The following is a 72,089-nucleotide window of genomic DNA, read 5'->3' as shown; positions in this document are numbered from 1 at the left end:
TTTTTCTTTCCCCTCAAATACGATGCGGGAACACGGCGGGCGTCGCTAGGCGGCTAACCTGGCAGCTAACCTGGCAGCTAACCTGGGAAGAAAAGCCAACGCGTTATCACGCGCGCACATGCGGCCCGAGCCAACATTAAGCCGCGTTCAATCCCGGCGCTTCGGTTCCACGTATGCCAGCAAGCCGGGAAGAGGTGCCACAGGATTTCACGCTGTACCACCAAATCCATGGAAGAGAAAAAAAGAAACTCCACAGTGGTTTTCCCGGAGAAGTGTGTAGTTTTCTCCGCAAAACAGAGTGGGGACAATGGAAATGTGCTGAGTCATGTCCCCTATTGTTCACGTAATATTTCCCGAGGTTTTATTTTTGTTTCATAGATTTGACAGTGTCGGGCGGTGTGGTATCCAGTGTTCCCTCTAAGCTGCGCACGTGTGCAATTGCGCACTGCTGGGACATTCTCAGCGCACAAGAAAACCTAGCCAGCGCACAAAAATCAGGGCTCAAAATTACTAATTAAGAAGCGACTTAAGTCAAAGTTACAGTGCATGAAGGTAAAAATACACGGGTTCCCCTGACGTTGTGTCCTAAATGCAGTATTTTGAAGTCGAGTCGAAGTAGAACGAAGTTGAGTAAAGTTAGTAGTTTGTCAAGAACCGGCTTCTTCGGCTCGGCTCACTAAAAGGAACCGGCTCTTTCGGGTCCTAAACGGCTCTTCGGGTTGTTTTAGCTTCTTTAATCCCAACATGACCAAATATTATGTAAAATTATGCTCAAAATCACTTAAAGGAAGGGGGGAATAGAACAAAAGAGAAAAAAATACCAAAATGAAAAAGTAGTGAAAAGCTGAGAAAAAAAGAAAAAAAGGAAGAGAAAAAAAAGGAGGAAAATTTTTGAAAAAAGCCAGAAAAAAAGAGAAGAAAGAAATGTAGGAAAAAAAGTAAATAGAGAACAAAAAGAAAAAAGTGACAGCTCGGAAAAAATAAACACAATGAGATTTTTTCTAAAGGAATTAAAAAAAAAAGTAGAAAAAAACATGGAAAAAAAGAAGAAAAAGTTTGTGTTGCATTCAAATAATTTCCAATTATATCAAGTCAATCTTGTTGCCAACATTGTACTTCCACTAAAAATGTGATTAAGTACAGTTCTGTATCTTACAACCGACTCAATAAGCCCCCAAAAATGTTAATATTATGCGACAAAATATATCAGGAAATAAAAAGAAATGGATATCTTGTGAAAGAATTGTGAGAACAAACGACGTTTGTAGGCCGTACAACCTTTGCAATAGTACATGAGTCAATTCATTCAAAAGAGAAAAATTATTTTGCATTGCCGGAAACTCAGCAAAATGTAACTTGATGTCAAGTTTTGGACATGTTTGATAATGATTTAGTTGCCACACTTGGGATTATGGTTGCTCACTGTTGTTTCAAGCATTGCTCACCGACTTTGTGGGAACGCTCAGACCCGTGGAAAATTACAGGGAACATTGGTGGTATCCCCCTCCTGCTGACGCGAACACGGCTCGCTCTTGTTGGCCGGGACTCGGGAGAGGGGCTTACACACCCCGGGAGCTTCTTAGGGGGGCCTCTCGATGCTAAGCCGCTAATAATTCCGCTGCTCGCCTTGAGTAAAAAAAGGGGCGAGAGACAATAGGTTGGACAAAGTGATGAATGCCAGGCTATGATAATGCTAATGCTAATGCGACCGGCTGCTTTCAGGCTGTTCCAGGGATCCGGACATGGTGTTGGTCAGCAGGACAAGCCCCCGTCCCTGTAGTTGTTAACAAAGCATGACTGGGACATTAATCGGGATTACCTTTCGAGTCATCACAATTTGGGATTTGATTTTTTTGGCGGGGTGAGCAAACATTGTTTAAGTTTAAGGTTTCAAATGATGTTTTAATTTAAAATTACCCGGGGTTAGGTGTTCAGATTTAGGTTGGAAAAAACTGGGGCTTTACAGTGTTCTCGTTTGCCCGCGTCCCTGCGTCCTAGACGCATTATTTTTGCTGGGGACGCATCGTGTCAAATCAACGTGCGTCCCCGGGACGCAACTTTTTTGACACGAAATTGTCATTATCATTTTTTAACAAAGATTTACCGCACTCCAAACTTTTCGACAGGCAGATCCGCCATTGTTGTTTTGGTCTCGCGGTTAGAGTTTTCGTCTGCACGCCGATCTCGAGTTCGAGTTGTGTAGTGAAAGTCCGCCTCTTTTTAGAGAACCGGCTTTTTCGGCTCAACTCATTAAAGATCCGGCTCTCAAACGGCTCACTTGCTTTGATGCATTATATTAGGAATGATTATGTTGTATAAAGAAGTTAAGAAAAAAAGGAAGTATAGAAGGAGAAAATAAAAAAAGACAGGTTTGTGGTGATCCCTTCTAATCAGTATATTACCAACAATAATTCAATGCAGAAAATGAATTAATAATTTGAATAAAAAAATGTATTATTCTACTTAATTATATTTGCATGTATTTTTTCCTTCTACAGTGAACGTCCAAGCGACTTCATTTTTTAACTTTTTTTTAATAAACCTCATTCATGTCGAGGAACTCAGTATCTATGTCATGAGACCGGACCAGATCGGAGGCAGGAGGCAGGAAGGATGAACTCATTCGCGTTAACGATCCGATACTTTTATTAAGGAAATAAAAGTCGTCCAACATTCAGGGACAAAACAAACAAAAACAGGCATTACAGGCAAACAGGAACTAAGACCAGGGAATACTCACAAAACAGGTTTTAACTCAAAACATCCAAACACAGATTTCCTCAAGACAGACAGAACAATGCAGAACAGAATACGCAAATGAACCAGCACCCGCAATACCCACAACCCACCCTTAAGTAGCACACACACAAATTAGCTGATCTACAACAGCCGGTGCCCAGGGGGCGGGGCCAGCCGGTCGCCACGGCGACCATGCTGGACACGACAATCTAACAAAAAAAAATGTTAATTAACAATATATATGATATAAGGAAACACATGCACAATTTAACATGTTAAACTACATAAATAAACACGTTTGAAAAAAAAAAGATTTTTTGGTATTTTGTAAGGGAAAATACGACAGTTTTTAAGGGCATGGAGCACAGTAAATTTTGGGGACCCATAGATCTCTGTTGGGACCCATAGATTTTTGAGCATGTGAGTCCCCGGGACCCATCACTTTTCACAGGTAAAATAAAAACTGGCTTTAGAGTATCAGGATTTAATTTCAGGGTTTTAAATGTTAATTTCACGCAAGCTTTAAAATTGTTACGGAATTTTGAACTTTTTCATCATTGCAGCCTCTGTCAACTTGTTCATGATGCGTGTGAGAGTACCTGTATTTCTTAGATGCGCTTGAATCGACTCTTGGGTTTGGGTTGGCGTTTGGACTGTACATAAAGAAGGCCTCCTCTTACTTTTACCATTTTCCTGCTACGCGGACCAATAGAAACAAACAAAAAAGACGTGGAGGTGTTACTCTCCAGCACTCCTCCCTACCCCACATTCCTCCTACCCAATATGTTGCTTCCCGAACAGCTTTACGAAAAGAATTATAAAGGCGGAGAGTTGGACTTTGTAAAAACATACTTAATAGAGAAAATATTTAACATTTAAGTTTCTTGAGGACACTTGAATTTATGCGCCCAACTTTTAAGTATTAAAAAACAAAAACATTTTAAGTAGTGTGTGTATCTAAGGTAGGGTTCGTACTTGATGGATAAATTAGATTTGACGTCTGGTGTAAAAGTTTCAAGTTGGAATTCAAATCTTGCAATAAAGCGGGGAACCACGCTGTGACCAATTTAACCGCAAATGAGGCCAATTTAGCTTGCGTGCGTCGCAAAATGCAAGTATATTAACAGTGTCTAAAACTCATGAGAAAAAGTTACAGGTCACCAGGGCAGACAACTCTGAAAAGTTGCCTGCCCAGCCTTAAAGTTGCCTGCCCCATTTTTCACAACTTGAAACACAATGAGACGACTCATCGCAAAAAAAAAAACGTCGTTGCAAAGTATTAAGGATTGATAATCAGAATATATAACAGAAAAACACTTTAAAATTAAGTTTATTATAACTCTACTTATAACATTCATTGCATGTATATGACATTGCTGTTTTCCATCCGCCATCAGTATGTACCTGTATTTACTCATCTTCATTCATGCAATGTTTGCGTTGCGTCGTCTGCTAAAAGCCACGTGAACTCCTCTTTCCACGATGCTTGTAATGTACGTTTACCTTTTGTAGCGTCATCAATTTTGTTAGCTTCTTTTGAATCTTTCTTCCGATGCTGAGGTTTTGGCTTGATTCTCAACCACTTAACCATTTTTTGTGTTCTCTGTGCGTCTACTTTGGGAAATGATATGCAATTAAAAGACCTTGTAAGGCTCGAGAGGCTTCTGATTGGCTACAGAGAATCCAAATTACCAAACGAACCGAAATTCCGAAATTTCCAAACTGGACGAAGATTTCAAAATCGAAATAAAGAAAACGTTTGATTAAAAAAAATATATACTGTGTTTTTTCTTTTCTTTTTTCTTTTTTTTTCCTTGAAAAAGTTGTCGGTCACCCGGGCAGAGACGTTTTGTAAATTGTACACCCGACGTTAAAGATGCATGCCCCGGGCGTCCGGGCAGACGTTATTTCAGACACTGATATTAAGTTCACTCTTAAAAGTTTGCTTTAAACTGGGTACTTTGAGGTCAACATCTTATATACGTTCACAAAAGGGGTGCGACCAAGGCCTGTAATCTGCAAACGAACGAAAAACATGTTGCAACATCGAGACCAGTCAGAAAAAATTGTGTAGACCCATCCATCCATTATCTGCACCGCTTATCCTCAGTAGGGTCGCGGGTGTACTTGAGCCCATCCCAGCTATCTTCGGGCAATGGGCAGGGGACACCCTGAACTGGTTGCCAGTTCACAGAGACAGACAACTCACTTTCTCTTTCACACCTAGGGACAATTTGGACCGGCTAATTCACCTGACATGCATGTTTTTGGATTGTGGGAGGAAATTGGAGTGCCCAGAGGAAACCCACACAAGCACTGGGAGAACATGCAAACTCCACACAGGCGGTTTGATCCCATGACCTCAGAACTGTGCCACACATGCGCCAACCACTGTGCCACTGTGCTTCTCTAAAGTCGACCTCTCATCTCTTAATTTGGCTTAATTCAGCGAATAGTTAAAGTTAAAATTGGGAAAGGTTAGAAAAAAAGAGGTACGTAAGGGGACAAACAAGGACATCCGGGGAACAGGCATTTGCTTTTTTCCATTTAGCAAGTGAAAAATGTTATTTGAAGCTTCAAACGGCTCGAAAAATCCCAAACGATTATTAAATGTTAAGGATGTTGAAATCTGTTTTCGCAAACCGAATGTCCTCAAGCGAATACGTGCGTTTTTTTTGTGTGCGTCTGCGTGAAAGGTGCGATGTTTGTGATGTGTGCAAGGTGGCGTCCGTACAGAAGGTGCAGAGGTGGATAAATTTAATTACAGCTTCAGATATTCATTTGGCAAATATATCAAGGTGGCGGAGACGGGCCCGGAAAAAGGCGAGCGGGCCTGGCAGGCGCTCACAATGCTGACAGTAATCCATGAAAGCAAAGCAGACATTTAGAGAATTTACAGCGAGTGTCTGTGATGTTTGTTGGGGGAGAGGAAAAAAAAATAAGTGGAAAAATACCGCAATCGCCACCTTGCGTTTGATTCTCATTGAGGCGCTGGCGCACCGAGAAGGTTAATTAACAATCGCGCGCTCAAACTTCAACAAACGGAGAAACAGACATTTGTAGGACGTTACCTGCCGTCTGATCATCACATTATGGTCCCTCACGAATTAACTCCACTAACTTAATAGAGTGAGATAGCTTCAGGCCTAAAAACACACCAAACCATCCATCCATTATCTGCACCGCTTATCCTCAGTAGGGTCGCGGGGGTGCTGGAGCCCAGTGGGAAGGGGGACACCCTGAACTGGTTGCCAGCCAGTCACAGGACACACAAGGACAGACAACTCGCTCATTCACACCTAGGGACAATTTGGACAGGCCAATTCACCTGACACGCAGGTTTTTGGAATGTGGGAGGAAACCGGAATGCCTAGAGGAAACCCACACAAGCACTGGGAGAACATGCAAACTTCACACAGGAGGTTCGATCTCATGGCCTCAGAACTGTACCGCACACGTGCTAACCACTGCGCCGCCGTGCTGCCCCTCACCAGACCAGTGTTTCTCAAATAGGGTGGGAAACCAAAAGTGGGTGGCGGACCCGTTTTCAGTGGGTTGAGAAGAAGAAAAAACATCAATTACACAGTAGATGGCGATAATTCCCTGCTCTCTTTTCTTCCTGTTCAGTCAATCTGTGGCATCCCAAATACTTTTTGAGAGGGACCACATCTCATTTAATGTGATTTTGTTCATTTTCTTTCCTTTTTCTGCCCATAATAATGGTGATAAGAGGACAGAAAAGTGGAAAACAGTGACGATCGAGTCAAAAAAGGAAATAATTGTAAAACACAAAATACGATGAGAGTTTCTGCCATAGACGGACTGCTTAAAAGGTACAGTAAATGGTTTGAATAGTTCTAGCTATTTTACCAGTATATTGAGCTTAATTACCAACAAAATTAAGTACGTTGTTCAGTTACAAGATTCTGTAATATTTTGGGTACTAACTTATTTTAGTATGTGGCTATTTGAAACAGTTTTAACGTCTGCTCTCCCGTCCCGACTTACGACCCGTTTTTGATCCCGACCACCTCTGCTTTCCCGTCCCGGCTTACGAACCATTCTGACCCCGACCACGTTTTTGCTTTCTGTCCCGGCTATCGACCTGTTTTTCCGTCCTTGACACCGCCATCGCTCGCTACGGAAGATCCCCTTCAGTGTTCGGATCACAATCCGAGTATGAGAGCGACGTGCTTCCCGCGCCTGGCACACACCGGATTGTGGGCACAGCCCTTCCTCTTTCCTTTAATGAAACTTGTGAGAAACGTAACACAATTCGGTCCTGTTTCCGTTCTGGTCCTATCACTTAAGGTGGAATGGTGTGTCTTCGAGTGAGACCAGTTGAGAACCAGTTCACTAAACCACATAATTGTGTGTTTTCCTGAAACCAAATAAGTTCAATTCCTGTCGCAGGTTGACTTCACATTACTAATGAGTCGGTTGAGTTCACTCACTTCTTTTCTAAATCCACCAATTGTATGCCAAAGTCAGTCACCAACTCTATAAACCAGGGACGGGAGATTAGAACATGGTCGGGGTCAAAAGAACAGGTCGTTAGCCGCGACAGGAGATCAGAACGTGGTCGGGGTCAAAAAAACGGATCGTTAGCTGGGTCGGGAGATCAAAACGTGGTCGGGGTCAAAAACGGGTCGTAGCAGGACACAAACGGGGAAATCAAAAACGGACGAGTGGAAAACGGGTGACAAAACGGAACCGACGGGAGTCCGAGTCAAAAATGCTTGCCTTGTGAAAACAAAGGTTCGCTGACGGACTGACAACAGGCGAGTGAAAGGACTGGGCTTAAGTAGGACAGGAAACCAATCAGGTAACCAGCAGCAGCTGGCGCCAAACGAGCGGGCACAGGTGAGTGTAATGAGTAATCATGACAAATCTTATGTCTAATTCAGTTATCTTACCCATTAACTTTAGATCTAACCGACCTTTTAATGACTTGATGCACTGTACTGAAATGTTGTGGCTATTCTGTAAATCAACTCTCCCAGTTCACCAACTTCAACTTCATAACCCATGATTTCTTGATCCCGACTTTATCGGGTTTGTTCCAGACTTTATGGGGATCAAGACATTATGATGGTGAAATCTGCGAACTGAGGGGTTGATTTAGAAATCCAAAAATATACTGGACTGTCTCAGAAAATTAGAATATCGTGATAAAGTTCTTTATTTTCTGTAATGCAATTAAAAAAACAAAAATGTCATACATTCTGCATTCATTACACATCAACTGAACTATTTCAAGCCTTTTATTATTTAATATTGCTGAATTTGGCTTACAGCTTAAGAAAACTCAAAAATCCTATCTCAAAATATTAGAATATCATGGAAAAGTATACAAGTAGGCTATTCAACTAATCACCTGAATCATCTAAATAACTCGAAACACCTTGCAAGGGTTTCCTGAGCCTTAAAAACACTCAGCTTGGTTCAGTAAACTAAATGGGGAAGACTGCTGTCCAGAGGACCATCATTGATACCCTCCATCAGGAGGGTAAGACACAAAAATAAATTTCTCAAAGAGCAGGCTGTTCACAGAGTGCAATTTCAAAGCATATCCACAAAAAGTCTGTTGGAAGGGAAAAATGTGGCCAGAAACGCTGCACAACCAAGAGAGATGACCGCAGCCTTAACACAATTGTGAAGAAGAGCCGCTTCCAGGATTTGGGGGAGCTTCAAAGACAGTGGGCTGAAGCTGGAGTACGGGTATCAAAAGCCACAGTTCACAGATGTGTCCGGGAAATGGGCTACAATAGCCGTATTCCCATGGTCAAGCCACTTCTGAACTCAAGACAACGGAAGAAGCGTCTGACTTGGGCTATGGAGAAGAAGCACTGGACAGTTGCAGAGTGGTCCAAAGTCCTCTTTTCAGACGAAAGCAAGTTTTGCATTTCATTTGGAAGTCAAGGCGCCAGAGTCTGGAGAAAGGCTGGAGAGGAGCAAAATCCAAGTTGCTTGAAATCCAGTGTGAAGTTCCCACAGTCAGCAATGGTTTGGGGAGCCGTGTCAGCTGCTGGTGTTGGTCCACTGTGTTTCATCAAGTCCAGAGTAAATGCAACTGTGTACCAAGAGATCTTAGAGCACTACATGCTTCCATCTGCTGAAAAGCTCTATGGAGATGAGGATTTCATCTTCCAGCATGATCTGGCACCTGCCCACAGTGCCAAAACCACCAGTAACTGGTGCACTGACCATGGCCTCACTGTCCTTGATTGGCCTGCTAATTCCCCTGACCTAAACCCCATCGAGAACTTGTGGGGTATAATTAAGAAGAAGATGAAAGACACCAGACCTACAAATGCAAATGAGCTGAAGGCCGTTATCGAAGCATCCTGGGCATCAATAACACCTCAGCAATGCCACAGGCTGATTGCCTCCATGCCACGCCGGATTGATGCAGTAATCCGTGCAAAAGGATTCCCAACCAAGTACTGAGTGCATCAATGGACATTTTCAAATGTTTGATTTAGTTTTGCTGTTATAAAATTATTTTTTTACTTGGTCTGAGGAAGTATTCTAATATTTTGAGATAGGATTTTTGAGTTTTCTTAAGCTGTAAGCCAAAATCAGCAATATTAAAATAATAAAAGGCTTGAAATAGTTCAGTTGATGTGTAATGAATCCAGAATGTATGACATTTTTGTTTTTTTAATTGCAATACAGAAAATAAAGAACTTTATCACAATATTCTAATTTTCTGAGACAGTCCAGTATACATACATTTCTTTATCTCTCATGAATAGGTTGGTAGCTAGTGTAACCGCAGTGTACCTGTCCCACCAAAGATCCACATTCACGCTGGACTGGATGATGAGGTTTTTATTATAGTTTCTGCAAATGAATGAGTCACAACACATGGTAAGCTTCTCTGCTGGCTTTGATCTCTTTGACAGCTCGCTGTTAGACTGCCCAATACATTTCAAAGAGCTTGCTTTTCAGTTTACATAAAATATATTTTAGAATTTCAACCATCACAATACATTTTTACATCCATTTCAACAAGATACTTGGGTTTTTTAACGTTTACAATGAATTCACCATATTTTTCTTTAGTCTGAACTTTAACCAACATCATCCTTTTTATATATATGAGAAAATAGAAATAATAACAATAATGAGTATAAAAACGGGTACAATTTACCTGCAAATGAATGAGTCACAACACATGGTAAGCTTCTCTGCTGGCTTTGATCTCTTTGACAGCTCGCTGTTAGACTGCCCAATACATTTCAAAGAGCTTGCTTTTCAGTTTACATAAAATATATTTTAGAATATCAACCATCACAATACATTTTACATCCATTTCAACAAGATACTTGGGTTTTTTAACGTTTACAATGAATTCACCATATTTTTCTTTAGTCTGAACTTTAACCAACATCATCCTTTTTATATATATGAGAAAATAGAAATAATAACAATAATGAGTATAAAAACGGGTACAATTTACCTGCAAATGAATGAGTCACAACACATGGTAAGCTTCTCTGCTAGCTTTGATTTCTTTGACCTCTATAAGGGGAATTAGCCTTTTAGCACAACATGCAACGTCCGGCAAAACTAACATAAAAGGCGACAGAAACCAAACGAAAATAAATCCAAACAGCTTGACAACATCAATCACATTACTGTGCATGTTAACAGATTTGTCAGCTGTGGTTTTAATGTTTAAAATTAAAGAAATCGTTTCTTACCGTTGACAGCTCGCTGTTAGACTGCCAACAAACCCCGCTTTCCGGTCACATGTCAAAAGCCAAACCAAACCCTACTCCATACCAGTAGGTGGCACTGTTGGACTCATCATTGCAGGACTCTTACCAAAAACTATACAACATATTTCAGCAGGAATTTCAATAAAACAAAAGTTATTATTACACCCGTTAGACTAGTAATGAATGGAATACGTTTCTGGCCTCACCAGAGTGCAGTATTTCTATGTCAAGTGACAGCTTTTTATCTTACATTTTCGATTTAGTAGGGAAAGGAAACACGACATGAGTAACGTCCCGTCACTTTGCGGCAAGCAACACAGGTGGAGGTACTTCCTCTTTTTGTGGCGGAAGGCAAGCGAAGGGCGGCCTAATTCTACCAAACGTCTTGATCGTAATCGGCGGAGAACTTAGTGAACAAAACCCCGACACCTGCTTTCCTGACTTCAGTCTGCAGGGGGTAAGGCTTTAAAGAGACACACCCCCTTAAGTGCAAAAAAACTGGAAACCACGACCTATTTGGGCTAACCTCAACGTCTGTTTTTTCTTCCACGTACACGCAACTAAAATAGAAAGTGTTCTCTAGAATTGACATATTTAAATGGCGCATACAGAACAGCTGCCGGTTTTGAAAGAATTAATTCACCACACTTAAAAAATATAGAAAATTAGAGCTCTTTATGCAAACACTCCATGCCGAATTAACTTCCAAAATACTATAATTTTTATATTATAAATATCTCTGGATGATAAATCACATACCAGACAAAAATGCATTATTAAGAAGAAAAAGACAACCATAAGTCACACTGAAGTATCATTTTAGGGGGAAATGTTTTGGGTAAAACACCAAAAACATATGAAATGAAATGATCTGCATTTTTATAGCGCTTTTCAAGTCAATGACTTCCCAAAGCGCTTTACAATGTGCTCCACATTTCCCAATAGCGGCCTTGCAGCCATGTAAGGCGCTAACCTGCTTATTGGGGGTATTAGGGGTTCAGTGTCTTACCCAAGGACACTTCGACATTTAACACGGACAAGCCGGGATTCGAACTGGGATCCCTTGATCCCAAGACCAAGCATCAACTTGAAAGTCAATTCAAAATAAACATTTTTAAAATGTGTGAAAGGCCTCCCCCAGCGTATGCCGTTTGCGCCAATTTTACTAAAACAATTTGCCTTAAATCATATTTATTTGGTTTAAAATCTAGTTTGGGGTTTAGCACACAATTTAGTTCAAAATAGTCTCATATTGTGTCTAGCATATATCATGAAGGAAGCAATACTCTAAAAATATTGTATTTGCAGTTCATAAATATAGGGAATGATGGATCGGTCCAAAAGGAAAATAATACCTACCTACCTATCTACCTATCTATCTATCTATCTATTCATCTATCTACCTTGGTTATATCCCTCAAAAGGGGTGACCGACAGCAAGACAAACATATACAATAACAAAGAAAATAAAAGGGAAAAAATAGCAAAAAAACACACACAAACGTTTTTGGACCATGGCCAACCCAAATGCCCAAACATCCAAACAAGTTGAGCACCTCTGCACCTAAGTTGGTCATGTTTTCGTCCCTCCAGATGAAACAGGAAACAAGAAAGCGTCAGTGTCACAACACACTCTTCTGTTAAACAACAGGGCCCGACAGCTATCACTGGTTTACCCCTGCCGCATCATACAGGTGCCCTGCCCATCCCTTATTATTTTCCCTTTTTTTCTAAGGGAAAATAATATAGACACACAAAAAATAATGCATGTGGTCTGATTCTAAAAATCTGTTTTATTTACATGACAATGAAAATGGAATCAAAGCGAAACAATAAAAAACATTATTGACACAAGGCCTTGCGGTGTTAGAAAAGAAGGAGGGGATACATTTTTTATAGCAGGTAAACAGAACTGATGATAAGTTTACTCTCATCCAGACAACAGAGACGGAGAGAACCAAGGGCTCTCCAAGCCTCGTGGCTCTGGGGTGGTCAGGCCCCAAGCCTAGGGACCTTAGTCGGACATCTTAGTCATGCCCCGCCTGACCCCCCTACCCATCTTCTTTTAGGCAAGAGGAGCACCGGGAGAAGAGAGCAGGAAAGTTGTTGGCGCCTCCCTCCTCAAAGTGATGATGTTACGGTCTTGTGATGAGTGGGAGCTCCCTGGATACCCCTCAAAATGAAGTTCTCCGATTGGTCAATTCTAATGATTTTTGATAATTGCCAAAACTTCACTTGGACACACGAAAAGACGAATCCTCAATTATAAAACATGAGACATTTGCAAGTCTTCGATACCTTGACCACAAACGCAACGTCCGGGGTTCATAAACTTCATCATACATCTGGAAAGTCTGGTCATCTCCTGCGAATGAATACAATGTTTTTCTTTCGAGGGTTGTCGAAGTGAGTCGCGGATGGAAAGGGCCAGGGGTAATGGATTTGTGGCAGTGTAGTTCCTCTAAACTCGCGCAAATGCTACAAAAACGATTTTGTATCTTATTCTTGGGGAATGTATAAGAATAGTAAAACCCAGAGCATCCAGAGTTATTGTTATTGTATAATGACTTGTTTACCTGACTGCCCATTTTGCACATCTGGTTAGCTGCTCCTCTTGCACTCTTTGCACTACTGTATAATACTATGCATAGCTATAAATTATTTAGCATATTATTAGTACTTCAATACTCAGTACAACATTTATTTATGTCTGTACATTCAAGAAAACTGTGCGGGTCGGATGTATCGACATTTCGTTCTGTATACACGTGTACAAGAATGACAATAAAGTATATCTGAATCTGAATTTGTACGGTGCAAAGAAATTGCTTTTGAGTAAGTTGAAAATATTTACTTTGGCAAAATTACTGTTTATCTTATGAATGTTAGTCTCCTATTTTATCTGTTAATAATTTAACACTGGATTACAGCATAATAAGTCAAAGCAAAGTCAATTTACACGACAAATTCTCAGATGTGCTTAACACAAAAAAAATCAAAATTTCGTTTCACACTCTCCCATTCACAGACGTTGACGACAATAAAGTGCAGGTGTACAGAACAGTCCTAACTTAAGATAATACACAATAGGCTTTATGCTAGAGCACATAACAGCTTTCATTACGTGATATTCGGAAGACTACTGTTTTGAATCGCTAGTTAATAATAATGCAATAAAAGCAACTCATTTACAAGTCTATTGATCAGTTAGAAAAGATGGTGTCATTTTGCCAAAGTAAATATTTTCAACTTGCTTAAAAGTGATTTGTATACAATCTCTACAGCTCTGTGCTTTACTGTTCTATTACATTTCCCTCAAAAATGAGATACAAAGTCCATCCATCCATCCATTATCTGCACCGCTTATCCTCAGTAGGGTCGCGGGGGTACTGGAGCCCATCCCAGCTATCTTCGGGCAGTGGGACACCCTGAACTGGTTGTCAGCCAATCACAGGGCACACAGACACAGACAACTCACTTGCTCATTCACGCCCAGGGACAATGTAGACCGGCCAGTTAACCTGACATGCATGTTTTTAAATGTGGGAGGAAACCGGAGTGCCCGGCGGAAACCCACGCAAGCACGGGGAGGACATGCAAACTCCACACAGGAAGGTTCGATCTCATGTCCTCAGAACTGTGCCGCACACACGCTAACTACTGCGCCGCCGCGCAGTCATATCTGCACGAGTGACGTATGCTGGGGGGCATTTTACGCGGGAGGACATTTTTCGGCACAATGTTGAAATCATCAACACAGAGCTAGAGCGCCATCTTGCGGTCTTTTGTAAATATGACATGTGAAATGATAGAATGTGTTAATGATTCACACAGGAAGGCACGGCGGGGCAGTGGTTAGCGCGTGTGCGGCACAGTTCTGAGGTCATGAGATCAAACCTTCTGTGTGGAGTTTGCATGTTCTCCCTGTGCTTGTGTGGGTTTCCTCTGGGCTGTACGGTTTCCTCCCACATTCCAAAAACATGCATGCTAGGTTAATTGGCCAGTCTAAATTGTCCCTAGGTGTGAATGAGCGAGTGAATTGTCTGTCCCTGTGTGCTGGCAACCAGTTCAGGGTGTCCCCTGCCCACTGCCCAAAGATAGCTGGGATGGGCTCCAGCACCCCCGCGACCCTACTGAGGATAAGCGGTGCAGAAAATGGATGGATGGATGGAGATTTCACACATAAGTCTCACCAGAGTATAAGTAACTATAACTGTGACGTATAATCTGAAAAAGACAGTAGATGTTTAAAGTCCTCAACTCATTTATGAAGATCTACACTTTGGTCAAGTTCGACCGGACTTTGGCCCGTTCTTGCGGACGTAACGTGGGGTGTGGAAACCAGGAATGATGAAGGAGGAGGATGAGAAAAACGCTTGATCTGCGCCACGGGGCATTTTCTTTCCATCAGGCAAACGAGGCGATGGCAGAAAAGAAAAATCGGGTGGGAGGACGCATTGTGCGGCGTGTCCGCGCCTTTATAGGATTCGGCTCAAGTTTCCTTTGTGCTTCCATTTTGCAACGGGATTATTTTCTTTGACGGAGCGCAGCCAGCGGAGTGGAGGCGGCGAGGACGGACGAGGGAGGACGTCTTTGTTTCTCGTCTGCATGTGTGACGATTTCAAATTTATGGCCACCCCCAAGACGGAATCTATTAGAATTAGAGCGACGGGAAAAGAACCTGATTCTTAATTTTTGTCAGAACAAGGCCTGCGATTTCTAAAAAGCATTGTGACGTTTCCACGTGTGAGTGAGATTCAAAAATCTATGGCCTAATGCAGGTACAGTGGACCCTCGGTTCTCGACCATAATCCGTTCCAGAACCCTGTTCGAAAACCGATTTGTTCAATCACCGAAATCGTTTTTCCTATTAAAAGTAATGTAAAATCGTTTTAATCCGTTCCAACACCCTGAATGTTTACCGTGAACGTAAACATGAAGCTAACCCAGGCTAATCGTACGTTCGCGTTAGCGTAAACTTCCGTACGAAAGATTACGCTAACATGAACGTGTGAAAATAATAAAAAGATTATGAATAGGATTTCTTACCTTTGTGGTGGACGGTGGGGAGAGAAAAATCATCAAAAGTTTTTCAACCTCTTCCAAAACTTGCGGCAGTTGCTTGCTTATAGCGCTAACTTCCTTAGCCGCATCACTCGATTTCACAGCCTCCTTATTCTTTACTATCGTACTGATAGTAGATTTAGCCACGCTGTATTCACTAGCAAGATCGGAAATTCGTACACCTCTTTCATATTTAGCTATTATGTCTTTCTTAAAGGCAATAGTTGGACGAACAACTTGTTTTTTTTTCACCTGTCCTGCTTGCACCGACCTTCTTCGGAGGCATAATTAGGGGCTAAAAACACTTAGAATGTCGTCCCAGATTGGGCCTAAAATGTCAATTATTGCATCCGGGTCGGGCCGAGATTCTCTCTCGCTGGCTTTCTTTATTTTAATTATCCACCCATCATTGTTCTTTGTCTCTCTCGCCTTCTCTCCAAGTTTGTACTACTGTTGCCTTAGTTTATGGCCCAATTTTCAACCTGTCAAAATGATCGACGACCTAAAAAAAATTCCGTCAACTCGTAATCAAAAAGCACATCTCCTCCTCTCAAATACCTACCTGTCAACCTGTACGGTTTTGCCGTACAAAGTATGTTTATTATGCATTTTAAGACGTGTAAAAAAAAAAAGTCCCAAAGTTCGAGATGGCGCTATTGATTTTTTATGTGTGCACCTCTGTGTCTGTATATAGCTATTTTAAAACAATGACCCCAAAAAGAGTGTCCTCTCATCTTTAGCCAGGGATCAGCTTTTATAACGTACCACAAAGTTTCTAAAATCTACAGCCCTCAAATAACTGAAGACATGAATAACACGCCAATAGGAGATGAATCTCTGAGATGTGTGAAACAGTAAATCCAACTGGAACAAGGCCTCAGACTCTGACAAGCACCACGCCATTTATCTGTGTGACTGTGAAATCTATGACCCTCCCATTCGGTTTCAGGGTGGCGTTAGCTAATTTGTAAGGTTTTTCAGTGATTTTCTTGGATTTTAAGGCCCGGATTTTTAGAAAAGGTGAGGATTATAAACTCTAAGGCCCTACAAAGATGGAAGCAATTACCGTAAATTCCAGACTATAGAGCGCACCTGATTATAAGCCGCACCCACCACATTTCGGGAGGTAAACCGATTTTGTACATACACAAGCCGCACCTGTATATTAGCCGCATGCGCCCACATTGAAAAAACGCAATTCAAACACGAAATTGGGGTTTGGGGTTTTTAAGGGTTATTGATCTATCTTCGTTATTCATTATCCATTATCCGTTATGGGTCAGTTCATAATACGCTACAAAGCCTAGGAGCCGGGACACTTACTCTCAGCCAAAAGGCCAAGCTAAGGTCCTAGCCCTAAAGCCTTGCTGCGATCATTGCGAATGCACCGTTCCCGGAGGTACTGCAATACCGGGCCGATGCGTGGAGTGGACAGAGCAAGCTCTTAACCAATACCCGATTAAGTTAAAAAAACACAGCCGGCAAATTGAACGGAAAATGATACCGGTACTTAAAATTTAATGCAGACCTGCAGAGTCCAGGTGCCCGTGGAAAGTAATCCAAGGAAAAAAGTGTATATTTCCAAAGGTAAGGGTGGGAAAAATATATATCCACCATTGTCGGCTGCTTTCACAAACACGTCTCACCTTACTCCACTTCCCGTCAGCCCGCGTTTGCCCCGCCCCTTCTTTCTCGTTTGCTTGTACAAAACATATCAGATTAAGTTTCTAAAATAAATACATTACAAAAATATACAGTTGCAAATACATATTATACATGGTTACACATATTTACAAAAAAAGACGGTACACCGAGAGAGTGTTCAAAGCTTTAATAATAATATTATAACTTTCATCCCAAACCGTGCCTGTGAAGGGTAGCAACACGCTACTAGCAACACGGTCTCAACACAGTTAATAGCTGTGTTAAAAAAACATACCGTACTTGAAATAAGCACGGTAAACCGTCCTTAACTTCCTCGTCATCAAAGCCGTCTTCCTTCAATATGGGAAAAAGACTTTGTCATATAGACGTCGTCCCACGCTCTCTGATTGAAAAAGACGCTTGCATCACGCTCACGAAGTAAATTTCCTTCTATATCAGACTGCTCGATTGCGTTTAACTTGAAGGATGCGTCATGAGCCCTTTTTGTTGCAATTAGCATGATGAGGATATGTCTACGCTAATTTAATTTGTGCACAAGCTAAGAAGTTGCAGTCTAAATCTTACCTTTTGTACATAAATTGGCCGCATCACTGAATAAGCCGCAGGGTTGAACGTTTGGGAAAAAAGTAGCGGCTTATAGTCCGGAATTTACGGTATCCGTGTCCCATATATTTTTTATATGTTTGTGTGTGTATGCAACAATTAAAAATCTATGCCCCCCCCACAAGGGACAATCGTTGGGATCTTCTCCCATGGCTCCACTCTCAGGTCTCAAAGTTTCTTTCGCGTGCCGAGCGGCGAATTTGCGTGCACTCTGCTAAGCGTAATCACACGTGACACCAATTGCTCTGTTACTTTGTATTAAATTATAATGGAAAAACTCCGCCAGAGAATTGGCGCCTAATTGCATCTTCATTTGCATATTTTTGCATATTAATCACATCACTGATGAATAATAAATTTGGGGCAGATTTTTTTTTAATTTATGCACAGATAAATACAAGTAAAAAAATAATAAATGACGTGCTTGTTTCTCTCATTAGCGTCGAAGATGAGGGATGACTTCCTGAAGTTTGAAATGAAATAGATAACCTTAATAAAATGTGTAAACATTGTTAATGCATTGTATTTATTATATTGATCTCTAGTTCTGCCACATTTAACATATTGTGCAGAAGTTTGGGGCAATTATTACAAAAGTTCACTACAGCCCCTTTTTATCTTCCAAAAACGTGCAATCAGAACCAAACACAGGGTAGGATATCGGGATCATACTAAAATCTTATTCCTGCAGTCCAAATGATTAAAATTAGATGATTTAGTAAAATTTTTCACTGCACAACTGCTATTTAAGGTCAACAAAAGCATGGTGCCAGAAAACATCCAAATATTATTCATTCGGAAAGAGGGAAATTAGAACTTGAGGGGCTGTAGTAAATTCAAAATCCTGAAGGTGAGAACAACCAGGAAAAGTATGTGTGTGGCTGTGTGTGGAGTCAAACTTTGCAACCATTTACAAGACGAGATCAAACAATGTCCAACTATTTGCGTGTTCAAATTTAAACACAAAAACTGGCGGAATAGGGGGATGAAGAAAATAGGATATGAGTGATATGGGAGATTGGATATACTGTGTTTAAAACTATGGTTAATTCTGTTGTTATTGTTGCTATTATTATATAATAACTGTTATTATTAATATTATTGCTATTGTTGTTTTCATCATTGGTGTCACAGTGATGTTTGGTGACCAGGGGCTTTATGACTTTGAGGGATGGGTACTACGATGATTAGGGTATAAAATAGGTGACTATTGTTATTATTATAATTATTGATATCTGACCTATGTAATGTGTGTATCCTTGAGATTGTGTTGTATTTAGACACAAAAGAGGACCTATCTATAGGATGTAATTAATAGGGCAGATGAAGGGGTAGGGAAAATAAGCGTCTGCTTCATACTACCCCTTTTCGAACATGTTGTTAACATTATTTTGTTATTGAGTCATTGTTGTTGTCATGTTTTTATTTTAATGTTCGAAATAAAGTTTTCATTCATTCATTAATAATTTTGAATAATATAAAATGACTAATATTGCTATACATAGATATAAAGTTATTGCAATAAGGTACTCAAAATATACTACATTTTCTCAAATTTTGTACTAAAATTTAAATGTAGACAGAATGATAGGAGCGTAGGAGTTTGGAGTAAAATATACTCTAAATTAACTTTATTGAATAGATGTGTTCATGAGCATGCCAAAGCATGTTGGTTACATTTCCGATTTAGCCTCATGTATTTTTGGGTGTCACATTATGTGTCAAATTGCAAGACTCGTAAATTCCAAATGGCATCATCACTTATTCTTTCGCACTGCTGGATATTACACTTTGACTTGCTAGATGGCACCGAATATATATATTAAATTAAATTCTGTATTTAGAGTCACGCACACTCGTGCAGACAAACAACCAGCACACACACACACACTCACAAAATGCAGACAACAGTGCCTTTTAGTGGTAGATTGCTCATGTAACCTCATTAAAATTCACATTATGTGTTTTTATCGAAAATAAAAACACTTTGCTTTTCATTGCAATTTTATTTTTAGGATATTTTATGAAATTATAAAAATAAGAGGAGTGAACATATGCATTGAGGTGAAACTTTGATATCCATGCTAACACTTTTATAATTGATCTTGCTCAATTCCCTCTGAATTTGTTATTTAATTTGAATGACCTTTTTCGGTTTAAAAATGATACTTTGTAAAATACACAGGGTTGGGTAGGGTTACTTTAACTGGATTACTTTCAATGACTTTTGGATAACTCCAATACCAAATATGCTAATAAAAGACAAAAGAAACTAAATATGAATACAATGATGACTCACAACACGTGGTAAGCTTTCTCTCCTGGCTTTGATCTCTTTGATCTCTGGCATAACGAACATAAAATGCGACAGAAACAAAATGAAAATAAATCCAAAAAGCTTGCCAATATCATTTTTGCCGTTCCATGTATTCCGTTACTCCCCAAGCCTGCACGAAATTTAGTCATTTTATTCACATTTAGTTTCTTTTGTCTTTTATTAGCATATTTGGTATAGGAGTAATCCAAAGGTCATTGAAAGTAATCCAGTTAAAGTAACCCCACCCAACCCTGAATATACATGAACACTTTTTATGTATTTGTTCAGTGCTGATACATATTTAAACATTACCATATTATTATTGTATAGTAGATTATCCGTAATTCTATGGCATTTATTCTATGGGATTATTAACACATACTGTAGCCTATAACGTGTTTGAAGTAAATACGGAAGTTTAATGGCATCAACAAAACTACATTCAATTTTTTTTAAAGTTCTGGCAGCTAATTCCACCCAAAAAATAACAAATTAGGTCAATTAGAGCATCTTTACAATGTCCCGAAAAAGAGAAAACACAGCAAATTAACTGGCGAGTTGACGCGTCATGTTCAAGCCTTTACAAAGTTTGAAAATTGATCTACAGCGACCTCTGCTGGGCATAAAAGAGACACACCCATATGACGGTCTACAGCTACACGGATAATAGAATATAGGTGAATAAACGTGTTTTATACGTCTATTTACGTAACTATAACAATAAATAAGGTGAATTGATATCACAGTGTTATTAATTATTTGTATTCTCGTTTGTTTGTTGAAGTTAAGGAAGTTAAGAAGAACTCGCAACCAGGGTTGGGTAGGGTTACTTTAACTGGATTACTTTCAATGACTTTTGGATTACTCCAATACCAAATATGCTAATAAAAGACAAAAGAAACTAAATATGAATACAATGACTAAATTGTGTGCAGGCTTAGGGAGTAACGGAATACATGGAACGGCAAAAATGATGTTGGCAAGCTGTTTGGATTTATTTTCATTTCATTTCAAAGAGATCAAAGCCCGAAGAGAAAGCTTACCACGTGTTGTGAGTCATAATTTCATGTTCATCTTGCGAGCAGGGTTGGGTAGGGTTACTTTAACTGGATTACTTTCAGTTACTTTTGGATTCCTCCAATACCAAATATGCTAATAAAAGACAAAACAAACTAAATATGAATAAAATGATGGCTCACAACACGGCTTTGATCTCTGGCAAAACTAACAAAACAAAATTAAAATAAATCCAAACAGCTTTTTGCCGTTCCATGTATTCCGTTACTCCCCAAGCCTGCACAAAATTTAGTCATTTTATTCATTTTTAGTTTCTGTTGTCTTTTATTAGCATATTTGGTATTTGAGTCATCCAAAAGTAATTGAAAGTAATCAAGTTAAAGTAACCCTACCCAACCCTGGTGCTGAATATTATATTTCTATGATTGTTTCTTTTAAAACAACAGAATGTGCATTATGTAAGCTCAGAATGTCACTTTTTTGCCTCTCTGTCAAAAAGAAATGGGTCCGTGAAATTATTAAAAACATAATTTCCATAATTAAAACGGGCGGACAGTAGAATTAAAATGTTTGGTTATTAGTAGTTACATTCAAACATGTAATTATTAAGAATTACATTAAAATAATCTAAAATATGAACAGATTAAAAAAAGAAGGGGGCAGGACAGGGGTTGGCGAACCAAAATGTTGAAAGAGCCATGATGGACGAAAGAAATTAAAAGCAAATATGTCTGGGGCCGCAAGAAGTTAAAGCGTTTATAACCCTATTTTTAGATTAAATCCAAAAGGGGACTTATACAAGTTTGTCATTTCATAAGAGTTGGAAAACTTTAAGAATGTTTGTCATGTTAAGTCAAGCCATGTTTATTTGCGACGCCCTTAATCAAAGAGCTTTACAGACCAAAGATTATTGCAAACTACAGACTATTATTACACCATCCCCTGATCTTAAACCTACATGAGGGCAAGGGAAAACTCAAAAATCTCAGCATGAGGAAAATAAAGAAACCATGAGAAGGGGCTAAACATTGTTGTGGAATGTGGATACTAACTAATGATAATTATGTAGGCATCTGGTGAAGGTCGTGGGATGACGTTGTTGGAAGAGGTCACAAGCTGATATGCTGAGGAAACCGGGGCGGATGACCTTCACGAGATATCTTAACTTTTGAGAACACTATAAAAGCTAATGTTGAACGTCTGGAACTTTGAATGTGTCCCGAATGCAATAAAGCGTGTTCCCTTTTTGCCATGTCTTATCTCTGCTTATATTTTGGGGCGACGCCCAACGACTGTCTCTCCAAAATAAATAAGAATAATCCCGGACGAGCCCCACGTTGGGCGCCACTTATTTTTCTCTTGACATGAGGTAATCCCCCTTGTTTTTCCTCTTAGAGAAAACCACATAGTTGATAAACATCTACCGTAAATTCCGGACTATAGAGCGCACCTGACTATAAGCCGCACCCACCACATTTTAAGAGGAAAACCGATTTTGTACTTACACAAGCCGCACCTGTATATAAGCCGCATGCGCCCACATTAATAAATGTAACCCAAATCCGACTTTAAGTCCCGTGATTGAAACTGAATGTCCTTCATCAAAGTACACAGTCCAAAAATCAAAGCCGGCAAAATGAACGCAAAATTATACCGGTACTTAAGGTTTGATGCAGACCTGCAGAGTCCGGGTCCCCTTGAAAGTAGTCCAAGGAAAAACGTGTATATTTCTAAAGGTAAGGGTGGGAAAAATATATATCCACAATAGTCCGCCGCGTCCACAAACAGGTCTCACCTTTACCCCACTTCCCGTCACCCCCCGTTTGTTTCGCACCTTCTTTTTCATTCGCCTGTGCAAAACATATCAGAATAAGTCTTTAAAATAAATACATTACAAAAATATACAGTTGCAAATACATATTATACATGGTTACACATATTTACAAAGAAAGACGGTACACCGAGAGAGTTTTCAAAGCTTTAATAATAATAATATAACTTTCATTCCAAACGGTGCCTGTGACAGGACAATTAATGGTAACAACAGGCTAGCAAGACGCTCGCAACACAGTAAACGGGTCTGTTAAAAAAACATACCCTACTTGTAAAAATCACGGTAAACCGTCCTCATCTTCCTCTTTAGAACTGAAGCCTTGAAAGTCGTCTTCCTCAGCGTCGGAAAGAAACTTTGTCATATAGATGTTGTCCCACGCTCCCGCAGCTTCACTCGCACCGTCGCTGTCGCTGAAACTCTCATCCACTCCTGATTCTGTGCCCTCCTCTTTGTCACGCAGCAGACCAACTTTTCGGAACCCGTTGGGGATGGTGGATTTTTTGATGTGCCTTTCTTTTTGCATTTTGCATGATGAGGGTATGTTTACGCTAATTTACTGTATGCACAAGCCAAGAAGTTGCAGTCTTCCTCGGCGCATATATTCCACCGGTCTAAATCTTCCCTTTTGTACTCGAGCGCTGCTGGCGGCCGTTAGAAAGATTACATAAATTGGCCACATCACTGAATAAGCCGCAGGGTTGAACGTTTGCGAAAAAATTAGCGGCTTATAGTCCGGAATTTACGGTGTATAAAATCCCATATTTTTCCACTTTTCAACCATTTCTGAAAAAGCTCCAGAAACCCAATAGGGCAGCGCTAAAGAACCACATGGGGATCTAAGGATACAGGTTGCTGACTGCCGGTGTAGTGGAAGTGGGGCCATCACTGACTATTGTTTTATTTGACTTATTTTTACATTAACTTATCATAAATGCCAATGTCTTCACATTAAAAATCAGTAGATCTCATTGCACAGTTCTTTCCTCACACAAGAAACACAAGCTGTCTCCAGAATACTCAAAAGATAACAACATGTGCTTGTTTAAAACCGGAAGTGTCAAACATATATCAAAACGGAAATCGAATACGATCGTTGGATCGTTTATTCACACACAAAGAATTAGACTCGCTTCAAAATAAGGCAGCTATGAATTAAAAGTCCAGTTCCTAGTTAAAATGTTTTGTTGTTATTTAAATTTGAAAAAAAAAAATCGGTAGGGGTTTTTAAGCTGCTGGTTAGAGGCGAGTCAGAGCTCAACCAGAATGTCGTCCCAGATTGGGCCAAAAATGTCAATTATTGTATCCGGGTCGGGCCGAGATTCTCCCTCGCTGGCTTTCTTTTTTTTAATTATCCACCCATCATTGTTCTTTGTCTCTCTCCCCTTCTCTCCAAGTTTGTACTACTGTTGCCTTGGTTTGTGGTCCGAATTTCAACCTGTCAAAATGATCGACGACCTAAAAAAATTTCTGTCAACTCGTAAAAAAAATCCTTCAATGATGGAAAATCGTTGGTCAATGTAACCTGTGCCCACACAGAAATATCAAATATGAACATATTTATACAGTTTTGTTTAGCTTACATTATCAAAGACGGGCTTTCATTTGTTATCAACCTGTCAACCTGTACATTTTTGCCGTACAAAGTACGTTTTTTATGCATTTTAAGACGTGTACGACGTATAAGCAAATCTGTACGGAAAAACGCAAATTTGTCAATTATGGGAACCATCCGGTACACACCGACTATCACGAAACGGGAAATCAATCAAGTCAAACCAGTTCGCCGCGGTAGCCTCTATCTCGGTATCAGTCTGAGCGGTTTGATGCTACTGTTACTCGGACTTCATGTGGTAGTTGTGTAGTGAAAGGAAGTCCGTCTCTTTTTAGAGAACCGGCTTTTTCGGCTCAACTCATTAAAGAGAGCCGGCTCTCAAACGGCTCACTTGCTTTGATGCATTATATTACGAATGATGATGTTGTATAAAGAAGTTAAGAAAAAAAGGAAGTATCAAAGGAGAAAATGAAAAAAGACAGGTTTGTGGTTATCCCTTTCATCAGTATATTACCAACAATAATTTAATGCAGAAAACTAATTCATAATTCGAATTAAAAAATGTATTATTCTACTTAATTATATTTGCATGTATTTTTTCCTTCTACAGTGAACGTCCAAGCGACTTCATTTTTTAACCTTTTTTATAATAAACCTCATGGGGCGGCAGTAGCTCAGGAGGTAGAGCGCTCGTCTTGGAAGCAAGGGATCCCAGTTCGAATCCCGGCTCGTCCGTGTTAAATGTTGAGGTGTCCTTGGGTAAGACACTGAACCCCTAATGCCCCCAATAAGCAGGTTAGCGTCTTACATGGTTGCAAGGCCGCCATTGGGAAATGTGGAGCACATTGTAAAGCGCTTTGGGAAGTCATAGACTTGAAAAGCGCTATATAAATGCAGATCATTTCATTTCATTCATGTCGAGCAACTCATTATCTAACAAAAATGTTAATTAACTATATGATATAACGAAACACATGTACAATATAAAATGTTAAACTACATAAATAAACACGTTTGTAAGGGCATGGAGCCGTGGAAGTTGACAGGTATTTAAACGCACTATTATCCGTCAAAATATGCATCAGCATTTGGTAGCTACAATATCCAACAGTACTTGAACGCACCAGTCACTCGCGCGAGTACAGGGGCATTGTGGGGAAGAAAACGGGATGACTTGTTGTGTAAGGTGTCGGTTCCGACCTTCCTACCGGTCTCGCGATCCTGGGTTCTCCCGGTCCGACACCGCCTCCTTCCCGCTGTCATGCTGCGGTTCAGCCGCCTCGCAGCCTGCCGGGGGTTCGCGGCATGCACGCCCGGGATGTGCAGGCGGAAGAGCGGTTCGTCTCGAAGCAGCCCCCGACAGACGAAATTCGCCTTCGCCGGGCACAAAATGTTCTCCTCGCAGCCAGGGGGGAGCTCCAAGCCTGACATATCGGTGGTAGGCGCCCCGGATCCAATCACATGGATCCGGTGCAAAGTACTGCTGCTCCTCGTTGAGTTCTTATTCGAACTAGACGTCAATTCCAGTGACTTTGAAAGAGGAGTTAAACAGGTGACAGATGCCTTGACACAATTGTTCAGTTTCAGTAATATGTTTGCCTCACTTTTAGGAGTGTAACAACGTTATTTGTTGTCTTACATCGTTTTTAGGGGGGAAGTACTTCATCTTAGTGTCTCGGTTTCCGAGAGCGGCCATTTTTACTCGTTCTTCTGGCGACTAAAAATGACGTCACGGGGCCGCCAAGGTCACATGACTAAATCCGGGCAACAGATTGGCTGTTATGGTCTTGGTAAAATGGCCTCCCCGATGATAAATAACAGCTAGTACATTTTATTTACATACCTGTCAACTTCAACCGAGAGCTCCCGTTGTAAGACAAGTATACACCTTATAAATATAACGTGGCACCTATTTACTCATAGCAAGACAGATTATGTAAAATAAAAACGAAAATAATTTGTGTATAACAAGTTGTTTTTTTCATATACCAAATGAGCAACACAAACAATTCTTTCAGCATCCATCTTGGTTCTTTCCTCACTTGAAATAAATTAAATTAATTAAAGTCTTGCTTATTATTTGTAGCAATACAGCATTTCAGTATTGTCACACGCCACTGCCCGTTCGGCTCATCTCTGAAGAGCGGGATGAAACTTTACACTAGTGATGGCAAAATGAAGCCCCATAAAGCAGTGAAGCCCTGCAGAGAAATACTTAACACACATTTAAAAGTTCAGGGGGATCCATAGGGTTACTTTTATTTCAAACTACACTCAAACCTAATAAATCATTTTCTTAATCAGTCACATAGTACACTCGCTTCGCGGGGCTTCAAACGTCACCGCCTACGTCATCAACACGCACCTCAACCCGCGGTTCCTGAACCACTCTTCTAAAATACTCAGCACACGCTTCAGGGATTTGAACCGAGGAGCACATCACTATGTAACACTGCAAAACATGATAAAGGTGCTAACCCGTGTTAAATGTGTGGGAGCAAACCCACGCACGCACGGGGAGAACATGCAAACTCTGCACAGGAAGGCTGGTATCTGGATTTGATCCTATGACCTACGACCTTAGTGGTTTGGGGATTCGTGAAAAGTGTTATTTGAAGAAAAATCCAAGAATCGTGATATGCCGTATGTGATTTAAAATGTTAGGTTTTCCCCATATTTTAAAGTTGACAGGTATGTATTAATGAAATCACTAAATCTCAAATGCAAAATTAGTCAATCATGTTTGGATAAGGCAGCAAGGCGGCGCAGTGGTGAGCGCGTGTGTTCTGAGGTCGTGAGATCGGACTTTCCGGTGTGGAGTTTGCATGTTCTCCCCGTGCGTGCGTGGATTAGTAGGTGTACATCGAATTGATCTGTTTTTCACTAAAACATTTACTTGGTATTGAAACAGTAATTTGAACACCATCAGGCACTGGTGCACGTCTCAAGCTTGATGTCCAAAGGAAAATACTTTGACCTCATCGGCGTCGTTTCCAAAGAGGTGAGCCACCCAAACTCCTCATCAACATTGATTCTTTGATATGATTTTTGAAAAATGATTAATTAAAAGAAAATTCTACTTCACAAAGTAGTGTTCAGATTAAAAATAAATATATAAAATACAATAGAAAGTATACAATACTAATGATGTATGGGAAAATTATAGCTGCCCTGATCACTACGAAACATTTTGTCACAGTTGCCATGACGCCCAATTGGCCCCGCCCGTGTGGCTCCAGCTGCGGCTCGTTGACAGATTGGCTTTCCGTCTATTTAAGCTCAGTGCTCTCATTCTTCCTTTGTCAGTCCGTCAACAAACCTCTGCCCCGCAAGACGTGGGTTTTTCCTTGGTCCTATTTCCTGTCCGGTATTGTTCACGTTTGTTTTTGTCCTGTTTAATATCGGTTTCTAGTTTCGTTCCCGTCTATTTTTGTCCTGTTTATTATTCTCTCCAGTTTTCGTTCCCGTCTAGTTTGTCCTGTTTTATTTTGATATCCTGTTTCATTATCAACCCTGTTTTTCCCGTCCTGTCCGGTATCGACCCCATCTTTCCGATATCTACTCGGGCAATTGGTATAGCTCTCGTCGGCCTCTGGCTTCTTGTCTTTCCACTCCAGACTGCTGCCTAACAGGCATGACTCCCCATTTCCCGTAAAATAAAAGGCTTGTGTGAGAAACGTCACGTGTTTGGGTCCTGATCCTGTTCTGGTTCATGACTCGTTTAGCAGGATCAAGTGTTTATCGTTTTTTTGTGTGTTGTTGTTTTGCTATTCAGATGATCCGTTACGTTGAAGAGAGATGTCAGGCTCTCTCGGACCATCACAGGCAGAATCTGGCCGTCACGATGGAAGACATCATTTTAGTATTTCCGGAAGATGTCTCGGTGGTCTCTGATGCTCACGGTCAGTGTCCAAGTTTAGTTACACCTTTTGTTGCGCTTTGTACTTGAAATATATATTTTTTTACTATTATACGTAATGAAGGGTGGCAAGGCAGCAGAGTAGTAAGTGCATCCACGGCACGTCCAGATACCAGCCTTCCTGTGCGGAGTTTGCATGTTCTCCCCGTGCGTGTGTGGGTTTTCTCACACGTCCAAAAACATGCATGTCAGGTTAATTGGTTGGTCCAAATTGTCCCTAGGTGTGAATGAGCGAATGAGTTGTCTGTCCCTGTGTGCCCTGCGACCAGAGGTGGGTAGAGTAACCAAAAATGTTACTCAAGTAAAAGTACTGTTACTTCAGAATAATATTACTCAAATCTAAGTAAAAGTACTCCAAATACTTACTTGAGTAGAAAACGTAATTGGTGAAAAAAGTACTGAGTAACTGTAGCAACGTCGCATTTATTGATTTTTTTTTTTTTTTAAAACAACGAAGCAGATCATCAAATTATCAAAGTCCATCCAATCCACACAAAAAACATTCAGTTTAAAAGTAGATTAAAATAATCACGTAAATTTAAGTGTTTCAATAAACAATAAAATATAAATAGTAGAAATCAAATAGATAAATTAAGCACATGTAGCATCAAGTAGCACATTTTTATCTTAACAGGCTCTCGGACAAAGGAGACATTTGATATTGTAGCTGGTGTTTGGCTCCCTTTTTAAGGGGAACGTGCTTTTGATCTGTGGCCAAGGGTGCTCCTCCTCTTCTGTGTTTTCATAGTCGATATTAAGCGACATTTTCAATCTGTTTCCTTCGTAAATAAAATTTCCCCCACTAAAGTTGAATAGGGTCACGTGACGAGACTGCTACGTTTGATTGGTTAAGCATGGTAGAGCCTGGCGGAGTTCTGCATCAAAATAATTGCGCCTTAGCGGAGACAGACAGACGCCTACTTACGTGGAGGGGATTTGTTAAGGAACGACTTCAATGTTACCTAATGTAGCCGAGTAAAGGTACCGTTTTTTTCTGAATAGATTTACTCAAGTAAAAGTATAGGGATTTGAAAATATTCCTAGAAGTCCAAAACTTACTTAAGTAAATGCAACTGAGTCAATTTACTACCCACCTCTTCCTGCGACTGCCTGGCAACCAGTTCAAGTTGTCCCATGCACACTGCCCAAAGATACCTGGGATGGGCTCCGGCACCCCCGCGACCCTACTGAGGATAAGCAGTGCAGATAATGGATGGATACGTATGAAGATAATAAAACAAATCTTTAGGCAAAGTACACTACACTATTAGTGGCTGCATCAAGAAAGAAACTTAATAAATCCCTTGTTTTGGTGTGCAGGTAGAAAATTCTGCACTATTGCTATGAGGCTTTGGTATCTGACGGCACTGGACGGTTCCGATGACCCAGAAGGTACCAGGATATTCCGGGTGGAACCCGGGCCGGACGGTGCTCGGGAAAAGAATGTGGCCACGGCTGTTTATGAGTAAGGATATATTTTTTCGGTTTATTCTGTTTTGAGTACTGGACACCTGCAAAAGAGATTTCAGGGATGCCAGTTGTTTATTTTGACTATGATGGTGCACCGCTGTTTATTGTTTTGACTCCGATGAAATACTTGAATCAGTGTCACAATCACGTTGCAGTTCATTGATTTCCCACATGTTTTAGGGCAGATCTGCTTATTTACCCAAGAAGATTTAATTAATAGAAAGTGTCCAGAGGAGGGGTTTCTTATCTGAAGCATTCTCTCCCTGACCTTGCAAGTTCAAAATGCATTGAAGTCCTCTCCTTATGTTAAGTGTCTACTAATATTTAAACCTTTCAATATTAAAGATCGTTTCTATAAAATCGTATATGTAGATCGTATAGTGGATTTTTAACGTTTACAATGAATTCAACATATTTTTCTTTAGCCTGAATTTTAACCAACATCATCCTTTTTAATATATATGAGAAAATAGAAATAAGAACAATAGTGAGTATAAAAACGGATACAATTTACCTGCAGATGAAATGAGTCACAACATTAGCTTTTCTGATGGCTTTGATCTCATTGGCAGCTCTCTCTGTAGACTGCCAACAAACCCCGCCTTCCGGTCACATGTCCAAAATTAAACCCCACCCCATACCAGCAGGTGGCACTGTTGGACTCATTTCATCTGCAGGTAAATTGTGGGCACAGAGCTGGACAGCCTGACAACAGTAGCTGAGAGACGGGCACTGAAAAAGCTGCGGTCAATCATGGACAATTCATCACATCCACTACACAGCATTATATCCAGACAGAAGAGCAGCTTTAGCGACAGACTGCTGTCACTGTCTTGTACCACGGACAGACTGAAGAGATCTTTTCTTCCTCATGCCATGAAGCTCTTTAACTCCACCCGGCGGAGTAAAGGCCCACATTAAACCACACCCCCTACATTGCATATTACCGTACTTTTATTGCTGTGTGTATTTTATGTAGCACTATTTAAATACTCTATACAACACGCTACAGTGGGTATTAGCACGTCACATTGGGTATTTGTATATTGTATTCCTTTTGCTTTATTATTGTATTGTTCTCAGCGAAGGGATGCTGCTGGAAATGTGAATTTCCCTGCGGGGATGAATAAAGTATCTATGTGATGAGTGATGGTAGAAATATGAAATAAAAATAGACAAAATAGTAAATACAAAGCGAATTGACGCCAACAAATGTATTGTGTACATTATGTAAACACAAAACACACAAACTTAATTTTCATTTCGTCATATTACATTTCTTGATACACAAGCTACTCTCCAACAGAGGTCTGCAACATGGTGCCCACAGACACCATGTTGCCCCCTAAAACAGCTTCGGTGTCCAAAGACGTGTTCTGAAAATAGCTAATTAGTGCTTGGTCATTGTGATATTCTAGTAAAAGTATTTTTTTTTTCTAATTTCTGACTGATTTTATTCAACTGCACTTCTGATAATTAACCTGTTAATAACATAGTAACGTCATAGTAATAACATGACTAGTTATTTTAGAAATGCATATCAAACTGGGTGCCCGTTGCACTGATTATGAACAAAAAGTAGCTTTCGTTTTAAATAAAGGTTAGAGACCCCAGCTCTAGGATTTTATGGATTGTCATTTCAATTATGTAGACATCTCATGAGTTACTTAAAAACGGACTTTGTATCATTTATTTGTTAGGTTCCACAAAGAGTTGACAAAGGGTGCGTCTGAGGATTGGATGGTGACCACCATTTGGCATTGGACCTGGAAACCAACAAACAGAATGAACTGAAACTTGAATCCTCAAGCTGATTTAGACCCACTACGAACCTTATACACAAATGGACGTGGTTGTGAAGCTCTTTTTTGAACTTATTTATACAATGTTCCTGAAATGTTCCATATTTGTTACCACCTTGAGTGGATTTTGACCAAATAAAATGAAAAAAAAGACTTGTTATTTCTATAAAGAGTTCTATATTTAGCCTACCAACATGAACTATTTGACTAGAAAAAACTGTTCTGCACCACTATGTCCCAATAAGGAATTCAATGCTTGAAATTGCAACCAATTTATTCACAAACGGGGTCAGATTTAGTGTATTTGAGTGAAAATACAGTTTGGCTTGCAAGACAAAATGCCTTGTGCAAAATGTCTTGAACGTGGTGCATAAAAGTCCACGTTCATGAGCCTGTGAGAAAAGACAAGGTAAGGAGGTCCAATCTTTCCCAGAAATGATTGTCTGGCTACTTACAACCAATTAGCTGTTTCTACAAGGAAACGCCTATTTTGGGTAATATGATAAATATTTGCTGTAAAAGTTTATTTAGACATGGTAAGAAATGCGAGGGGCAGCGGGTCACAGGCAGGAAGGCAATCCATGTGATCAAGTCTTCCTATGACTGTGTGTCATGAACAGGATCAGGACCCAAATGCATGACGTTTCTCACACAAGCCTTTTATTTTACGGAAAATGGGGAGTCATGCACGTTAGGCCGCAGTCTGGCATGGATGGATAGGAAGCCAAAGGCCGATGAGATCGATAGCAATTGCCCGAGCAGATATCGGACAGATGGGGTCGATACGGGACAAGACGGGACAGACAGGATTGATATCAAAACAGGAGGTAGAGCGTTAGTCTTGGGATCAAGAGGTTGCAGGTTCGATTGCCGGCTCCTCTGAGTTATATGTCGAAGTGTCCTAGGGCAAGACACTGAATCCTAATGTCCCTGATAGCAGGTAGTTGCCTTGCATGGCTGACGCTGCTATCAGCTAGTCAGTGTGTAAAAGGGAAAAGTGTGAAGCACATTGATAAGCACTTTGGGAGGTCTTCATTGACTTGAAAAGCGCTATAAAAATGCAGACCATTTACATATCAAAACAGGATATCGAAATTAAACAGGACAAACAAGATGGGAACGAAACTGTTAAACAATATTAAACATATTTCAGTATCCTGTTTTGATATCAATTATCAAAACAGGATATTGAAATTGAACAGGGCATACTAGACGGGAACAAAACTGGAAACAGATATTAAACAGGACACAAACGGGAACAATACCGGACAGGAAATACCAACAGGAAACAGGACCGAGTCAAAACCCACGTCTTGCGGGGCAGAGGTTCGTTGACGGACTGACAAAGGAAGAATGAGAGCACTGAGCTTAAATAGACGGAAAGCCAATCTGTCAATGAGCCGCAGCTGGCGCCACACGGGCGGGCCAATTGGGCGCCATGGCAAGCGTGACACCGTGTTGTTATCGATTTAAAGCAAACAATTGTGGCAAATGGAAGACAACACTAACCACCCTGTGTAGTGATTTTCAAAACTAGGCCATGGCGATAAAATAATAACAATAATTATCTTCATATAATTTTTGTCATGATAAATAATAAAAACTTTTGATAAAAGTTGATATTTAATATTTTACCAGCTGACCACCGGAGAACACAGTCAAGGGTAAAGAGACGAAGGACACCCTGCAGATGCACTCAAAACATACTGAATGACAGGAGAAGCCCCTTATCTTCACTTGTTTGGTCGTATTTTGGCTACTTCGAGTCTGATAAAAACAGTACAGCAATAGCACTTCAAACTTTGCCCACCAAGACTGGCAACTCGACAAACTTATTCCTCAATTTCAAACAGTGTCGCCTGGTGGAATACACATAAGGAAAAACAATTCAGTCTCAAACAAGTGCTACCTCTGTTCTGACATTAAATATTGGTTAAAGCAGCATAAGAAGCCCTCTTCTATGCGGCAGTGTGTTGCAGCGCTAATAAGAAGGATGCCTCTCGTCTTAATAAACTGGTGAGGAAGGCGGGCTCTGTTGTGGGCACAGAGCTGGACAGTCTGACAACTGTAGCTGAGAGACGGGCACTAAACAAGCTGCGGCCAATCATGGACAATTCATCACATCCACTACATAGCATCATCTCCAAACAGAAGAGCAGCTTCAGCGACAGACTGCTGTCACAGTCTTGTTCTACGGACACACTGAGATCATTTCTTCGTCATGCCATGAGGCTCTTTAACTCCACCCGGGGGAGTAAAAGCCCACATTGAACCTCACCCTCACATTTGCATATTACCCTATTTTTATTACAGTGCGTATTTTCCGTAGCACTATTTAAATACTCTATAGCAAAACGTTATATTGGGTATTTTTGTATTCTATATCTTTATTCTATTACTTTATTTTTTAACACAAGGATACTTACTGCTGGAAGCGTGAATTTCCCTACGGGGATGAATAAACTATCTATCTATCTTTCTATCTATCTATCTAAGATTTTGTCAACTTTCACTCAGTGGCAAAAATTAGACCTAAAATGTGAAAGGAAATAAGATGTGATAATCTATCCATTATCTGCACCTCTTATCCTCAGTAGGGTCGCGGGGGTGCTGGAGCCCATCCCAGCTGTCCTCGGGCAGTGGGCAGGGGACACCCTGAACTGGACACACAGAGACAGACAACTCACTCACTCATTCACACCTAGGGACAATTTGGACTGGCCAATTCCCCTGACATGCATGTTTTTGGGAATTTGGGAGGAAACCGGCATGCCCAGAGGAAACCCACACAAGCACGGGGAGAACATGCAAACTCCGCACAGGGGGGCTGGTAGCTGGATTTGAACCCATGACCTCAGAACTGTGCTGCAGACGCGCTAACCACTCATCCGCCGTGCCGCTCAGATGCGATAATGATAGCAATAATTATCAATTTCGAACAATATGATTATTTTTTATCGTGTTGGAATTACTACTTTATCAATACACACTTACATTAGTAATCCGACTCCAATTTCTGACCTTACCCAAACGCCACTCATCCAACAATACGCCCGCTCGTTCTGCAATAGAAGGGTATCAGGAAGCCGGCATTTCACACACGAGTGGATTTATTCCTAACACACAAATCTAATACAAACAACTGGGTCTCGGGTCCCTCTTAATACAATCTTGTGCGTCTCTGTTCCCACCAGCAGGCGCACCCCACATCCGAGTAGCCCAGCATTAATTTATACTATACAATCTGCAAATAGCACAGCAAAAAACATCCTAGCATAATTCTTTTGGCTATGTGTATTCTGTAGTTATCCTTAGCTCGCTCTGATTGGTCTTTCCTCCCCTGCAGGATTACGTGTTGGCCCCTCCTGGTTGTGGTTTCCTGGCAGTTGTTTACCAACTGCCTCTGAGTCATCACCCTGCTTGTGGTAGTTACCGTCTCTTTTAGAACATTCCATTCTTGCACTTTTTTGTACCACACAACCTGTTCCACCCGTCACACGCTCATGCAGATATCCTCATACTTTCATACAATAAGCAGCATCATCCAACAAAACACTCTTTGCTTATATTTTGATTTCCTTTAATGCTTGTATTTTGATTTTCCTTTAATCGGGATAACAATTTTTGTCAAAACTCCCAATTGCAGTTCTAGGATTGTGCACTAGTCCAGTACCACCGGAAATGATGCAATTCCGGGAACGGTGCGTTCGCACTGATCGCTGCTTGGCCATGGGGCTAGGACCTTGACTCAGCCTCTTGGCTGGGAGCAAGTGTCTCGGCCTCTTGGCTTTGTAGCGTATTAATAAAGAATATAGAACAATAAACCTTACAAAATCCCCCCCACCCCACGCAGCAAAAGACGTTAAAAGTAGCACATGGACACTTATGCGTCATTCCTTGTGCTGACAATCAATTCCCACGTGAGGCGATTAATTTTCCGCGGTGCCTTAATGAGATTACGCATAGCGACGTTAGCTTAGCGTCGCGACGTCAACGTGACGACGGGTACGTCTTTGAAATCGTTAGTCACGCCGTCGCGTCCTTCCCCTTTAAATTGCGACAAACACAAAGAAACCCAGACAGCGCGTGTTATTAATTAATATTTTGGTTTATTTAAAACTATTTCACAGTGTCGGGGCGGCGCGCCAACGCGACGCTTCGTTAATCCGCTAAGCGGAAGTGATGACAAAATAGCTCCATGACGCCGTAAATGGATTGTTTTGTCTTTTTGATGCCATTAGACATCAAATTAACAAAAAAACTCTCATAAAAGAAAAAACACATCAAATCATTTGCGTGCTGGGTTGGGTAGGGTTACTTTAACTCAGGGGTGTCAAACTCGTTTTAACTCGGGGGCCACACGACGGAACAAACATTCTGTCGGGGGCCGGACTAGTAGATTAAAGAGAAAGAGGGAAGGAAAAGGAAAGACGGCAGGACAAAGAAAGAGAAAGAGAGAGGGAAAGAGCGTGAGAAACAAAATAAAGGTAAGATAAAAAGTCGTGAGAGAGGGGGAAAAGAAAGGTAGCGGAAGAAAGAAATCCAAAGAGAAATAGAAAGACAGAAGGAGAGAAAAGAAAGCGCAAAGGGTAGGAAGAGAGAAAAGGAAAAAGTAAGTTGGAGCAAAAGAGCTTAAAAGACACAGAGAGTGAAATAGACAGAGTGGGAGAAAAGGGGTGGAGAAGAGAAAGAGAGAGAAAGAAAGAGAAAGAGAAAGAGGAAGAGAGAGAGAGAAAGAGAGAGAAAGAGAGAGAAAGGGAGAGAAAGAGAAAAAAAGAGAGAGAGAAATACAAGTGTCTTTGTTCGAGGCACCTGGCTTTGGCAACATCAAGTTGACATATTTCAACCTGCAGCTTGTTTTTCTGTGTTTTTGTTTTTTTGTTTTTCTCTTGCGCTTCTCTATATTTTCTATACTATACGTCTATACTTTTCCTGGACAATATCTCTGTATTATTTGTGATTGCAACATCCTTTGCTGTCTGGTCATCCTGAAAGGGGGATGCCACATGTGCGTTCTCTTCTCAAGGTATCTTCATTTTCCTCATGTTGAGGTTTTTGAGTTTTTCCTTGCCCCCATGTTGGTTCCAGATCAGGGGATGGTGTCATAATAGTCTGAAAAAATTGTCTGTGTAGTAACTTGTGAAGCCCTTTGAGACTCTTTGTGATTAAGGCCTATACAAACAAAAAAGACTTGACTTGACGTCTCTGGTTGTTGTCTCGCGGGCCGGATTCAATCCCTTAGCGGGCCTGATCTGGCCCGCGGGCCGCCTGTTTGACACCTGTGCTTTAACTGGATTACTTTCAATTACTTTTGGATTACTCCAATACCAAATATGCTAATAAAAGAAAACTAAATATAAATAAAATTACTCAATTTTGTTCAGGCTTGGGGAGTAACGGAATACATGGAACGGCAAAAATGATGTTGGCAAGCTGTTTGAAATGAAATGATCTGCATTTATAGTCAAGACTTCCCAAAGCGCTTTACATTGTGCTTGACATTTACCCATTCACTCACACACCAATAGCGGCCGTGCAGGCATGCAAGGCGCCAACCTGCTTATTGGGGGCATTAGGGGTTCAGTGTCTTACCCAAGGACACTTCGACATATAACACGGAGGAGCCGGGATTCGAACTGCGATCTTTCAGACGAGCGCTCTATCTCCTGAGCCACTGCTGCCCCATGGATTTATTTTCATTTTGTTTCTGTCGCATTTTATGTTACCGTATTTTCCGCACTATAAGGCGCACCTAAAAGTCTTAATTTTTTTCAAAAGCTGACCATGCGCCTTATAATACAGTGCGCCTTATATATGGCTCAATATTAAATTCGCAAGGTCTCGCAACTTACGCAACAGCCGCCGACTCGATTTTCCCCCGAACGTGGAGTAGTCCGCGGTGTATGCTGGGATTTATATACCGGCGTTTCATTGGCTAACCAATGTGTCAATCATCATTTGAATCGATCGCTATTGGCTAAAGTTATTCGGAGCCTCGGATTGGCTAGAGGGCCAAAACAAACCCTGCAATTGGCCGAAAAAGATGTGTCAATCATCCGTTAAATCGATCGCTATTGGCTGAAGTTATTCGGAGCCTCGGATATGCTAGAGGGCCAAAACAAACCCTGCAATTGGCCGAAAAAGATGACTGAATAGCAAGCTAGCTAAGCTACGCCATAAAGAAACATGTTTCATTAGTCTGTATTTGTAAACATTTTACTCTCCTGGATTTACTACACTCACGGTTGTAAGAAAACCATGATTGCGTATCATTATTGAACGTGAGAACTTAGGTGAGTTATGCGGCTTTATATTTTCCCGGTATCTTGTTTTAGAACGATCTTGATGTTGCTGTGATGAGTTGAGTGAATTAAACTCAATTCCAAGTGTTTATCGTCATATGCACAGTAAAGTTGCGAGCGAAAAAGAAAATAGAAACTAAGGAATGGTAGGCATTTCTTGAATCCCAAGACTTTAACCTTCCGAATGATATTTGAAATGACGCATTTAAGTGACATCGTAAGGACACCGCATCTGCACGTGTCTACGACACGTATTTGCTTCTTTGCAAGCTTTGGGAATGTTAAGGGGGTAATCAGTTGGACTGAATCATCTGACTGTTTTGTCGACGTTCCCATTGTAGCGCCTTATAATCCGGTGCGCCTTATCTATGGAAGATATAGGACCAAAAACTATTTTTTGGGGGTGCGCCCTATAACCCGGTGCGCCCTATAGTGTGGAAAATCCGGTAGTTTTTCCGGAGATTAAAGAGCTCAAAGCGAGGAGAGAAAGCTTACCATGTGTTGTGAGTCATCATTTTATTCATATTTAGTTTATTTTGTCTTTTATTAGCATTTTTGGTATTGGAGTAATCCAAAAGTCATTGAAAGTAATCCAGTTAAAGTAACCCTAACCAACCCTGTTTGCATGAATATAATCAAGGTATACATGCCACGTATACTTTGCTACCAGGCGATATAAAGCTAATGCTCTACCTAATTAACGACATTTTTTTACGATTTTTATAGGGACATAAAATGCTACATTTAGTACCAAAATAAAACATGTGCTAAAACACAATTGATGTTTTTATAACATAGCGTCGATTTCCTGGAGTACCCTCAAGAAGGCGTCCACGCAGACGTCACCGTTGGGATGCCTCATGGACGCCAGCTTCCAGGCCTCTTCTAACGTCTCCTCGGAAATGTTTGCGCCCACTTTCCTGAAAATCTCCGCAATCTGTCAACGGGAGTTGGGTTTTTTAGGAAGGGACAAAACAGCTGTTTATGTGGGGAAGCCAAACCATGAAATAAGGACGCTTGTCAAACAACTCAACTATATCTTCCGATGGAGGAATCTGCCACACTAAATTGTGGAAATCTGGAGGCCTGCCTCACTGAGATAAAAGAATGGATGCCACTCAACTTCTTGCACCTTAGCTCCGAAAAGACCCAAACACGACAAATGTAATATCACCCAGAGTGACTCAGTCAAAAATTTAGGTGTGATATTTGACCCCGATCTGTCCTTTCAATCACACGTTAAGAATATTACTAGAAGAGCTTTTTTCCATCTTCGCAACATTGCTCAAATTTGCCCTATGCTGTCTCAAATCGGATGCGGAGATTATAATTCACGCGTTTGTTACCTCCCGTCTCGTTTACTGTAATGCCTACTCTCCAGTCTCCTGAAGTCCAAAATCAAGAACCTTCAGCTGGTACAAAATGCTGCAGCGAGGCTTTTAACTCAGACAAGAAAGTTTGATCACATGACCCCGATTTTAGCTAACATGCATTGCTCCCTGTTAGCTTAAGATGTGATTTTAAGGTTCTGTTGGTATTATACAAAATCATGCATGGACTTGCTCCCTCATTTCTTTCACATTTAATTCCGCCCTATGTTCTGGCCCGGAGCCTTCGCTCTGAAAATGCTGGTCCACTAGTGATCCCAAGAGCAAAGAAGAGATCCGCAGGTTCGAGAGCGTTCTCCATTTGGGTCCCGGTGCTGTGGAATGCTCTTCCCCCTGAGATCCGATCTGCAACCTCAGTGGAACTGTTTAAATCTAAGCTTAAAACACACTTCTATTCTATAGCATATGAATAACCTATATTTTATGTTGAAAATATCTGTGTATTATTTGCCCTCATGTAGGTTTTAGATCAGAGGATGGTGTCATAATAGTCTGTGGTTTGCAATAATCTGTGGTCTGTGCAGCCCTTTGAGACTCTTTGTGATTAAGGGCTATACAAATAAACATGTCTTGACTTGACTCAAACTTAAACTATTTTATTTTTCAGTTGCAAAAACGTTTTGCTTATTTCATGTTATAATTGTCACGATTCAAAGATATTTTATCTTGTTACTGAAAAAAAAGGTTTAAACGGACAGTGTGTATATTTTGACATTCAGATGTTGCTGTATTGTGTAGTGCAACTGAAAATGACTGCTATAAACCACAATACAAACTAAATAAACTCAATTTGACCATACCACACTATTTAAAAAAATAAAAAATTGGGGGTACCCGTAGCAGCAAGATAGAGTATTTTATAATTGCTCGTTAGTATGCAAGTTCATGTATTTTTGCTTGTCATTCAAATCAATATGGTTTTTTTTTTTTTTTGGAGAAGTATTTCTTTTTACCACAACGGGGCGATAAATAATACACACTGTCCTTTTAAAATAAGCAAAATGATTTGATTTTGTAGACAGTCAATAACTTTGCAGATTTTAAGAAATATATTCTCCCAAGATTGGACAAAAATACATTAAATGATCAAAGAATGGACAATTTTGCTTAAGTATTATAAAAGTTAAAAAAAAAACAAGATCATATATTGTAAAATTACAAATTTTACTGTTTAAGTTGGCTAAATTTCCTGAAATTGAGTAAAAATTTGTGTTCTGATGAGCAAGAATAAATTTGGTGAAGGAAAAATTGAATGACTTTGCCAAAATAACACACATATATACTTTTTTAAAATAAATTGTTTGTTTTTGGACCACTAGATGTCACTGTACAGTGTAGTGCAACCTAAAACAAGTGCTACAAAGGAAAATGGAAAAAAACAAAACTATGGAAACTCAAAGTGACAAAATGGCACAAATTTTCTTTCCCAGCCTTGTGTGACTTCCCCATCACGCTAGCATAAGGTTTTTGGGACTTTGGGTACCCATAGAAGCAAGATGGCCGACAATAATGTCAGCTTAGGTGAAATTTCTCAACCTAAACTTATTGAAAAAAAGAAATGCACCGCCATATGAAACTCAAAATATTTTTGCCCATTATTAAACCAATATTGTTTTTTTTAATGAACCTAGTATTTTTTTATCAGTAGAAGGCCGAAATAATAATATACAATGTCCCTTTAAAGTAGTATTGTAAATACCAGTGCTAATTAAAAACATCAAAGGGTGCAGGGAGTGCATTTTGCTGTGTTTTACGCAAACTTGGCTCACGTCTAGCATCCCCGACGCTAACGTGGAGCTACCCGGAGCTACCTGGAGACACAAAAGCCTGCAGGAAGCGGAGAGGAGGCGGACTCGCTATCTACATGAACACGAGGTGGTGTAACCCTGGGCACAAAGATTTCCATCTGCTGCAGGGACCTCAAAGTTTTGGCCTAGCATGTGACCTCATCCACTCCGCTGTTGCTAAACTACAACACAGCACCCCGAGGCCATCCTGTTAATCTGTTAATAATCAACACAAGGATACTGCTGGAAGTGTGAATTTTCCTACGGGGCTGAATAAAGTATCTATCTATCTTTATATCTATCTATTATTGCATGAGCTTAATGGATCAACAGCACATACCTCGGTCTTGGATCGCGGGCAAAGAAGGTGGTCCTTGTAGACCCCGTTCTTCCCGTACACGGACGGCAGCAGCAACTCTACCACCGCCGTCATGTCTCCGTAGTTGACGTTATCGGTGATTCTCCGATAGTGTGGGAGCGACAGGTCCGTGCGGACTGACGGTATCCCGTAGGCGCGAGTGTCTAGGAGAGATTATAAACAGGGTTCCTCCAGTATTTTTTCATTCAAATTTAAGACTTTTTAAGACCTTTTCAAGACCACATCCATTAATTAAAGACCAATTATGGCATACAGATGTGAGTGATCCCAAGAGCCAAGAAGAGATCCGCAGTTTCGAGAGCGTTCTCCATTCGGGCCCCAGTCCTGTGGAATGCTCTTCCCCTGAGATTCGATCTGCAACCTCAGTGGAACTGTTTAATTCTAGGATTAAAACACACTTCTATTCCATGGCATGTGAATAATCTATATGTTATGTCGACAGTATCTGTGTATTATCTGTGATTGCAACATCCATTGCAGCCTGGTAATCCTCTGGAAGGGAGATTACCTCATGTGCGGTCCTTTCTCAAGGTTTCTTTATTTTCCTCATGTTGAGGTTTTTGAGTTTTTCCTAGCCCTCATGTAAGTTTTATATCAGGGGATGGTGTCATAATAGTCTGTTTTTTTGCAATAATCTGTGGAGCCTTTTGATTAAGGGCTATACAAATAAACACTATTGACTATTGAGACGAGCGTCCAGTCAAAATTTAAGCATCAACATAGTATTTTTTGACGGATGTAGCGTCTGGCTTCTGAAATGCTCAAGGAATCAAATTAATGTGACTCTGTGACTTACTAGAATCTTGCGGCTGCCCCGCTTCGGCCCCGATGAAGGAATAGGAAGTGACAAAGCGATCAGAGCCCGTCTCCGGCCTTCTGATGGTCCTTACGTTCCTTTGTGAGCTGCTGGTCTTAGACAGCTCCAGATCGGGGGGTTTTAACAAAGCGCCAGAACCAGGAAGTACAGACGATTGCGATTCCAAGTCACTGGACGAGCCGGTCCTAAACTGGGCTGAAAAGACACAAAATCAATTGTCTTCACGTATATAAAGGACTCCTCTCATTCTGGGAACTACCTGTTTGACCTGCTGCCCTTTGATATGTGCTACGAGTCCCTTAAAACAAAGACTAGCACAGTCAGAGAGTATTTCTTTACCAGGGCCATCAGCACCCTAAAAAAGCGCTATGAAATACCTACCGACCGGCCGACCGACCAAGGTTTTTGAGTTTTTCCTTGCCCTCATAAAGGTTTTAGATTATGGTGTAATAATAGTCTGTAGTCTGCAATAATCTGTGGTATGTGCAGCCCTTTGAGACTACTTGTGATTAAGACTTGATTTGACTTTATTAGTACTGTGATGAGCTGAATGGGCTGCAATCATGACTAAGCCAGGAGATGGTGGCAGAGAAAAGCAAAATTTCAATCTCCAGAATCCCCTATTTAAGTCTATTACATGTTTATCCAGGAGTGAAATGTCTAATGTTGTTGTATACGATCTTCAATACGTTGTTATCAATGAATAAAAAGCAATTCTAATTCTAACAGACTTTTTACTGGTAAAACTCACCATCCAGGACCAGCTGCTGTTCCAGTTTTTTAAGAGGCATCTTGTCCTTCAAGTTAAGGAAGTTGGCAAACTCCAGGAAGTCAATAAATCCATCTTGATCAACGTCGCACTCATTCAAAACATCATCAAGGACAGCCTCGCTGACAGCGAGGTTGAACCGACTGCAAACTTCGCGCACGTCCTCCTTCTTGAGACGCCCTTTGCCTTCCTAGACAATAACTTGTTGTCAGAACCCGAACAGACGGTGGACCCAGACGCGTAACGTTTTAACACAAGCTTTATTTTACGAGAACGGGACAGTCAAGCGCGGGAACATAAACGCCAGCGATTCAGCGATCGCTGTGCAGAAGAGATCAAAACGGGACAGGACAGAAGGGATCGATATCAGTTACAGGATACACGAGCAGATACCGTACAGGGCAGGACAGACGGGATCGATACCGGATACTGGAATAAGATCCTAGACAGGAAGGGATCGATACCGGATACACAAGCAAGATACCGTACTGGGCAGGACAGACGGGATCGATACCGGATACACGAGCAAGATACCGGACTGGGCGGGACAAAAGGGGTCGATACCGGATACTGGAGCAAGATACCGGACAGGACGAGACAGATGGGATGGATACCGGATACCGGAGCAAGATACCGGACAGGACGAGACGGACAGGATCGATACCGGATACTGGAGGAAGATACCGGACAGGACGAGACAGGTGGGATCGATACCGGATACTGGAGACTGGAGCAAGATACCGGACAGGACGAGACAGGTGGGATCGATACCGGATACTGGAGACTGGAGCAAGATACCGGACGGGACGAGACAGGCGGGATCAATACCAGATACTGCAGACTGGGGCAAGATACCGGACAGAAGGAGACAGACGGGATCGATACCGGATGCTGGATACAAGTCTTGCAAGTGCAGAGGTTCGTTGACGGACTGACAAGGAGTGAATGAGGGCACTGAGTTTAAATAGGAGGGAGGCCAATCAGGCAACGAGCAGCAGCTGGCGCCAAAAGGGTGGGCCCAAGTGAGGCCAATGGGCAACCGTGACACTTGTGAGGTGTCTTTTTTTACATAACCGTAAAATTCAGACTTTTCCTAAACTCGTGAGTCCACATGTACCTTGTCGTAGTAGCTGAAGGCCTGCAGCAATGCTGGGAAGTTCTGCAAGTTGATCATTCTGAGGCGGTTCCGTACCGAGCTGGTCAGGCTATGCTGGCTTTCCTCGGGTTGCACCTGCTTGCTGCTCGGTTTCTCCACCCGGTGGATCAGATCCGCTAAATCTACGGGGATGTAAAAATGACCCGCTTTCATCAGATACCATCAACACTGCCCCCCAAAAAATGTAAAATAAACTCACTGTAATCATCTGGTGGTATGTAAATTCCGAAGGCGCGCCCTAGTGACATCTCGACATAGTTTTCTTTCCTGTAATAACTGCATTGTTATTGCAAGTTTTTACATACTTGGTAAGAAATATAAAACACAAACTTACTTCTTGTTGTTGTCCATGTTCCCAATTTGTTGTTCTAACTTTTCTCTGCTGTTTGGAGATCTCGTCCATACCGGGTTTGGGTTGTACATTCTTTGGAAAGTAACATTTTTTCAGCAAATTCATAAGGGTAACTTTCACTTTCATCATCAACCCCAAAAAAATCTTATTTAAAGGGACACGATGTAATATTTGACCACTGGATGTTGCTGTATTGCGTAGTGCAACCAAAAATGAATACAAATTACAGACACTCAAAGACACTCTGCATGGTTCAACATTTTTACAATGTTTCCTGGCAACTTATGCTAGGCAATCATCACATAATTCAAACATAAATAACAGACCGGATAAAAACTAAAAAAGACAAAAGGAAATATTTTTTTCAAATCTTAAAAAGAAAAACATTTTCTGCATTTTCACCTGGTGGATTCTCCCAACCAACGCAAAGTTCTATCGACATAGCGTCCATCCTTGTCATAGTGTGTTTGGATTCCAAAGCAGCTATCTTTATCATAGTTGTACTTCCTATCTTTCTGCTCACCTGAAACACAATAGCAATGTGGTAAAACTGGATTGTTTTTTAAAAAAATATATTTTTATTACACAAAACAGGGGTGGGCAAACTTTTGGGCTGGGCCACGTTGGTTTTTAATAATTTGCAGAAAGACAAGAAGGTTGATTTGATTTAAAGTATCAGCTGACAAAGTGTTTGGATTTGGTAAATGTCATGAAGTTGGTTTTGAAACATTAAAAATTATACAGCTCGGTGGCCTTGGGGGTAGGGCGCCCGCTCCGAGACTGGGATGTCGCTGGTTCAAACCTCGGCCGAGTCATACCTTAGACTTACAACATTGGTACTCATTGCCTCCCTGCTTGGCGCTCAGCATTAGGGGTTGGAATTGGGGGGGTTTGGTCACCTAATGACTTCCAACACATCAGTTGGGTTGAGCGAGGGGGCTGGCAACCCCCTCCTCTGTATCAATCTCCCAGAAAGAGTCAGAAATATGAACGTGTTCCTGACTCTAGCTACCTCCCACTAGGGGATATGGCTCCGGTATATAATATATAATATATATATAATAATATAATCTGGTGAATTTGTTGAAAACGACCGATACGGCAGCTGATTGTTTAGCGTGTCTGCTGCACAGTTCTGAGGTCATGGGTTTGCATGCAGCTACCAGCCTTCCTGTGTGGAGTTTGCATGTTCTCCCCGTGGTTGCATGGCTGTCCTCCGGGCACTCCGGTTTCCTCCCACATGAAAAAAACATGCATGTCAGGTTGATTGGCCGGTCCAAATTGTCCAAAGGTTTGAATGAGCGAGAAAGGTGTCTGTGTGCCCTGCAACTGTCTGGCAGCCAGTTCACCATGTCTCTTGCCTACAGCCCAAAGTCAACTCGGATTGGCTACAACACTCCCGCGATCCTACTGAGGATCAGTGGTGCAGATGATAGATGGATGGATGGTTGGATGGATGGATGGATCGATTGATGAATGGTGTTGAAATGCTTGAGGTAGGTTTAGGTAACTGGCACTCATTTAAAGCTAAGTGCATCATAGCTGTTCATTACCATTATGATCGTTCTATCACCTCTCCATCCATCCATCCATTATCTGCACCGCTTATCCTCAGTAGGGTCGCGGGGGTGCTGGAGCCCATCCCAGTCATCTTCGGGCAGTGGGCAGGGGACACCCTGAACTGGTTGCCAGCCAATCGCAGGGCACACAGGGAAAGACAATTCGCTCGCTCATTCACACCTAGGGACAATTTGGACCGGCCAGTTAACCTGACATGCATGTTTTTGGAACGTGGGAGGAAACCGGAGAACCCGGAGGAAACCCACGCAAGCACGGGAAGAACATGCAAACTCCACACAGGGGGTTCGAACCCACGAACTAAGAACCGTGCCGCACACTGTGCGTTAACCACTGCGTCGCCGTGCTGCCCCCTATCACCTCTCCAATCTTATCAAATGATTGTCCACTTTTCATTTTCTTTCATCCGCCCCTTTTTTCATTAAGGGCTTAAACGTCAACTTAAAACAGATTAAAAATGAAACCAAAAGAAAAGCTTTCATGGTACTATCCTTTCTATGAAAGGAAGTGTCACTATAGCTCTGGTCACTAATCATGCAACTGGAAATGGATGGTGGACATCCAACAATGGGGTTTAAGTGTGCCATCTTTTGGGAAAATATGTGCATTGCATCAAAAGGGCAGACTTATTATTCGTCATTTTTTCACATCATCTCTTTGCGATCTTAATTCTGCAGGCCATTTTAGTTTGCCCATCCCTGCATCTGAATGTTGAATGTTCTGTTATCTATTACTTTTCACCAAGTTCCTCACAAAAATAAAACAATACAATTATTTAATTCTGACATGCAGAGAATCTGGATCAGATCTAGAAAAATTCCAGTTGACAACTCAGCCTGAATTGTATTTTTTTTTCCTCACCGACAAGGAATCCGTTATGGGTGCGAACATACACCTTATGTGCCTGTTCTTCTTCCTTTTCCAACTTCACCAAAGATTTGTGAGGATAAATAACATCACCGGCATCCACATCTTCACAAACACAAGAAAAAAGGACGGATGACAGACCACCTCGAAAAATCAAGGGACAAATTAAACTGACGCACCTCGCGTGGTTTTAATTCCAAACGTGGTGCACTTGTTGTACCAGGAAGGAAGTCCGGCACTGTCTGGCGTACGGCCCAATGGCCCCTTCTGCCGCGAGTTGTATTCAGACTCTCTGAACTCCTGCATCTTCTGTTGGAACTTGCTCTGAGGGGGTGGGTTGATCATGTTGGCAGCCTGTCAATAATATATAGCAATTATAATATCCAAGAGGAAGGCCGCGATTGATGTGGATGGATAGTGTTATGAGTGCACTGCAGGAAAGAGGTCTAAATATGGTGGAAGGAAGAGCTCTTGCTGTTGATATGAATGAGTGGAGAGGCGTTGTAAAAGCATAGTGGGATGTTTAGACGTGTTCCAAAGGATGGGCAAGGCACCCGTATGATGCGGCAGGGGTAAACCAGTGAAAGCTGTCGGGCCCTGCTGTTTAACAAAAGAGTGTGTTGTGTCACCCTGACACGAGTGACATGGCCGCTTTCTGGTGTCCCATTTCATCTGGAGGGATGAAAGCATGACCAACTTGGGTGCCGAGGTGGTTGTTTGGGTGTTTGGGCATTTGGGTTGGCCATGGTCCCCAAAAATTTGTGTGTGTGTTTTTTGAAACTGTTTCCCTTTTCTTTGCTTTTGTATGTGTTTGTCTTGCTGTCGGTCGGCACCTCGAGGGATATGACCAGGGTAGGTGGGTAGGTGGGTAGGTGGGTAGGTAGGTAGGTAGGTAGGTAGGTAGGTAGGTAGGTAGGTAGGTAGATAGAAATTAGTCACAGTTTGGACTAGAAGTCAGATATGTCTCTCTGGCATTTTGAGATATTAATATTGATATCAGTAAGTTAGACAATGGTTAGTTGTTTTCTGAAATTTTGGAGCTGAGGCACAGTTTTTTTCATTAAAATTCTCGAGGCACGTCACGAAAATGTTTACAAATCACAGGCACCGGTTTCAATTTTTTTTCGCAATCTCCAAGTATCACGTTGCCTCAATTGAAAGTATAACATTTTTCTGATCATTTGTCATAGTCAATTTTTGTTAATAATTTTGCTGTAATTTTGACTTCGATAAGAGTTTAACTTGTTTTTCAAATTTGACTATATTTGTATCTTGTTTGAGAAAAACAACAAAAATAAAACTTAAAAAATAAAAATATGCAAACGCTATATGCAGGGGGAACGGAAAAAATACTCTAACTTCTTCAAAGTTTTGGTTTGTGTGTTTTTTTAGTAAAAATGATTATCAAAATCGGCAGATTTGTGTGCAAGATTTTTACTTCATTTGATTTACTCTCCTGTTTTTGCAGTGCAATCGTAAACAGCTTCATTGAACAAAATGAGTTATTAAATATACTTGCCTCCTGATATAGTAATTTGTTTTTAAAAATGGTAATCTGCTGCCACCTACTTACATGGATGAATGTTACAGTTACTTTGCTGATCACTGGAGGAAAGCAAAAATCCTAAACAATGACATGCTTTTAATACAAATGTAAAAATTGGCTATTTCCTGCGGCTCACAAGACACAAGATCTCATGGCACACTAGCGTGCCCTGTCGCACTGGTTAAAAATCATTGCAATATTTGATTAATTGTAGTCGTGAGAACAAGTATGGGCTAGGTAAGTTGTATTCGCAAAGCACCTTTCAAACATGAAAAGGAAATGAAAAAAAGTATTGGAGACATCCATTATACAAAAACAAAAAACAAAAAAATAAAACAAGCATGGGTACCTACGCAAATTATGTGAAAAGATATTACGGGACACAGAAAAACCATGTGGAGAAAAGCACAATGTATCACATATTCCAAGATTATCCAAAAGTGTTAGTTTGCCTGTTCAGTGACTGCATGTGTGTGTCATTTGATTGCTTCCTGACCGATTTAAGGTGTACAATGACGCCTCTTTAGAGGGCTCGCTTACTGTTATCGAAGCCTTGGTACAGCGGCCGTGAACAAGCGTCTCAGACACTTTCGGGTCGTTTGCTTTCCCATGGTGCACTCTCATCATGCCGGGCCCTGGTCGGTAGCTGTTGAGGTACTTACGGACCACAGGCGGGGTCGGAGCCTGGGGGGAAAAAGGTACAAGGATGTAACCAGGGTTACTTTAACTGGATTACTTTCAATGACTTTTGGATTACTCCAATACCAAATATTCTAATAAAAGACAAAAGAAACTAAATATGAATAAAATGATGACTCAAAACACGTGGCAAGCTTTCTCTCCTGGCTTTGATCTCTTTAATCTCCGGCAAAACGAACATAAAATGCGACAGAAACAAAATGAAAATAAATCCAAACAGCTTGCCAATATCATTTTTGCCGTTCCATGTATTCCAAGCCTGCACAAAATTTAGTAATTTTATGCATATTTAGTTTCTTTTGTCTTTTATTAGCATATTTGGTATTGGAGTAATCCAAAAGTAATTGAAAGTAATCCAGTTAAAGTAACCCTACCCAACCCTGGATGTAACACTGATTTGAAACAATCATCATGGCTTTGTAAAAGGGACGATGTGTTTTGGGTTCATATTTATTATTTACAGTACAAAGATTCATGGAGCCTGATATATTACATCAGTAGTTTTCCCACACAGACATTTGTAATAAAGTATCAAAAATGACATAATTTCGAGTTGTATTTGCAGTGTCTGAAACTCATGACAAAAAGTTACAGGACACCAGGGCAGACAACTCTGAAAAGTATCCGCCCAACCATAAAGTTGCCTGCCCCATTTTTACAACTTGAAACACAATAAGACAACTCATTGCAAAAAAACCCAAAACATTGTTGAAAAGTATTAAGGATTGATAATCAGGATATATAACAGAGCAACACTTTAAAATTAAGTTTATTATAACCCTACTTATAACATTTATTGCATGTATATGACATCGCTGTTTTCCATCTGCCATCAGTATGTACCAGTATTTACTCATCTTCATTCATGCAATGTTTGCGTGGCGTCGTCTGCTACAAGCCATGTGAACACCTCTTTCCACGATGCTTTCAATGTATGTTTATGTTTTGTAGCGTCATAAATTGTGTTAGCTTCTTTTGAATCTCTCTTCTGGGGCTGAGGTTTTTGCTTGATTCCTAACCACTTATCCATTTTTCTTGTGTTCTCTGTGCACCTACTTAGGAAAATGATATGCAAATGCGGGACCTTATAAGGCTCGGGAAAGTCCCGGAAATACGAAGTTATTCGATGCAGGCTTCTGATTGGCTGCTGAGTATGAAAATTGCCAAACGAACCGGAATTTCCAAACTAAACGAATATTTTGAAATCGGAATAAAGCAAATGTTTGGTTTGAAAAAAAATCTTTTGTTTTTTCTGGAAAAAGTTGTCGGCCACCCGGGCGGAGACGTTTGGTAAGTTGTACGCCCGACGTAAAAGATGCACGCCCCGGGCGTCCGGGTGGACATTATTTCAGACACTGGTATTGGTTTTGGATGATCTAGTTGGCAGGTTGTATTTGTAAAGTCTGTCTATGTACTTTAAAGTGACACTGAGTTTTTTTGACCAATAGATGTCGCTGTATTGTCTAGAAAAGTAGAACGGAAAATGAGTGCTAAAAAGCTCAAGCAAGAATATTAGTGTTGGCAAAATGAAGCCCCCACAAAGCAGTGAAGCCCTGCACACGATTCCACACGCACACACACACGCACGCACACGCACGCACACACACGCAAGCACACACGCGCACGCAAGCACACGCACACGCACACGCTCGCTTCAATAGGATTCCTTTCCTAAACTACGCTGCCATGTGGACAGAGAACTGTATAACATGCTTGGTGCATGAAATAAAACTGGGGTGTGAAATATGCTCTGATAACAAAAATGCATATTTGAAGAGTGTATTAAGAGCGTGTCAGAGTAAGAGTGTATCATGAATTGTTCTGTATTACTTAGTGCTTATAAAACAAGTGGAAAAGGGAAATAAGCAGGTAAAACAAAGTGCTTATTCATTTTTATTTAAAATCAATATATTTTTGGACCCAGTCAGGTTTCTTAATTTTGCGGAGAATTTCACCTGCTTTTTAAAAAAACTCACAAGGTACAGATGAAAAAGGGGTGCATAGATATCAAGTTTGTAAATAATTGGTGCATATTTCTGTGATTCCTGGTATTTGAAGGGGACTTTCGACTTTGGGGGTGTTTCTTTGCCGCTTTTATTTCGAAACACAGTTAAAGGGGCGGCAGTAGCTCAGGAGGTAGCTCGTCTTGTGATCAAGGGATCCCAGTTCGAATCCCGGCTCGTCCGTGTTACATGTTGAAGTGTCCTTGGGTAAGACACTGAACCCCTAATACCCCCAATAAGCAGATTAGCGCCTTACATGGCTGCAAGGCCGCTATTGGGAAATGTGGAGCACATTGTAAAGCGCTTTGAGAAGTCATTGACTTGAAAAGCGCTATATAAATGCAGATCATTTCATTTCATTTCATTTTTAAAGCTAGAGATATTTTTCCTGAAACAATCACGTGGTACCGCCGCTTAGCGGGGCTTCAAAAGTCACGCATACGTCATCAAATTAGTTCATTATTTTTGCCTCTTATTAAAATCAATATGATTTTTTAATGAACAAAAAATATTTGTTTACCACTAGATGGTGTTTAATAATAACATACAAAGTCCCTTTCAAGTAGCATATTTCTTGCATGGGCTTAATAGAGCGAATTAAAAGCACAATCTTCATGTATTTTTGTTTTAAAAATCTATATTATTTCTTGGGCAGCACGGCGGTGCAGTGGTCGGCACAGTTCTGAAGACATGAGATCAAACCTCCTGTGTGGAGTTTGCATGTTCTCCCCATGCTTGCGTGGGTTTCCTCCTGCATTCCAAAAATTTGCGCGCCAGGTTAATCGGCCGATCCGAATTGTCCCTAGGTGTGAATGAACGAGTGAGTTGTCTGTCTCTGTGTGCCCTGCGATTGGCTGGCAAGCAGTTTGGGGTGTCCCCTGCCCACTGCCTGAAGATAGCTGGGATGGGCTCCAGCACCCCCGCGACCCTACTGAGGATAAGCAGTGCAGATAATGGATGGATGGATATTGTTCCTTTTTAATGAAGAGCATTTTTTTTACTACTTGGAGGTGCTATGTAATACACAATTTCCCTTTAAAAGCTTCTATGTCAAATCTACTGTGTTAAGCGTATAATAATAATAATAATAATTTCCTTTGTATTGTCATTCTTTGTAACAATGTACACAGAACGAAATGTCGATACATCTGACCCGTTGTAGCGAGTCGATGCAGCCGCAGCCAGAAGGCGCCGCCATTATACCAATTAGGTATGTCTCGGTCGAGGCAAGGTTCCATAACTTACCCGTTTTATATCTTGGAAACAAGTAGCTACTCTGTCACCAACGGGAACTCGTTTTCCAGCCTAGTAATGAAAGAAAACGCAAAAATTATATATATATTTTATATAAAGTGGCTACAACATGTCAAAAGCTGGTCAATTGCTTATTACTTAACTTCAAACGACAAAAAGTATAAGTTAACTTACACTCGGCATGTGCAGTATCCTCATTGTGTCTGCCATGTTCACCTACAATTGATCTTTAAAATGTTTCCGAATTTTAGACTAAAAGAGATGTTTCCAGAAAGACAAGTACCCGGGGCGAGCTTACTTTTAGTTTGCCGTCGCCTAGCAACACTGAAAATAGGCAAAGGAAATGTTAATATATTTTTCATTTTAACGTAAAACTGGAGTGCAATCGAATAAATGTGAAATTAGTTAGGGGGAAAAATAAAATATAAAAATATAAAAAAAATATAAATACACGTTGCGTACAGCCGAACGAGTTAGCTTTCAATTGTGTAAAAACATCGTCATTTCGTGATCGGTTAGTTTTATTGTATTGTTCTATCCTGTGATTTGGCATATATTTAAAATAAAATATTTCAAAATGTTAGGAATCTAGTAGCACGTATGATTGGTGGGGCTCGGTGAGACGTAGGAGGATTGCCAGTCGCAGTCATACGATCTGTCATCATCGTCCGTTCCAAGCTAACAGGGAAGTTGAGACAAGTGGCGGAGCCTGCTGGAAAAGAAAATAATCTAATGTTTCACTGAGGCCGATTTATATCAGAGTGAACAATTTTGTCCTTTAAAAAGGGAATCTCTTTACAACGTTTGGCAGCGGCGTTGTCTCTTGGCTGGGTGAGTAAAGGAACCGATTGCAAAACAGCTAGCTAGCGGCTAACCGGAGTGTGTGTGTGAGGGAGGACTCCACCCGACGGCCGCGGCCGAACGAGCTTCCAACCCCGAGCGCGGTGTCTCCTTAGCTGGGTAGCTCCCTAGCCTTAGCCCGGCGCCGCTTTGGGAGTACCAGCCGAGCTAACACGGCAACTCCGCTTGGTCTGCCCGCTTAAATCGACGCCACTTGTTGTGTTGTGATGCTAAACATGGACGCCTGTGAAGCATTTTGACCACAATTGTCTGACCCAAAAAGACAGCGGACGGATAGTGACGTTAGCCAGCTGTTAGCCAGTGACGGCTAACATCATAGCTGTCACTAGCCGCACACACCCAAAATCCGCCGTTCGTAATGTTTGGGGAAAAAAGCTACACTTAAAACGCAAAATTGTACGCGAACATTCGTCCTTTCGCTGTTTCCGTTTGACACCGTCAAGTCTGTCTTATGACCGGTTAAGATTCCCCTCTCGGTGCGACGTTACGAAGTTAGGATGTAGCCGCTCGGCTAACGCTAGCCAGTAATGTGCTAATTCACGCCGACGAACAACAACAACACTCGCGCACGTTGCGTTATTAAACATGATTTTGCGACGTGTTTTACACGAAAATCATATGATTTAGTCCTCAGTTGGTGTACATTAAACGTGTCTTACCCAACTCCACTTAATTGTGAGCTTAATTTAATCGTGTTATTAAGTCCAAAACAAGACGTCTCAAATCATGTTGTTCGGCCCACCGTGGTCCAAATTAATTCGTCCAAACATTTAAAGATGTTTTATCAACATCCTGAAGGCATTTTTTTCAACTTTTCATTTTTTTTTACCAAAAAGTCACATTTTATCCTTACATTTGGTGTTTTTTTGAAGTCAAGTCATGTTTATTTGTATAGCCCTTAGTCACAAAGAGTCTCAAAGGGCTGCACAGACCACAGAATATTGCAGACCAGACTATTATTACACCATCACCTGATCTATAACCTACATGAGGTCAAATAATACACAGATACACAGATATTGTCAACATAAAATATGTTATTCATATGCTATAGAATAGAATTATGTTTTAAGCTTAGATTTAAACATGTCCACTGAAGTTGCAGATCGAATCTCGGGGGAATAGCATTCCACAGCACCGGGGAACGCTCTCGAACCTGCGGATCTCTTCTTTGCTCTTGGAATCACTAGTAGACCAGCATTTTCAGAGCGAAGGCTCCGGGCCAGAACATAGGGTGAAATTAAATCTGAAAGATACGAGGGAGCAAGTCCATGCATGATTTTGTATACTACCAACAGAACCTTGAAATCACATCTTAACCTAACAGGAAGCCAATGTAGGTTACCTAAAATCAGGGTAATGTGATCAAACTCTCTTGTCTTAGTTAAAAGCCTCGCTGCAGCATTTTGCACCAGCTGAAGGCTCTTGATTTTGGACTTCCGGAGACCGGTGAGTAGTGCATTACAGTAATCGAGATGGGAAGTTACAAATGCATGAATTATAATCTCCGCATCCGAATGAGACAGTTTAGGGCAACTTTTAGCAATGTTGCGAAGATGGGAAAAAAAAGCTGTCTAGTAATATTCTTAACGTGTGTTTGAAAGGACAGATCAGGGTCAAATATGACACCTACATTTTTGACTGAGTCACTCTGGGTGATATTACATTTGTCAATGTTCAGAGCTGTTTTTGAGAACAAATCACGGCATTTAGATGGACCAATAACTAGCATTTCGGTCTTTTCAGAGTTAAAGCGCAAGAAGTTGAGTGACATCCATTCTTTTATCTCAGTGAGGCAGACCTCGATTTCCACAATTTAGTGTGGCAGATTCCTCCATCGGAAGATATAGTTGAGCGTCATCTGCGTAGCAATGAAAACTGATATTATACTTGTGAATAATATCACCTAATATAAGCATGTAACTGCTGAAAAGAAGGGGGTCAAGTACTGAACCCTGCGGAACACCACATATAACACTAAAGGGCTCAGATGTCATTTCACCATATTTAACACAGTGCTTCCTATCTGAGAGGTAGGGGGTAGGTAGTCCGTTCAGCCAGTTTTTGCTGAGTGTAAACAATTTTCACTAAGTCGTAATTAATGACAATGACGACAATCCTATTATTATATTTGAATAAATGACATTGTAAGAAACACTTTTCATTTAACTTGTTCCATTTTTGCTGGGTGAGGTGACTTGATTAACTTGAAAAGTGTTTTACTGAATAAAACAATAGACTTGTCGTTATTGTCTTTGATTCTGATTTAGTAGCAATTGTTTAAAACCAGATTAGACATTGCACTACAGGTTAAACATGTTGTAAAAGACCCAAAAGATAAATAGAAGATAAGAAAACAAATTATATAATTGACGGTTGTTGACTGGCCCGAATTGTATGTACATCACACAATAGTGCAATGACATAAGTGGCCAATTGTGCAAAAATAAGAATAAAAAGAAATACGATATTAGCATATGTTCTTCACATAGTCGACACATATTTTTCATTGCATTTTTGTTACGATGCACTTACAATTTAGGTTAGTCTTCAAGCACTACCTTGTGAATATTTTTGCCCATTTATCTTGACATTCTTTTCATCTTATTTTTACTTTACAAGTCTTTATTACGTGTTTATCCTGGAGTGCCTTCTCATCTTGTCAATTGAAAAAAAATACAATTTGTTTGAATACTGATATATACAATTACAGGGGCGGTGATGGCTCTGGGGAAGAAACTGTTCTTTGAGCACGTTAATCTTTGTTTTAATGGACGTTGAGTGTTTTCCAGAGGTCAGCGGGTTAAGAGGTGGTGGTTGGGGCAAGAGGAGTCCTTAATAATGTGCCAATGTTCTCCAGAGCTCTCTCAAATATTCCTTCGTCATTCATCAGATGTACAAAAGTCAATTCCATTGAAGTTGGGAAAAAGTTTAAAATGTCAGTAAAATTAGAATAGAATGACTTGCAAACCTTTTCTAACCCATATTTAAATGAATACACCACAAAGACAAGATTATCCATGTTCAAACTCATAAACTTTATTTCCATAAGCAAATAATGATAAACTTAGAATTTTATAATTGCAACAAGTGCCAAAGTAGTTGGGAAAGGGGCTTCTTCACCATTGTGTTACATCACCTTTCCTTTTAATAACACTCAATAAACGTTTAGGAAGTGAGGAGACTAGTTGTTGAATCGTTGATAGTGGAATCCTTTCCCATTCTTGCTTTATGTACAGCTTCAGCTGTTCAACAGTCCGGGGTCTCCTTTGTCTTATTCTGCGCTTTATAATGCGCCACACATTTTCAATGGGAGACAGGTCAGGACTGCAGGCAGGCCAGTCAAGCACCCGCACCCTCTTACTACGAAGCCACGCTGTCGTGAGACGTGCAGTGTGTGGCTTGGCATTATCCTGCTGGAAGAAGCAAGGGCGCCCATGGTAAAGATTCTGTTTGGATGGCAACATACTTTGTTCCAAAACCTGAATGTACTTTTCTGCATTAATGGTGCCTTCACAGATGTGCAGGTTACCCATTCCTTGGCCACTCATGCACCCCCATACCATCACAGATGCTGGCTTTTGCACTTTGCGTGCATAACAGTCTGGGTGGTTCTGTTCTTCTTTGGACCGGAGGACACGACGTCCACAATTTCCAAACACAATTTGGAAAACTGACTCATCAGACCACAGAACACTTTTCCACTTTGTATCAGTCCATTTTAGATGGGCTCGGGCCCAGAGAACCCTGCGGCGTTTCTGGATGTTGTTGATGAATGGCTTACGCTTTGCAACATAAAGTTTTAACCCACACTTACGGATATAGCGTCGAACTGTATTGACTGACAGTGGTTTTCCAAAGTGTTCCTGAGCCCATGTGGTGATGTCCTTTACACATTGATGTCGGTTCTTAATGCAGTACCGCTTGAGGGCTCGGAGGTCACGGGCATTCAATAATGGTTTACGGCCATGCCGTTTACGCACAGTGATTTCTCCAGATTCCCTGAACCTTTTCACAATATTATGGACTGTAGATGATGATATCCCTAAATTCCTTGCAATTGTACTTTGAGGAATGTTGTTTTTAAACTGTTCAACAATTTGCTCACGCAGTTGTTCACAAAGAGGTGAACCTCGCCCCATCCTTGCATGTGAATGACTTAGCTTGTTCGGGTCTCCCTTTTTTATACCCAGTAACAACTCTCACCTGTTGCTAATTCATCTGTTCACCTGCAAATAGTTGGTTGATTTCCATTCATCCACTTTCTGAGTAGTTATTGACACCTGTCCCAACTATTTTGGCACGTGTTGCTGTCATCAAATTACAGAGTTGATGATTTTCTCCCAAAACAATAAAGTTTATGAGTGAAGACAATAAATATGTTGTCTTTGCTGTGCATTCATTTAAATATGGGTTGAAAAGAATTTGCAATTTACTTGGATCAATTTTTATTTGCAATTAACACACTTTCCCAACTTCATTGGAATTGAGTTTTGTATTTTGTGACCAGTGCTCTGTCCGTGCGACGTCAAATATTGTCCATGTCAGGCTAAAAAATTGAAGATTCAGGTCAGGTTGTTTCACGGTTCTCGCGACTGTTTGTCGAGTTTGTCTCGGCAAGCAGTGTTTTGTTTGTCATGTGACATTGGGAATGCCAAACAATTCCAATGACTCAGTTGGTGCGAACAGTGTCTGTCAGGTTTTAGTTAAAGACTTGCGTCCTGGAGGTCAGACCCTTTATCTAAAGACTAAACACATCTGCATGTTATCTTCACCTGTTAAATTTCAAATACAAATGTGTGCAGTGGTTTAAAATGTACACTTGAAGAGCCATAACTGTACACTGATCACTTGTGTGAGTGATAATCACGTTAACTATATTTATGTAAGACACAAAACGCATGAGAGCCGTTTGGGCATTGTTGAACTCTGTGATCATGCACAATTACTAAGATTACACTTGACAGTGTCAATCAAAAAGCAGGATTATTATTGTGGGTAAAGATGATCTTTTATTGACCACCCCCGCCATTTAAGATGCACAGGCTGATTCAGGTTTTCCAACCTTAATCAGTTGTGCAAAAGGGTTTATGATTATTATCAAATGTTGGGTTTGTGGGGCAGGAAATGCAACTGAATTGCACCTAAGCCGCAGATTGAGTTCGCACACTTGCAAAAAAGCCATTTGCTGATCATTTGTGGCATTAAAGGGACACTGTGTATCCTCCTCGTGGTAAAAAACTTCATTCATTAAAAAAACACACAATATTGATTTGAATAATAAGAACATGCTCTGTCATATAAACATGCATTTTCTTGTAATACTCATAGGTAAAAAAAAACATGTTTATTTTAGATAACACGAGGCTCTCCTAGAGGAAGCTGACATGATTGTTGGACATCTTGCGGGTAAGGGTTTCCCCCCATAAACAAAATCTTTTGAAAGGCTGGGCAAAATATTAAAAGGAAAAATGGTGCGGTTTGGTCACTTTGAGTCCTTGTAGTAACACAGTGTCCCTTTAAACAATAAACAGTACTAAATAATAAGATTATACAAACTTATTGTTAAACAGCTCTTACATTTCCTGATGTCGCAAAGCTCAACACGCCAGATCACATTTGTTTGTACACCCCTTAATCAGCAAAAGTCTCAAAGGGCTGCACAGACAACCATTAAAACGTCCCCGATCAGAAACCTACATGAAGCCAAAGAAAAATTCAAAATCCTCGACATGACGAAAACTAAGAACTGTTGAGCAGGGGCCGATCATGAGGTAACCCCACATTCAGGGTGACCACGCTGCAATGGATGTTGCAAGGGAATCAACAGACAATGAACAAAAACAACACATAACAAAAGTTTTAAATCCTGACTAGTTAATTGGAACCGTACCCAGAATTACAACATCAATACAAAATCTTTGAGTTCTATTTTGCACTGAATGTTCCTTTCCCGCATGCGCATCTGGTGAAATGCATACCAAATGAGTTATTTGTGTCACCTGTGGTCCAGGAATTTCTATAAATTCCATTCTTGCCACAGGTTCATTTTCTTCAGAATCTTCTCGCGTGAACACAAGTATTCCGAGTGACAAAATGCGCTGGCGGTCATACGGGACTCTAGTTACACTCATAACATTGGTTTTGATGTTTAACCATGAAAGATTTATTCGGTTTGGTTATCATAACCGTGCCCTGAGGATAACTTTACAGAACTGTATTGGTTTTCATTTTACCTCTGAAAAGTGATGGGTCCCAGGGACTCGCATGCTCAAAAATCTATGGGTCCCAACAGAGATCTATGGGTCCCCAAAATTTAGTGTGCTCCATGCCCTTACAAACTGTCGTATTTTCCCTTACAAAATACAAAACAATCTTTTTTTTTTTCCAAATATGTTTATTTATGTAGTTTAACATGTTATATTGTACATGTGTTTCCTTATATCATATATATTGTTAATGAACATTTTGTTGTGAGACACTGAGTTGCTTGACATGAATGAGGTTTATTATAAAAAACTAAGTCGCTTGGACGTTCACTGTAGAAGGAAAAAATACATGCAAATATAATTAAGTAGAATATTACATTTCCTTATTCAAATTATGATTTTCTGCATTAAATTATTGTTGGTAATATACTGATTAAAAGGGACCACCACAAACCTGTCTTTTTTCGTTTTTCTCCTTTTACACTTCCTTTTTTTCTTAACTTCTTTATTCAACATAATCATTCGTAATATAATGCATCAAAGCAAGTGAGCCGTTTGAGAGCCGGCTCTTTAATGAGTGGAGCCGAAAAGGCAGGTTCTCTAAAAAGAGACGGACTTTCATTACACAACTCGAACTCGAGATCGGCGTGCAGACGAAATCTCGAACCGCGAGACCAAAACAACAATGGCGGATCTGCCTGACGAAAAGTTTGGAGTGCGGTAAATCTTTGTTAAAAAGTTACAATGACAATTTTGTGTCCCGGGGACGCACGTTGATTTGACACGATGCGTCCCCAGCAAAAATAATGCGTCTAGGACGCAGGGCCGCGGGCAAACGAGAACACTGCTGTATCACCTTTGATCGATGAAATGACACTTCCCCTTCTTTTCTCGCAGCATCCACGTCAGGAAGTGTCCTGAGCAAGCGACATGGCAAGTAGAGGCGGAGCTACCCGACCCAACGGGCCCAACGCCGGCAACAAGATCTGCCAGTTCAAGCTGGTGCTGCTGGGGGAGTCGGCGGTGGGGAAGTCGAGTCTGGTGCTCCGCTTCGTCAAGGGACAGTTCCACGAATTTCAGGAGAGCACCATTGGAGGTTTTGCTTGTCTTGTCCTGCTGAACAGCATTGCTTTTTTTCAATCTTATCCGTGACCTGCTATAGTTTCCGGTTCATTTCCTGCTTTGCTCACAATTAGTCATTTTTGCGTGACTTAACACGCATCGCCGAATGTGAACAGTCAGCCATATTGGATGGGTCAACCAGACGAGGTTTGATGTTGTCACAGCTCTACTTGTTTTTAGGGTTTCAATGGGTGCTTGAAATCCTTGAAAATCATTGAATTCTAATGTGCTTTCAAGGGTTGAAAATCGCTTAAAATTTGGGTGAAGACCTTACAATGATAGCTAATTTTCTCAAGTCAGCTTACTAATGACACTGATACTGCTCTCTGGTGGCTTCGCTTTGCAATTGCATTTCTTCTTTCCTCGTGATGAACAGAAGCTCGCATTTGTTTGTATAACATTGTGCTATGAAGCGTCATCACCCTTACCAATCGCGCCCAAAAGGCCAAGTGCATGCTACACTTAAACAGGGCACTATGAAATGTGTATTAGTGCAAGGATTACATATTATTATGGACATTTATTATAAGCTGTGCTAAAAAATACGATGGCGTTTCTCAGTGGTAAATTGTCAAGGGAAAAACTTCCTGCAACTGAAAATGTTAGGTACATACAACTGTCCTTTTATCTTAAAAACACGCATGGTTCATATTCACAAATATATTTGCGATTCACTCGAGATCTCAAAATGTCCTATATAAATGCAAACGCCAGACTAAAAATCGCATATGTAAAATGCAGATGTATTTGTGGCTCTGCAAATGACATGATTCACACCAAATTTATTTTTAACGGTCCTGGAAAAATTGTAAATTGGCTTTTGAAGGTCCTTCAAAAGTGCTTGAATTTTGGCCATGAAAAAGGTGTAGGAACGTTGAATTTTGTTGGCTGTGCAAGGCGTTGTTTTTTGTGACTCCAAGTACTGTTGAGTGAAGGCCAGAGTGACAACCTCGCATGCAATGCACCTTTTGGAGATGGTGGGTGCATGCAATCAGCCCTACGCGAAAATATTAAGCTTTTTCCCGGTGAAAATGAGCACCAAAAAGAGTGCAAGGTGATTGGAGGGCAGAGATGGGCTCCGAATTAATGCAATGCGATCCCCAGGGATGGCCCGGGCATGCTAAAACGCCTCGCAGTTGATGGTGCGTCCTTCGCTGGCTGAAACGAGTCTCAGAGAACCTATGACATCAATCCTAAACCCTACACCACGCGCTTTATTCTAGCGCCTATGGCTCGTGTTTATACATAAGTGAACATTTGTTGTCGCAATTTAGCCCAGAATGTTCAACAACAGCAAAACTAGAGGTTTCATAGCCATATTTTGAATGTCAATCGCAATGATAATGAAGTAGTACGTTTACCTCATAATTATTACCCATCCAATATGATCGCTTTACTAAGGTTTCTCAGATGTCGATTATGTGATAGAAGCTATCAATAGTGGAAAACATGATTTAAACAAGCTTTAGCAATTAAACTGCTGGAAAAATGAGGAAATGTAAGAATGCAACTTCCTAAAGATGGTTGACTTTTGTTCCTTGTCGCTATCTCTACAGCCGCCTTCCTTACTCAGACGGTATGCTTGGACGACACGACAGTCAAGTTTGAAATTTGGGACACGGCTGGCCAGGAACGCTACCACAGTCTGGCCCCTATGTACTACAGAGGCGCCCAGGCGGCCATTGTGGTCTATGATATTACCAACGAGGTACGTCACAAACATTCGACCCCCCGTTTTCTGCAGAGTAACTCTTGGTTAATTTGAGTTATCTTTATTTATTTAGCCCTTAATCACAAAAGTCTCAAAAGGCACCCTTAATACACCATAGGGCTGAAACTAACAATTATTTTATTAATTGATGAATCTGTCGATTATTTCTTTTTCGATTAATCAATGATCATATTTAAAAAAAAAAAAAACAACAACACTTAATCCATTTCCTCTTTATTCAAATATTAAATATTTGGATAAATAAGAAAAACACAATATTCTACTTTATTACCTGTAAACAACAAAAACTCCAAGTCTTTGTCAAATAATAAACAAAATTACATAATATATGCTATACACCTGCAAGTCTATATTTTTACCATAAAGTGTAAAAAACGAGGCATCTTTTTTATTAAAGGACATGAGCTTGTGTACTAGGAAATAAATGCAAATCTGAAAACCCAGTAACATGGTTTTCAACATTAACAAGCAAAAAGTAAATATGACCACTAACAGGTTTCCCCACTAACTCACTCTCTCACCCATTCTAGAACTCATGCAAAAATGAGCATGTCAATGAGGATTATGTTGAGGATGCTCTCAGTGATGACAGCTGCTTGCTGTTGCGTTCATGATGTCTTTCTCGTCATGAAACTTGTCATTGTTTGCTGTTTTTTAATAAGAAAAGTATAGTATGAGTATGAATTAGGGCACAATTTACAAGGACACAATTATCACTCAGACTTTGCTGGAAATGTAAAACTTGATGCTTAAACCTATTACCACCATTGTGTGCAATTACAAGATGAGTTTTTTTTAACTAAATAAAGCAAAAATAAAAACTGCTTAAAATGATAAATGGAACAGGAGTGGGCACTTTAAAGCTTTGGCTTCAGCCTACTCCCTTTGGGCACATTTTTATGTTAATATTACTGTATTGTTCAGCTGTTTTGGATTTTTGCAAACAATTTGTTGTTCCCCTTTATTAGTGATAGATACTGTTTTTTTGTGCCGTGCCCAAATAAACTTAATTCTTTTATTAAAGTATATCAGAATGGAGAAGAAGGCCGTCTCTGAGCCTGTTTGTCCTGCTTTTGCGGGACCTGTAGCGCCTACCAGAGGGCAACAGGTCAAAGAGGTAGTGGTCGGGTGGGTATCGATCATTTATAATGTTAATGTCCCCTACGGTATCACCAGCAATGTCTTCTAGACTGGACAGAGAGTAGCCGAGGATGTTTTGGACTGTGCAGATTACTCTGTATGTTTTTCTGTTGTGCTCCCAGAATACCATACGGTGATGCTGTAGCACAGACTAACATTTCAGTTCCTCACTTAATCACTCGGACTGTGCCAGAAAAGTAAAACTCTATGCTTAATCTTGCCACCATTGTGTGAAAGTTTTTTGTAAAGAACAATTAAACACTGCTTAAGATTATTTAACTGAAATAAAATGTATCTCTGGCACGCATGCATGCATACACTCATTAATCAGCTAGTATCGGCCAGCTACCGGAGACCAACGTTAGGTTTCCTCACTTTAAAACGCAAACAACAAACAAATGAAAACAAATAATGTAGTGGCTTACCCCGAAGCGGAGCTCCTCGTCGGTGACTCCACATTTTCGTTTTCAGTGCTGCCTCATAATGGTGTTGGTCCCGTGCCATGCAAAATCACCTTTGCAAAGCTTGCAAGAGACGCACTTTTTGGTTTTGAAAACTGTGGAAAGCTCCCACACTTTTGAGGACTTCGGTCTAATTATTTCCTTGGTGTCTGTTTCATGAGTTGAGTAAGCCTTTGAAAATACCGCCTTGGTTTGCTCTCCACTTAGCTCATTTATGCTCACTGACTCTTGCTGCGTATGACAGAACCTATCCATGAGCTTATTTGTTGCCAACGCTTTAATCATTGCTTTTCAATCTTTTCTATCCATATTATCGATTCCTAGTTGCAGCCCCAATGCTAAACTAAGCTGAAACCCACGAGAGCAAGGAAGAACTCAAACAACCTTAGCATGAGGAAAATTAAGAGACGTTGAGAAGGGGTCTTTCATAATGTAAACCTACTTCTAGAATAACCAGGCTGCAATGAATGTTGCAAGGCCATCATCAACATTAAATATAGGAAAAACCAGAATGCCCATGTGACAGCTTCCTTCCCCAAAACTAACTGATGCAGCCCAGGATCTTGGCTTGTCCTCCTCCCTCAAGGGCCCAAAAAAATTGTATGAAGTCAACATCTCACATAAGCTATGGAATATAAGTGCGTATAATGCCTAGATTTAAACACTTCCACTGAAGTTGCAGATGAAATCTCAGGAGTCAGAGCATTCCACAGCACAAGCGCCTAAATGGAGAATACTATTGATCCTGCAGATTTCTTCTTGACTCTTGCTTGCCGATTTTTCTAGGTGGCTGGGGCTAAATAGTACCATACAACCTGAATTGGTTGTTATCCACATCCCCTAGGCATGCTTACTAGTAACGCTTTTCTTGCTCTTGCTACCTGTTCAGGAGTCGTTTGTGCGCGCAAAGAACTGGGTAAAGGAGCTGCAGAGGCAAGCCAGTCCCAACATCGTCATCGCACTCGCTGGCAACAAAGCTGACTTGGCCGGCAAGCGAGCGCTCGACTTTCAGGTGTGTCAAAATACATACTTGTAAAACGACTATTATGCTATATTGTGCAACGGTAGCAAAGTATTGCCTTTTCCTGTAATCTGCTGGACACATGAGTAGTACTTTAATTGAACACCCTTTTTCGTTTTTCTTTTGAACATTTAGATAGATAGATACTTTATTCATCCCCGTAGGGAAATTCACACTTCCAGCAGTATCCTTGTGTTGAAAAATACAATAATAAAGATATAGAATACAAAAACACCCAATATAACGTTTTGCCATAGTGTTTAAATAGTGCTACGGAAAATACACACTGTAATAAAATTAGGGTAATATGCAAATGTAGGGGTGGGGTTTAATGTGGGCTTTTACTCCCTCTGGGTGGAGTTAAAGAGCCTCGTGGCATGAGGAAGAAATGATATCCTCAGTCTGTCCGTCAATCTGTCAATCAGTATTTGATCAAATGTCTTACCATAAACATGCGCGCTGATAGTCCCTGTTGAATTGAATAACATCACAAATAAGAATGAATCAATTTTTTGATTGTATAGAGCTTTCTTAATCTTTAATTTCTGTGTGATGCAAGCCATGCTGCAAAGTGGTCATTCAAAATTTAAGATTTAAAGATCTCATCATGCCTTTCAGAAAACCGTGGATAATAAAGTAGCTGCCGAGTAGTTTTTGTGAATTTTTTTTTAAATTACCGTACTTTCCGCACTATAAGGCGCACCTAAAAGCCTTTATTTTTTTCAAAAGCTGACCATGCGCCTTATAATACAGTGCGCCTTATATATGGATCAATATTAAGTCGCAAAGTCTTGCAACTAAAGCAAGCAGCCGCTGACTAGATTTTCCCCCGAAGGCGAAGTCGTCCGCGGTGTATGCTGGGATTTATATACCGGCGTTTCATTTCCTAACCAATGAGTCAATCATCATTTGAATCAGTCACTATTGGCTAAAGTTATTCGGAGGTAAAGGGGGCGGATCCTTTTTATCATTTACAGGCTCGCATAGGCTAAAGGGGCGAAAGGAAGCCTGCAATTGGCCGAAAAAGATGAATGAATGTGTGCCAGCAAAAAATAAAGTGGAAACTAAGAAATGTTTTATTTGGTGACATCGTACGGACACCGCATCCGCACGTGTCTACGACACGTATTTGCTTCTTTGCAAGCTTTCGGAATGTTAAGGGGGTAATAAGTTTGACTGAACTATCTGACTGTTACGTCGACGTTCCCATTGTAGCGCCTTATAATCCGGTGCGCCTTATGTATGGAAAATATAGGACCAAAAACTATTTTTTGGGGGTGCGCCCTATAACCCGGTGCGCCTTATAGTGCGGAAAATACGGTATGTAAAAGTGTGCCATGAAAGCATTTCAATGATGTCTATTCGGTTTACAGGACGCCCAATCGTACGCCGAAGACAACAGCCTTCTCTTTATGGAGACGTCAGCAAAGACTTCCATGAACGTTAACGAAATCTTCATGGCGATTGGTGAGTTATTTGAGGGAGAAAGCCATCGTATACATTATTTATACGTATTTTTATGTTTAGTTCGTATTCCCTTTCATTTTATTTATTAACTATATGGAATAGACAAATCTCACATTGATACATCATTATGAATATTTATGGTTTATCACTGACAAATGCTAAAATTAATAATTCTAATATGTAATACTGACATAACATTAAACATGTAGTTTGTTAGATGATTTTAGAGCACGCGTACCTGTCTGTTTCAATTTTGTGTTCAATAATCTCGACATAAAGTGGTTATCTTTTGATAGTCAGTTTTTACAACATGCACTTAAAGCCCTTCAACCAGGGACATCTTGTTTGAAAGTCTCTACTTGATAAGCTCCTAACACCACTTAAAATGGGCTTACACGTTAATTCTTTCAAAACATTTACTGTTTACCCTATTTAATTTTTTATTATGATAAGATATGGTGAAATTTGTCAAATTATCAAATGTCTTCCATAGTAGTCTTTTTATTGTGATAAATACCCTCAAGTTGAATTAACATTCAAATTAACATCTAAATGAAAAAAAATACTGCACTGAAAAACCATAATTTTGATCAAAAAAGTACATATCGCTAATTTCAATGATAATTAAGGAACCATAAAAAAATATTAACTCCTAAATATTTATGCAATGGCAAAATAAATTAAAAAGTTATATCTGGAAAATAAGTAAAAATACAGCAACATGTTATTAAGGGAACATGACTTGACTAATGAAATAAATTGTTTAAAACACATATTTTAGCCATTGAAATCTAGCTTACAGTGAAGAAAATAATGATATTTTTCTATTTCTCCCACTTAAAAATCATGGAGGGTTCTGGAATTTTCATCATAGGTGCATGTCTACTGTGAGAGAGATAAACTAAAAAGAAAAATCCAGAAATCACAATGCTTGATTTTCTTAACTATTTGTGTGATACAGCTGCAGATAAGTATTGGAGCACCTGTGAATCATCTAGAATTCTGACCTGAAAGACCTGTTAGTCCGCCCATTAGAAGTCTACCTGCACTCCATGTGTCATCTTGAATCAGATGCACCTGTTTGAGGTTGTTAGCTGCATAAAGACAACTGTCCATCCCATACAATTAGTAAGACTTTTAACTTGTAACATGGCGAACACTAAAGAGCAGTCCAAAGACACCAGAGACAAAATTGTACACCTCAACAAGGTTGGAAAGGGCTACGGAGCAATTGCCGAGCAGCTTGGTGAAAAAAGGTCCACTGTTGGAGCCATTATTACAAAATGGAAGAAGCTAAACATGATGGTTAATCTCAATCGGAGTGGGGTCCCATGTAATATATCACCCCATGGGGCCTCAATAATTCCGAGAAAGGTGAGTAATCCTCCTGGAAATACACGAGAGGAGTTGGTCGATGAGCTAAAAAGAGCTGGTACGACAGTTTTAAAGGTCACTGTAGGTAAAACACCAAGACCTCACTGTTTGAAATCATGCATGGCACGGTTCCACTGCTAAAACCAGCACATGTCAAGGCCTGTCTTAAGTTTGCATATGACCAATTGGATGATACAGAGGAGTCATGGGAGAAAGTTTCGTGGTCAAATGAGACCAAAATAGAACTTTTTGGTCCTAATTCCACTAAGCGTGTTTGGAGAAAAAAGAATGAAGAGTACAATCCGAAGAACACCATCCCTCCTGTGCACGGGGGGGTTTTTCTGCACATTGGACAGGATGATTGCACCGCATTAAAGAGAGGATGACTTAGGCCGTGTATTGTGAGATTTTGGGTAACAACCTCCTTCCCTTAGTCAGAGCATTGATGATGGGTCGTGGCTGGGTCTTCCAACGCGACAACGATCTGAAGCACACAGCCAGGAAAACCAAGGAGTGACTCTGTAAGAAGCATATCAAGGTTCCAGCCAATCTCCAGACCTAAATCCAATCGAAAATCTTTGGAGCGAGCTCAAACTCTGGATTTCTCAGCGATAGCCCAGAAACCTGACTCATCTAGAGAAAATCTGTGTGGAGGAGTGGGCCAAGACCCCTCCTGCAGTATGTGCAAACCTGGTGAAGACTACAGGAAACATCTGACCTCTTTAATAGCAAACAATGGCTACTGTACCAAAAATTAACATTCATTTTCTCAGGTGTTCAAATAATTATTTGTAGCTATATCACACAAATAAATTGTCAAAAAAATCATGCATTGTGATTTCTGGATTTTTCTTTTTTGTTTATCTCCCTCACAGTGGACATGCACCTACGAGAAAATTTCAGACCCCTCCATGATTTCTAAGTGGGAGAAATAGCAAAATAGCAGGGTGTTCAAATACTTATTTTCTTCACTGTAGTTCTAGTGCTAATTAATCACACTAAATGAAATTATGTACTTTGTCAACTTGTCAAATTGCATTAATCATGCAGTCAAAATGTATTTTATTCATGTAAATAAATAATAACAAACACATTTTAGTGCTGTTTAATTACACCAAATTATATGTATACAATAACATATAACGTTTATACAAATGAAATGATTTGAGTATGTTATCTGTGTATGTATAATTCAGTATTTAAATTTAGTTTTTAACAACTGGATAATGCATGGAGAAATCTGTTTATTTTAAAGGTGTCCTTAAAAAGTTGAAAGTTAAACATTTTCTTTATAAAGTATGTGTTAACTATGCCCAAAGAGTCCAAAGAGCAGATGTTTTTTTAACCGCACCTAGCTGCTCTTATCTTTTAAGCAAAGCTGTTAGGGTCGGAACACATTAGGTCCTTTTTTTCCCCCCGTTTATATTTGTTAGTGCAGCTTGAACATGGTGAAAGTAAGAAGAGGCCTCGTTCTGCTACAGTCCAACTGTCAACACAAACCCCAAGAAAGGTGAAAAAAGAGTTTATTCGAGTGTCTAAGAAATGCACTTACTTGCACGTGCGATATAAACGAGCTGACGGAGGCTGCAATGATTAGCGGCAGCAAGTAAAATGAATGAATTGATTATTGAATTGTCTTTATTTTACAATAGTACTGTACCATGAAACTAGAGGGGTTCTCCTTCAGTGTAAGAAGTAATATAGTGAGCAGCTGCATGTTAGCATCGGGGATCCTCGAATTGAGCCAGGTCTCTGTAATGGTTAAAATAAAATGCAAGAGTTGTGGCTCCACGTCATCCATTTCATGGGTAATGGATCTGGTTTTGGGGAGATACAGGCCTGCGGAACCCCGTTTGATTTCTTTAAAAATGTTCCAAATTTCGTACTGCTCCTTTAAACAATAGTTATTGTAAATGAGTCAGAAATCTTGTAACTACCGTAAATTCCGGACTATAGAGCGCACCTTTTTATAAAGCGCACCCACCACATTTTAAGAGGAAAACGGTTTTTTTACATACACGAGCCGCACCTGTATATAAGCCGCATGCGCCCACATTAAAAAAATGTAACACAAACACAAAATTAACCCAAACCCGACTTCAAGTCCCGCGATTGAAACTAAATGTCCTTCACTAAAGTGTACAGTCCAAAAATCACAGCCGGCATAATGAACAGAAAATGATACCGGTACTTAAGGTTTGATGCAGACCTGCAGAATCCAGGTCCCGTTGAAAGTAATCCAAGGAAAAAAGTGTATATTTCCAAAGGTAAGGGTGGGAAAAATATATCAGATGAAGACATTTACCCACGCAACTCCTTTTTCTTTAACCAACTTTTTACCCCCTCTTCTTTCCTTGTCTGTCCCTCACCATTAGCGGTCCCCACTTAAACTCGGCACCCCGCGTTTGTTCCGCCCCTCATTTTTCGTTCACCCGTGCAAAACATATCAGAATAAGTGTCTAAAATAAATACATTACAAAAATATACAGTTGCAAATACATATTATACATGGGTTACACATATTTACAAAGAAAGACGGTACACCAAGAGAGTTTTCAAAGCTTTAATAATAATAATATAACTTTGACAGGGCAGTTAATGGTAGCAACACTCGAGCGCCGCTAGCAGCCGTTCGAAAAATTACATAAATTGGCCGCATCACTGAATAAGCCGGAGGGTTGAAAGTTAGGGAAAAAAGTAGCGGCTTATAGTCTGGAATTTACGGTATTCAGTGTGGTAAAACAAACTCATGTTTTTTTTGTGCGATGATGTCATCGTAGCCAAGAAGCTCCCCAAGAACGAGCCCCAAACGTCCGGAGGCGGAGCCGGGCGGAACCGGGGCGTGGACCTGACCGAGACAGCCCAGCCCAGCAGCCGTACCTGCTGCAGTAACTAGGAGCGTTCCTGCATAACAAAACACGCAAAACATACACAAGACACACAGCTTCCTTACATCGGTCCTCACTACCCCTGTCCAAAATAGCAAAAAGACTGTGTATAGCTGCATTTCTAAAAAAAAAAAAAATGATTTTCCTTTCTTTTGTTGACGTTTCTCCTCCTTTCTTTTTAAAGGCTTTTTTTTTAAGAAGTGTACATTAGTATAACAGTTGCATGTTATCACTACAACGCCTGAAGCAAACAACCCTCTTGTCGTAAACTAACTCCCCCCTCCCCCTCTATGCCAGCCCACAAAATGGCTCTTATCCTGACTCGCTTCAGCACCACTCCCCTTCCAATTTCCTGTTGGGTGAAGCAAAACCCAGAAGGAGGGATTTCACCCTCCACGCCCTTTCTAAAGAGGACCCGTCGATCATTTCCTCTCCCCGAGTCGCCGCCACGCGTGTAAAAAAAAAAAAAAAAAAAAAAGACCACACGACAAAAAGAGATTCCGAACAATTGTACAGTTGGTTATGCTTTTTATTTTGATTTTTCTTTATTTGTATTCATTCTCTTCTCGTCTTCAACTGGTAAAGCTGTGGTGTTTTTTTTTTTTAAACTATTCTAATTAGCTCCGTGTCGTGTTATTAACAAAAACAGAGGGAAAAACAAACAAACCTAATCTAGTGTCACGTCGGAAAAGGAACTTTTAATGGCTTTGCACACAGTGTTGATCATCATGTCTTCATTTTATACGAGCGAGTGCTTACGACCCGCTCACGGCTCGGAAGGGTTTTAACCGCGCGACGGGCCCGGTCGGTTTTTGAGTGTCTAAAAACAACTTAATAAATTGAATAAAGGTTGCATCTCTTGTATGCCCTTTTTGCTCTCCTGTTTGATATGTGATTACACGGCTAGCCCTCGTTTTTTGCGGTTGTTGGGGATGTAGCGTATATAGATAGATAGATGGATAGTTTATTCATCCCCGCAGGGAAATTCACACTTCCAGCAGCATCCCTGCGCTGGAGAACAAAACAATAATAAAGCAAAAAGAATACAATAGATAGATAGATAGATACTTTATTCATCCCCGTAGGGAAATTCACACTTCCAGCAGTCTACCCTGTTGTTTATTAACAGATGAACATGATGCCCTAGCGGTGCTTGTAGCGGAGTAGATGACGTCACGCCAGTCCAAAAGTTCGACATCCCTGCAGCA

General features: G+C 40.6%; 3 protein-coding genes across 5 annotated transcripts; 2 read left to right on the top strand and 1 right to left on the bottom strand.

Annotated features, from left to right (window-relative positions):
* Positions 1-25,642: 25,642 nt before the first annotated feature.
* On the top strand, positions 25,643-31,862 carry LOC148372995 (m-AAA protease-interacting protein 1, mitochondrial). The gene is made up of 5 exons (XM_088327514.1): positions 25,643-26,070; positions 27,448-27,519; positions 28,294-28,420; positions 29,758-29,902; positions 31,608-31,862. Exons 1-5 carry the CDS (start codon positions 25,780-25,782, stop codon positions 31,699-31,701), a joined length of 729 nt encoding a protein of 242 aa, XP_088183640.1. The 5' UTR covers positions 25,643-25,779; the 3' UTR covers positions 31,702-31,862.
* Positions 31,863-37,168: 5,306 nt separating this feature from the next.
* efhb (EF-hand domain family, member B) lies at positions 37,169-54,180 on the bottom strand. Of its 3 annotated transcripts, none has more exons than XM_088327510.1 (14): positions 54,127-54,180; positions 52,781-52,930; positions 52,598-52,657; positions 49,191-49,334; positions 47,284-47,458; positions 47,099-47,209; positions 45,062-45,182; positions 44,642-44,731; positions 44,507-44,574; positions 44,269-44,429; positions 43,134-43,341; positions 42,362-42,577; positions 41,527-41,708; positions 37,169-38,948 (listed from the first exon to the last, which is right to left on the bottom strand). In XM_088327510.1, the coding sequence occupies exons 2-14, from the start codon at positions 52,814-52,816 to the stop codon at positions 38,799-38,801; spliced, it is 1,722 nt and encodes a 573-aa protein (XP_088183636.1). In that variant the 5' UTR covers positions 52,817-52,930; positions 54,127-54,180; the 3' UTR covers positions 37,169-38,798. The 3 variants fall into 3 exon arrangements, with proteins under 3 accessions (XP_088183636.1, XP_088183639.1, XP_088183638.1); XM_088327513.1 differs by lacking the exon at positions 54,127-54,180 and having other exon boundaries at positions 52,781-52,833; positions 52,905-54,065; XM_088327512.1 differs by lacking the exon at positions 54,127-54,180 and adding an exon at positions 53,205-54,064.
* Positions 53,214-71,745, top strand: LOC148372993 (ras-related protein Rab-5A). Its single transcript, XM_088327515.1, has 6 exons — positions 53,214-53,437; positions 60,574-60,772; positions 62,355-62,506; positions 65,021-65,143; positions 66,526-66,619; positions 70,774-71,745. Exons 2-6 carry the CDS (start codon positions 60,607-60,609, stop codon positions 70,887-70,889), a joined length of 651 nt encoding a protein of 216 aa, XP_088183641.1. The 5' UTR covers positions 53,214-53,437; positions 60,574-60,606; the 3' UTR covers positions 70,890-71,745.
* The last annotated feature ends 344 nt before the right edge of the window (positions 71,746-72,089 follow it).

This window comes from Urocampus carinirostris, chromosome 2 (genome assembly GCF_059441175.1).
Source record: "Urocampus carinirostris isolate Australia breed hairy pipefish chromosome 2, RoL_Ucar_1.0, whole genome shotgun sequence".
Taxonomy (NCBI): Eukaryota; Metazoa; Chordata; class Actinopteri; order Syngnathiformes; family Syngnathidae; genus Urocampus; species Urocampus carinirostris.
This window is presented reverse-complemented; position numbering and strand designations above follow the sequence as displayed.

What these genes read in the sequence shown, in the direction of transcription:
- LOC148372993 (XM_088327515.1), top strand. Translation starts at nt 60,607, where the DNA reads ATGGCAAGTAGAGGCGGAGCTACCCGACCCAACGGGCCCAACGCCGGC. An exon ending in AGCGAGCGCTCGACTTTCAG is followed by an intron (nt 65,144 to 66,525) that starts GTGTGTCAAAAT and finishes TTCGGTTTACAG; the next exon opens with GACGCCCAATCGTACGCCGA. An exon ending in CGAAATCTTCATGGCGATTG is followed by an intron (nt 66,620 to 70,773) that starts GTGAGTTATTTG and finishes ATGTCATCGTAG; the next exon opens with CCAAGAAGCTCCCCAAGAAC.
- LOC148372995 (XM_088327514.1), top strand. Translation starts at nt 25,780, where the DNA reads ATGCTGCGGTTCAGCCGCCTCGCAGCCTGCCGGGGGTTCGCGGCATGC. An exon ending in TTGAAAGAGGAGTTAAACAG is followed by an intron (nt 26,071 to 27,447) that starts GTGACAGATGCC and finishes GAACACCATCAG; the next exon opens with GCACTGGTGCACGTCTCAAG. An exon ending in GTGGCCACGGCTGTTTATGA is followed by an intron (nt 29,903 to 31,607) that starts GTAAGGATATAT and finishes TTTATTTGTTAG; the next exon opens with GTTCCACAAAGAGTTGACAA.
- efhb (XM_088327510.1), bottom strand. Translation starts at nt 52,816, where the DNA reads ATGGCAGACACAATGAGGATACTGCACATGCCGAGT. An exon ending in ACAGCAGCTGGTCCTGGATG is followed by an intron (nt 42,578 to 43,133) that starts GTGAGTTTTACC and finishes GTGTCTTTTCAG; the next exon opens with CCCAGTTTAGGACCGGCTCG. An exon ending in GGGGCAGCCGCAAGATTCTA is followed by an intron (nt 41,709 to 42,361) that starts GTAAGTCACAGA and finishes AATCTCTCCTAG; the next exon opens with ACACTCGCGCCTACGGGATA.